Source organism: Triturus cristatus, chromosome 2_1, assembly GCF_964204655.1.
Source record: "Triturus cristatus chromosome 2_1, aTriCri1.1, whole genome shotgun sequence".
NCBI classification, from domain to species: domain Eukaryota; kingdom Metazoa; phylum Chordata; class Amphibia; order Caudata; family Salamandridae; genus Triturus; species Triturus cristatus.
This window is the reverse complement of record NC_140581.1, coordinates 909011714-909083802: the sequence shown is the minus strand read 5'-3', so window position 1 is coordinate 909083802 and position 72089 is coordinate 909011714.

Here is a 72089-nt window from a genome sequence, read left to right as displayed (position 1 = left end):
TACTGGTGGTGGTATTGGTATTGATGGTGGTGGTACTGGTTTTGGTGGTGGTGGTTTTGGTATTGATGGTATTGGTGGTGGTGGTATTGGTGGTGGTACTTGTATTGGTGGTGGTGGTATTGGTGGTATTAGAGGTGTTGGTGGTATTGGTGGTGGTGGTATTGGTGGTGGTGGTATTGGTGGAATTGGTGGTGGTGGTGTTATTGGTGGTGGTGGTATTGGTGGTGGTAGTGGTGGTGGGTTTGGTGTTGGTGGTATTGGTGTTGGTGGTGGTATTGGTGGTGGTGATGGTGTTGGTGGTATTGTTGGTGGTGGTATTAGTGTTGCTGGTATTGGTGGTGGTTATGGTAATGGTGGTGGCATTGGTGGTATTGGTGCTGGTGGTATTGGTGGTGGTAGTATTGTTATTGGTGGTGGGGTATGGGTGGTGGTATTGGTATTGATGGTGGTGGTACTGGTATTGGTGGTGGTGGTATTGGTATTGGTGGTATTGGTGGTGGTGGTACTGTATTGGTGGTGTTGGTATTGGTGGTGGTATTAGTGGTGTTGGTGGTGGTGGTGGTATTGGTGGAGGTGGTGGTGGAATTGGTGGTGGTGGTGGTATTGGTGGTGGTGGTATTGGTGGTGGTAGTGGTGGTGGTATTGGTCGTGGTATTGGTGATAGTGGTGGTGATGGTGGTCGTGAAATTGGTGGTCGTGGTATTGGTGGTGGTGTCATGTACTTTAAGTTAGTCCCAGCACATACATACCGATTGCATACATTTTGTCCCATCCACACGACATAATGGTCTTACACAGGTGACCTGTTACCTAGTAGCTTACTTCTGTCTCTTCAACAAACAGGCTTTGGGTACCATATCTTAATCCCTGTACCTGACGTACATAAACATGTCCCCAAGCACGGTAGATTTATTCTGTACAAGGGTCAACACTTTTTTCATCCATGGCCAACAGCCAGCAGTGCGTGATCATATTTCTTTAGAAAAGAATTAGCAGGGGGATTAGCAAATGTTTAAAAAATATATCAATTCTGGAAAGACCCTGGAGTGACCACTTTAGTATAAAAACAAACTCACTCACCCTCAGTAGGAAGAGGAGAAAGGAGAATTCATTCCGAGCTGGATCGAGACTCTGCAGACTGAACCTTCGACAGGCAGAGACCTGAAATCCCTTGCAGGGTGCCATTCTCGATGCAGGTGATCCAGCGGCATACCAACAACAGATACTCTACTACCATATGCTCACCTGGGCCAATAAACACACACAATTGAGTAAACCGCTGGAGTCAAAGTTTGTGGGGGTGATCACAAAATCAAGATTAGTTATTTACCATTCCTAACTAACCTTTCACAGATCAAAACGTTCTTTCCTCTGGTCGATGGACCATTAGTTGAACTAATTGATGGTGATAATGAACATAATTCTAAACTTCTCTATAACTTGAAGTAAATCACCACAGACTCGGGTAAGTTTTAAGTCTTTATCTAAATCATTTGCATGTTAACCACTTCCAAAATACAGTACAGTCACCGTCACTCATAGGAGAGAAGATTCAATTAATCATATCATAAACACGTACTTCAAACTTGCAATGACTTATGCTCAGAAAGGAGAGGACAGAGAGAAAAGAACATCTGCAAATACATGAAATTATAGTTACCAAGGATGATGTGAAGACTAACCCCCTGGCCAAAGGAATAGTTCAGGAGACAAAGGCTTCAGGACAGGATTCAGGACAGGACAGATGACCTCTCTAGCACCGACGCTTGCGTCGCACCCTTCTCTGTCACTCTCTTCCTCCTCGAGATTCTTCTGCGATCTTCAGTCTAACCCTAATTAAATTAGGATAGATGGTTCTGCCTTCCATTCTTCATCAGCATCTCTCGCTACTCCGACAGCATCCCGAGCTCTGCAGCATTTGGCAAACCTTCATCTCTCTAACTACCTCAGTTATACCTTTTGCTCTTCATGTACCACCCACTAAAGTTTCAATATCGCAAAAATATTAAATCTAATTGGACAGGCAAGGGGGAAAGATCATCACACCATGCTTACTTATCACTCTTTTCAGTTAGGCCATTGTTAACAAACCCCTCCCCTTAATTTGTATTCATATTTTATTTTCGCACCCGCATTCGCATTTCATTTGCGGCAATTGTTTACAATTGAACATGTAGTCTCATTCATTTTGATTCTTTCACTGCTGGTTTTCATGCTCAGGAACATTTGGACCTAGTCCTCTTCCTGAACCACACATCATTCTTCCGGGTTGACTTCCAGTTTCCATGCGCAAAACCTTCATGACTCACCTCACTTCGTAAATACACAAGAGGCCCAAATGCACACTAGTGATAAAGTCAGAAAGACAGATGTTACTTTAAAAAATAAATGGCTTCACTGTACCACCCATCTCTACTCTACCCCCCTTTACTTATTAATACTTGCCCTACATTAGCATTAGTGAAATAGCTCAATTTCATATTTCGGTAAGCAGGTGCCATGCATGCGAATTGTTAAGACTCAATTTTAGTGCCTTTTGCTCATGCACAAGAATTTCTCTCCAAGCATTAGTACATCATATTACATAGATGCAGTTGATGCATGCGCAGTAAAGATTTCCCTGTTAAAGAGATTTCATTAGTTTGTCCGAATGGTTATCGTTAGTAAACACATATGCAAGCTTCTCTAACCCTCGTTTTTATGGGGTGTGCATTAGTTTTACACAACACGTAATTAATAGCATGTTAGGGAGTTAAAGGAGAGGATTGCTCCTGAGCCAGTCTCTTTTCTACGAGTCCTTGCTCCATCAATCCCTTCTCTGATGCCATTTTTGAGCCATCACAAAAATTACCCATCCCAAACCAGATGCCAACTTTCAGTATCTCTCAATTTCATTTTCTTCCTTTTCTCTCCTAGTCTCATCTTTGTCTTCTAAATCGTTCATCTTCTTATAAATTCTACCCTTCATTTCCTCCATTTGGATTTCTTCATACTTTCTTTTCTTTCCTTTTCCATTTCATTCATATTTCCTTCCCTTTCCTTTGTTTCTACAATACTTACACCAAATCATTATTATTAAAACTATTATTATTATTCCACCTACTGGAAGGATTATTTGAACTAAAACACTTTTCCCTAAATCGGAAAACCAAGTCCCTATTGTAGAAATACTCTGTGTTAGTCTCTCCCATACACTGTCAACCTTCGGTGGTTTCAATTTTTCATGAAGTTTTGTAATATTCTTGATATATATCCCTTAATTTCCTTACTTTTGTCAGGAATGTAAGTGCAACAATGTTGTACTTTCAGCATTTTACAGACTCCACCCTCTTTTTCCAGTAAAATATCAAGCGCAAGTCGGTTTTGTAAAACCATAGACATAATCGCGAACATATCTGTATTAATCATCAAGAAACCCCCAGCAGTATCAGTCGAGAGACGATCAACTACTGTTGACAATTGACAAATTCTATGTGAATTTAGAATGACTCCCACTGAAGGTATCAATGCACCAAATATATCACCTACTATTTCTGAAAAACTAGCTCTTTTTCTTCTTGTTAGTTCATTAGTGTTTTCATTGCTTCCAGTGATTCATTTTTTGTGTTAAATTTTTGGAAATACAATCCCAAAGTAGCAACTTCTGTACTACCATGTAGATAACTTATAGTAAGCATTATTCCCACACACGTAGTAAACCCCAGAAAATACTGGATCAGTTCCCTCTTTTAGTCCCCAACCTCCAAAAATCAGGAAGTTATGTTCACATTCACTGGAACCAATAAATACGTTATTATAATCTGTCTTTAATCTATGGAGGCAGGTTTTCCCTCTCTTCACTAAGTCTAGGGACATCGCAGCATGAGCTTTGCCAGCTGTATAAATTCCTTCTTTCTCAACCCAGGGTGGTACACTAATTTTATGTTCAGCAGCTTTCTTTTGGAAATCTTGTCTCCTTTCTTCAACTAAATTCAAAAACACTTTCTCTTCTTCATGTAATGTACATGTTAGGTTATCTTTGTGTGCCTTTACTATATCTATTGACTACATTGTTAGGAAAAATTCACCCATAAACTGTGCATCTGGACTACTAAGCCCTGGATTCATATTCTTTCAAATAGGAACTTCTGAAAATACTACATCTAAGTTTGAATAATAATACTGAAGTCTTCCTGTTCTATGGAACAAACTTGTTAGTACACTACATTAAATACCATATGTTTAAGGTAAATGGTGATATGTAACTCCTTCCGACACTGAAGCTGGTAATTTCATACAGACGTAACTATTACTAATCTCCATTGTATCTACATTTTGAAAAAACAACTTTGTGAAGACATTTAAAGACGTGTGATGTAAATCTATTCATCTATTGCTTCGAATTCTACTCTATCTCCTTTCATGGTAGCTGTTTTCTCATTAGTATCTGTATCATTCATTGTGTCTGATATCATGAAATAAGGAACTGCTACTGTTATAAATAGCCATACTGAAACCACTAATAAAATGTTACATATGCAAGTGTTCTACAGGATCTTCGTTTAAAACTTTGCTTTGGTCTCTCAGTAACTTTGTTTTTAACGATTTTAATCTAAGAAGATTTCTCTTCTTTTCTTTGTTCGCTTATAAATACAAACTCTTGTTTTTCAAGGAGGCCTCACTTTCCCTTCATCAATCCGTGCAGTATTTACTTCTTTTGTCTCATCACTCAAATCCAAATTTTCAAATTCTTCCAAAATTACATAGGTCCACTCAGGACCCTTGAATTTGTTGTTCAGAATTCTCAGTCTTGGACTTCTTCGAGTGTTTTTAAAAATTGACTGTTAAGACTAAGTTTGACTTGTGACCTCATTCACTTGTTCTGGTCTTTCATTTATCTTCCTCAGAGAGTATCTCAGTCTTTTCACTCCACCTGGCCAGTTATCACCTTTTCTGACCCTTTTGACTTGTACTGCACTTTCACCCTCACCGTCTTTTTCTAAAGTTCTTTTATTTTCAGGGTGTCTAGGCACAATCCATTCCTCTTCTTCTTCTGAGTCACTCTCTACCTGTTCCTGTTCAGGTCTTATTATTGTGGCTTCATCTGCCTGAACGTGTTCTTCTTCCTCTGTCTGTTCCTGTTTGGGAATTATTTCATATTGATCTTCTTTTGCCCAAACTTGTTCTTCTTCTCCTGACTGGTCCTGTTCAGGTCTTACTACAATTGGTTCTTCTGCTGCCTGAACGTGATCTTCTATTCCTTTCTGACTCTGCTCATGTCTTTTTGTGAGTCTGCTTGCCTGAGTATGTTCTTCTTTCCCTGTCTAGTCCTGCTCAGGGTCTTGAGTAACTCTGTTCACTTCTTCCTGAGCGTGTTCTTCTCCACCTATCTGATCCTCACTACTTTCCTGTCCTTCTAATCAAGTTCTTCTTCTGGTTTGAATAACAACTTCAGGTATGTCAACCACTGGTATCCAATCCTCCTGACTTGTGCTCAGTTGTTCCTCGTCTATCACTTCACAATCTATCACCCTAGATTCTTTGACTTCACAACCTTCAGCTGTTTCAACTGGTTTACTCAGTTGTCGTCCTTCGGTAGGGTTTGGAACCTTCTTGGTATGACTTGCATGAATCCGATTGGGTAAACCTGCACACTTCACTGCTGTTGTAGTGACCAGTATGACTTGACATGGTTCATCCCACCTGGGTGCTAAGCACGACTTTCTGGCGTGTTTCTTCACTACCACCCAGTCTCCTGGATTCAAATCATGCGCCTGTGCTGGCTGCCTGGCAACTGCGTCTTCTCCAACCTGGTGAGAGACAGAACGCACTAGGTAAGCCAACTCTTTGCTATAATCCAATACCAGATCATCAGTTATATTCGTCAGTTTATGACCAGGAATGAATGCATGTCTCATTGCCCTTCCCATGAGTATCTCATGGGGGCTCAATCCTGTTTTTCTGTCAGGAATACTTTGAAGTCCCATCAATACATGAGGCAATGCATCTGTCCATTTTAGTGCTGTGGATGCACACACTTTACTTAACCTTGATTTGATTGTGCCATTTAATTGTTCAACCACTCCAAAAGCCTCTGGGCGGAATGCACAGTGCAGTTTTTGTTCAATTTTGAATGCTTCACAGATTAATCGAATTATTTCATTATTAAAATGAGGTCCTCTATCTGATTCCAAAGTGACTGGGAAACCAAAACAAGGAATCAACTCCCTCAACAGTAACTTAGCAACTGTAAGACTGTTGTTTCTCCTATTGTGAATACAAGCACACTAAGACAAGGACATACTTCATTCTGTTGCTTGGAGGCAATTCTATGAAATAAAGTTGTAATCTCATGAATGGTCCTTCTGCCTTTCCAATTTTTACCCAACTGACCACTGTCTTTCTGCCTGGATTTTGCTGCTGACAAATTAAGCATCTTTGGCAAAGATTCTCTGCGACTACCCTAAACTTTGGATTGTACCAATTCTGTCTGAATAGTCTGATCATGGCGTCCCTGCCAACATGTGTGTCCCCATGATACATTCTTGCCATTTGAGAAAGTAGGCAGTCTGGCATGACTGGTCTGCCATCAGTGTACACCCAAACATCATCCTCTGTCCTGCTTTCACAACCTGATTTTATCCAGTTATCCTTTTCGCTTACCTCAACCTCATCGTATAACTGTCTCACCTCATCCCATGTTTCTAAAGCTGAGAAGAACATAAGTTGGCAGCTGATTTCACTTGTTTCAATTTTTCTGTTCAAAGCTATATTATTTCTTGCACAATCTTGAGCAATATGGTTAGCATATCTGTTACCTGTCGCCACATAGTCATTTCCTGACTAGTGAGCAGCACTCTTGACCACTGCTATTTCTTTTGGCAATTGTATTGCTTCCAACAATTCTTTCACATTTTTGCCATTTCTGATGGGGGATCCTGAAGAAGTCAGAAATCCCCTCTGCATTCATATCTGGCCAAAGTCATGCACAACCCCGAAACCATATTGACAGTCGTCAATAGGTTTATTCTCCAATGTTTCCCAATTTTGCATGCCTTTCTTAAGGCCACCAATTCGGCTACTTGTGCAGACTTGACTCCCGGTAAACAGGATGCTTCAATAACCCCAGATACTTTGCAGACAGCGTACACTGCACTGAGTCCTCCTCCCTCTATTCTCAGGCATGAGCCATCTACAAATAGTTCATGATCTGATTTGTTCAGGTGCTCTTCCTTTATATCTGGTTGGGGCTTGGTACACATATCAGTCACATCCAAGCAGTCATGATCTTCTCCATCTTTCACTTCTTCACAACGTGAATCTGGTAATAATGTGGCAGGATTTACCACTGTACATCTAATCACTGTCACATTTTCTGCTCCAAGAATCACTCTGTCATACTTAGCTGTGTTCGAGTTCTTGTTAAAAGAATCTCAACTGAATGTGGGATATAACCTTGACTGGATGTCCCATCACAATTGACTCAATTTGCTCCAAACTCATACAAGTAACAGCTACTACTTTTAAACAGCCAGGTAAAGCTGAAGCCACAGGATCCAAAGTAGCAGAAAAATATGCCACTGGACGTCGGATCAGTCCGATGTCTTTGAGTCAGAACTGAGAGCGCACAACTCTCTTTCTCGCAACAGAACACTGCAAATTCTTTCGTATAATCAGGCATGCCTAAAGCAGGGGCCTCACACAGACAATTTTGCAATTTCACAAATGCTTCCACACATTCATCGTTCGAAACAATTAGATCCTTCACTCTTTTTCATGTCATCTGAATCAATGGCTTTGCCAGCAGGGAAAACCCAACAATCCACTGCCGACAGTACCCAACCACTCCGAGAAACATTCTTATTTCCCTTTGCGTCTGCAGTTACTGCATTTTCTTGATTATTTTAATTCTCTCGGGGGTCACTTTTCTCACTCCTCTTTCTATCTTGTGGTCTAAATATCTAACTACTTGTTAACAAAATTGCAATTTTTCTGGAAACGCATTGTGTCCTCCGTCAGCCAAATGATTCAGTAATACAATTGAATCAGTAACACAATCTTTTCATGATTTTGATGCTGCTAGTAGGTCATCAATGTATTGTACCATGATGAATTTTCTGGGCATGATTAATTTCTCCAGACACTTTTTCAGAATTTGATTAGAAATCAAGGGACTTTCTGTATACCCTTGAGGCACTCGGCACCATGCCAAGATACGGTCTTTGAACTTAAATGCAAAGAGATACTGACTGTTTGGATACAAAGGAATAGAGAAAAAGGCTTGGCATAAATCAATTACTATAAACCATCCTGCATTCCAGGGTATCTGATAAAGAATCACTGCTGGATTTGACACTACGGGACAACAAGGCACTATAATTTTATTGATCTTTCTCAAATCCTGCATTATCCTGTATTTTCCGCTAGGCTTTTTAAGTTCCATTATAGGCGAATTACAAGGACTACTCATTATTTCCTTTAAAATGCCTTGTGTAATCATTCAGTCAAATTCTGAAGCAACTCCTGCTTTCACCTCCAGACTCATTTTATATTGTCTGGTGTTGGGATAAACTGCACCTTCTTTTACTGCCCCCTCACTGAATCTACATTTGACATTAGCCCTATTTCTTTTCCTGTAAAATCTCACACTTCTGGGTTCACTGTTGTTTTCAATTCTTCTGGTAAATCATTTACTGTCATTAAAGAATACATTTCATCCACCTCCGTGCCTTGTTTAGCAAGAATTATTTTATATACAATATCTTCATCAGGGGTTTGAAAAGCAACACCACCCGGTGTGCAGTTGATTGTAAAATTCATTTTGCACAACAGATCCCTTCCTAATAGATTTACTGGACTAGAATCACGAACTACGAATCTATGCATGTCTTTAAAATTTCCAATATGCACTTCCATTGGTTCTGTGATTGGGGTTCTAATTTGTTGATTTGAAACTCCGAAAACTTGGATGGAATCTCCCGAGAGGGGTAGGTTTGGGATGTCTGCTGTTCTCACAGTATAATGGGTAGCACCAGTATCCAATAGAAAATGTATATAATTACCTTCCACTTTCCCATCAACAAATGGACCTGACTGATCTACCGGCAAGGATGCGCCAAGTAATCACTCCTCTTCCTCCCCCCTCAGGCACCGTCATTGCAAACCATTACATTAATTATCCTTATTCTGTAAAAGATATTGTGAAACCACAGAATTTTTCTTTGCATCCTCTCAATTCATTTGACTATTCAACTTAATTTCCTTTTGTTCTGCCAATTTCACTTGTGCCCACATCATTTTCTCCTTTAGCTTTCTATGCCTCGCCTTAATGTCGCACAATATTTTGCATATTTCAAAATATCATCTATCGGTTTGCTGAATCATCTGACTAATCTCCGGTTTCAGACGATACACAAACCAATACACAAAATGTCCCATATCCTTATCTCCAATGTTCTCTAAGCCACTATAGTGGTTAAACACCCGTAGCAACCGCTCATAATATGCATGTACAGACTCATTCGACTCTTGAGATGTTCTATCCATTTTCACCTAATCAGTTTCTTTAGGACGGATTTTCCCTTTCAGAAAAGGAATTACTTGGTGATATTTCTTCATCACATCATCTGAGGGTGCTCCTGTTTTCGAATCTCTTGAATACTCCTCACTTGGCCAATCAACTGTAATCTTACACTCCGTCCATAAATCAGTAGGTACCACTATGTCAAACAAACCATCCAGATCCTTGAACAGAACCTTCGAAACCTTCACAAATCTATCAACCTGTTTATACCATTCAACTGGTTTCTCTCTCAACCTAGGAAAATTGTTTGTGAATGACAAAATATCCTGTTGGCTCCATGGAACATGAACATATTCACCACCAGGTACCTCTCTCATGGGACACAGTCTTTCCGCCTTTTCTGATTCTTTTAACAAAAATGTAGATGATGCTTCCTTTGCCTGAGCTTCCTCCTTCTTTCTTGTCCACCTAGTTCTCCACTTGTCACTGTCTCCCCATTTTTGCAAAATATTCATTAACTCCTTAACCTGTAGTTTCTTACCAGACACATTCATATTCTCCAAATCCTTATCCGTAAACTCTACTGGATATGGTTTCTGTGATATTTTTGATCTCCCTATATGCACTCCAATCTCCGCAGCAAGCTCTGTCAATTTCTCATGAAACAATCTCGCATTTCTTGTTATGCTCCTACATAAACAACAACTCTTCTTCATTGTAAGGGTTCAATCTTTCTATTCCCACATTCCCTGCTATCATCTCTTCTAATTTTACTTTCAACTTGTAAATATCTAAAATCTTTGGGGGTGAGCTTTGTTTTTCTATTCCCTGTGCCCCTCTTTCCAAATCTTCTGGAGTTACTGTTATTGAGCATCTGGTTCCTGAGGGTACCACAGGCTTTCTTTCTTTTGAACTACTGGGTGTAACTCTTTTTGGGGTCTCACTTATAGATTCTCTTATCGGAAGGTCCATTAATGAAATAACTGAATCGCACTCACTTGCTTGATCATCAGATATTATTACCTCCTTTCTAGGATTATTCAAAGGAGTGGTTACAGCTTGGGGTTTGGGGCAACTCATTTTATCTCCATTTAATGGAATAACAGGACATATAGTTACAGATACTGTCAATGCTTCAGGGTTTAAACTCAATTGGCCTATTTTCTGTATTAATTCCTCTCTATTGTTACCTAACGCTTCTCTTTCTCTGTCTTGAAGCACCCTATTAACTGATGTATCATGTAAAATTTGTGGAATTAAGGGCGTACCCTTTACCAGTGCACTTGGGGGGACTCTACTGGGTCCTTCTTGATATGGTGGAGGGTTTTTAGTTAAAATATCCTCAAACAACTCATCATCTGATTCATCATATCCTGTCACATTCATATGTTTCGTTTTTTCTTTACACTTGCTCCCTGACTGTTCCTCAGCCCTCAACAAGGGGTATAAACATTCTGATGCCATTGCTCTTCTCCATTGCTTCATCTGACCTTCACGTGACTCATGCAAATATGGGGAAAAAATCCTTTATATCTCCCACCTCGATTTTTCTCTCGTTCATATGACTCAGTCTACCATTCTTCTAAAGCCTCATACTGAGTTAACCTAGGTCTTGGGTCCAAATCATTCATCCTCATCCTCAAATTCTGAAGAATTCTCCCATTAAACGTACCATTTTCAGGGAAAGCTAAAACACCATCACCTTTCATATATTCTATCCAATTTTCCAACCATACACAAGTATGATATCCACTTTCCATCATCATTATTGAATCAGGCGTCTTTGGTGGCGTAATAGGAATTCCCTCTCTAATCAACACAGGCTTATCTTTCTTAAAGAAATTCTTAATTTTCTTTATTAACGACATTTTTCTCCTTTCTCCATACATTCTAGATACACGATGTAAGAAACAATAATCCGCAAACCCTCAAGCTTTTCTGTTCGGGCGACTCACACCAACAGGCAAATCAGAATCAGTCATACAAATTTTCGTCAACCAATCCTAAAGCAGCTGCTATTCAATTGCCCAATCAGACTCAGGCTCACGCTTGTCTGACCAATGCCAGCGCGGCCTTTTCGTTGTCGTCAGTTCTACTCCTTACTACTGACCCTTCCTGTACAATCTGCTTCTGTCTCACGCCCGATGTTTCAAACAATCCAGCGCGGCTCTCTGTGATGTCAGTGCAACTCCGGTAACTGACCCTACCTTCACAAGGTAATATGAAAAACTTACTTCTTAATACTTTTCATTAAATTCTTTGTTAATGACAACATAAAAACATTCGCTACTCTGCCTGTTCTGCTAAACAAAGGATAGATTTCTCGGAATTGCTCTTCTTCCACTGCGAGTAAAAACCTCTGTTTATCCTTCATTCAAGCTCAAGAGAACCTGTTACTCCTTCAGTGTTACCCTTACTAGGTGATATAAGACCAAAGTTTCACCAGTGAACCTTTTTGCTACCATTCACTCTTGACTTATATATGAAATATTCCCTAATTTAACACTGCCAGCCCTGCGTAGCTTCTCAATGCTATTCCAGCAGACGAGTAGCCTCACTGCAGTGTGGCTTCTGTCACCACCCACAATTCATTCCTCTGGAATTTTCCAGAAAACATAAAACAATACGCTAACTCTTTTTGTTAAACATAAATCTTTAATCAATAATCAATACTCATCACCAAACTAGTCAATAATAACCATAGCTCTGCTACCAGAAAACTGATCCAGCGGCGTACCAACAACAGATACTCTACTACCATATACTCACCTGGGCCCATAAACACACACAATTGAGTAAACCGCTGGAGTCAAAGTTTGTGGGGATGATCACAAAATAAAGATTAGTTATTCACCATTCCTAACTAACCTTTCACTGATCAAAAAATTCTTTCCTCTGGTTGATGGACCATTAGTTGAACTAATTGATGGCGATAATGAACATAATTCTAAACTTCTCTATAACTTGAAGTAAATAACCACAGACTCAGGTAAGTTTTAAGTCTTTATCTAAATCATTTGCATGTGAACCACTTCCAAAAAACAGTACAGTCTCTGTCACTCATAGGAGGGAAGATTCAATTAATCAAATCATCAACACATACTTCAAACTTGCAATGACTTGTGCTCAGAAAGGAGAGGACAGAGAGAAAAGAACATCTGCAAATACATGAAATTATAGCTACCAAGGATGATGTGAAGACCAACCCCCTGGCCAAAGGGCTGGTAAGGGTCCCACAGGATAGTTCAGGAGACAAAGGCTACAGGACAGGATTCAAGACATGATAGATGACCTCTCTAGCACCAACGCTTGCATCGGACCCCTTCTCTGACACTCTCTTCCTCCTCGAGATTCTTCCACGATCTTCTGTCTAACCATAATTAAATTAGGATAGGTTTTTCTGCATTCGATTCTTCATCAGCATCTCTCGCTACTCCAACAGTATCCCGAGCTCTGCAGCATTCGGCCAATCTTCATCTCTCTGACTAACTAAAACTACCTCAGTTATAACTTTTGCTCTCATGTACCACCCACTAAAGTTTCAATATCGAAAAATATGAAATCTAATTGGACAGGCAAGGGGGAAGATCATCACACCATGCTTACATATCACTCTTTTCAGTTAGGCCATTGTTAACAAACCCATCCCCTTAATTTTTATTCATATTTTATTTTTCCACCCGCTATCACATTTGATTTGGGACAATTGTTTACAATTGAACATGCAGTCTCATTCATTTTGCTTCTTTCACTGCTGGTTCTCATGCTCAGGCACATTTCGACCTTGTCCTCTTCCTGAACCACATGTCGTTCTTCTGGATTGACTTCCAGTTGCCATGCGCAAAACCCACATGACTCAGATCACTTTGGACATACACAAGAGGCTCAAATGCACACTAGTGATAAAGTCAGAAAGACAGATGTTACTTTAAAAAATAAATGGTTTCACTGTATAGCACCCATCTGTACTCTAACCCCCTTTACTTATTAATACTTTCTCCGCATTAGCGTTAGTGAAATAGCTTGATTTTGTTTTCAGATAAGCAGGTGCCATGCACAGGAGTCTTTAAGGCTCCATTTTAGTGCCTTTTGCTCATGCGCAAGAATATCCCTCCAAGCATTAGTACGTCATATTACGTAGATGCAGTTGACGCATGCGCAGTAAAGATTTCCCTGTTAAAGCGATTGTATTAGTTCGTCCGAATGGTTATCGTTCGTAAACACATATCCAAGCTTCTCTAACCCTTGCTTTTATGGGGTGCGCATTCGTTTTACACATCACGTAATTAATAACATGTTAGGGAATTAAAGGAGAGAATTTCTCCTGAGCAAGTCTCTTTTCTACGTGTCCTTGTTCCATCACAGGGACGAGGTCCTTCATTTCGAACCATCAGGTGAGGGGTTAACACATCCCCTGGGAATTCTTGGCTCCATTAGGTTCCGTTAGGTTCCATTAGGACATATCCGAACACTTACACATACATGCTTCACCTACACCTCTAGGCTAAGCATGGTTAGGTGGCTACGCATCGTAGGAGTACGCCACTGCTATTGTTTTATATAATTTGCTTTTATTCATCTTATTAGCACTATGGTAGAAATGTATCTGCTATTTACGATCTTGGTACTAGCGATCACATTTGTCTGCTCCTGTCTTTTGATTATCGCAACTAACTTGTTTCATACTAGACTGACGCTTGACCAATTAATAATTATTGAAATCATTCCTATCGTCATTCTCTGTATTCTGAGAAAATCAAGCATGAGTGACTGAGCAAAAGATACTGTATTGTTTCCATGATACCTGAGGAATCAGGGTTGTCATGTTCAGTGGTTTTCTACATACACCACTGTAGAATACAGGGGGGTGGTAGTGGCACCGTAGAGCTAGCTGGTCTAATGGCTGACTCATCCTGTGGGGGTGTCCAGAGTCTGTCTGCACACCAAGCCCTCAGTTTAGGTCATCCAAAACCTGCAGGCCCTGGGGGGTCCTAGGAACTTCATGACAGTGGTGGTAATGGTGGTGGTGGTGGTATTAGTGGTGGTATTGTTGGTGGTATTGGTGGTGGTGGTATTGGTATTGGTGGTATTGCTGGTGGTGGTATTGGTAGTGGTATTGGAATTGGCTGTGGTATTGGTGGTGGTATTGGTGGTGGTATTGGTGGTGGTGGTATTGGTGGTGTTGGTATTGGTGATATTGGTGGTGGTGTTGGTAGTGGTAGTATTGGTGGTGGTATTGCCAGTGGTGGTATTGGTGGAGTTGGTGGTATTGATGGTGGTGGTGGTATTGGTGGTGGTGGTATTTGTGGTGGTATTGGTGGTGGTAGTGGTATTGGTGTTGGTGTTGGTATTGGTGGTGGTGGTATTGGTGGTAGTGGTATTGGTGGTGGTAGTATTGGTGGCAGTATTGGTAGTGGTGGTATTGGTGGTGGTATTGGTGGAGGTGGTGGTATTGATGGTGGTGGTAGTATTGGTGGTGTGGTGGTGGTATTGGTGGTGGTGGTATTGGTTGTGGTGGTAGTAGTGGTATTGGAGGTGGAAGTGTTGGTGGTGGTGGTACTGGTGGTGGTTTTGATGGTGGTATTGGCCGGGGTTATTGTTGGTGGTATTGGTGGTGGTGGTGGTGGTGGTATTGGTTGTGATATTGGTGGTGGTGGTATTGGTGTTGTTGTTAATAAAAACAACCAATCAGGTGGCTTGAGTGCAGATGACATGCAACACAGATGTACTGCTGTCAGCTTCAGCCCATTAGCACAGGATTCTGTGCTACCTAGAATTCACATGACTTAATTCACTAATCATTTCTAAATCCATTTTACTTGGAGTGTTGAATCAGACACAAGATAATGCCGGGTTAAAGTGAATGAAAGCCGGCGCCTGTGTTATGGGAACAGCCGTGCTGCTTAAAAAAACACAAGTGGTTTCAGCTGAAGCTGCGCATGTCCGGACTGCAGTAAGAGAAACTCAATAAAGTAAATAGTGCTTACAGACTAAATAGCAGGTCCTCTGTAACAACCGAAGTAAATGGGCCAGTCACCATGGGAGGGTACAAATGAACAGAAGGCCGTACTAAGGAGGGACTAACAAGCCTATTAACGAAGCCGATTGCAGCATTTACGAAAGTTAATGACACAAGCCAATGAAAAATATGGGAGGAGAGTGGGCGCAGCTTCTCCCTCATACTCTACTACAGCAGTCTCGCAGAGTGAGCAGTGCATGAGCGCTGCCGCTAGGCTCGACCTCAAAAGGATGCTATCCTGGGCATCTACTGTCAAAGCTACTCTGAATTTGTGTGCATGCCAGTATCATAATTAGTTGAAATGAATTAGGCTATGACATTGGTGCAGCAACAAATCATATGCTTTGGGGAGAGCAGCCAAAATATGGATACTCTCAGTGCAGCCTCTGCAATCATCATGGTGAAAGAGGAGGATCCAGAGAAGAGGAGCAGCTATGATCCTGGGGTTGTGCTGGAGACCCCATGCCAGATTTACAAAGACATTTGCAAATCTGACACACAGATCTATGTGTGAGAGCAGATTTACAAATTGTTGGGTTTCACAAACAGTCTCAGGAATCTGCATGGCGTGCTATGCCAGGATCCAGTCAGAAACATATTCCTGCTGTGCCAAGGTCTCCACAGAAGATAACTTCATACAGTTTAAATACAATCTCCTGTGCAAATGCTTTTTAGATAATTCTTTTAATCTGTGTGCAAAAATATTTGTCCTCATTGAGAAACCCTTTCCACTACACTCTCTGTAAATTTGAGGTGATCTAATCCAATCCTTTCCCACAGTTTGTGACTGTTAATAAACATACTTGTTTGCGAACGTTCACAAAATTCAAAGGTAATTTATGCCTTGGAACATTGTAATATGCCCATTTCTCCACCCATTTCCCACTCTAGGTAGAGTTACAGGTGCAGAGAACTCTGCACTCATGGCGGAGATCCCTGCATCCATGTTTGGCTTGTGTGCTCTGAATCTGTTTGTGAATTCTTGGCAAGCATAAAACAGGCGAATCACTTGAAATGTATTTTTATGACTACATTTACCTTCATGAATAGGACTCAAGATTGATACAAATATTATTGATGATATACTTTAGTAACCCAATGCTCTCTCACGAAATACAGCACAGAAGCATGTTCTAGTTGCCCAATTTCTGACAATTCTTAGCCCTTCTTGCCTGCAAATTGCAGGTGATGGAGGACAATAGCAGGTCATATTAACCAATGTGAAGGATCATATTCCTGGAGTGCAGTCAATTGTTCTGGTACTAAGAGACCATCACTAAGCAGAGATAATTCTTCTACATGTTCACCTTTCTACAATGTTTAGTTTCTCTTGATAGTCAAGTTTACTCGCCTCCTTAGTGCTCTCCCAGGGCCACTCCTGACCCCGGGGAGGCGGATCTAAGGACCTCGCTCGGCCACCCTACGTTGAGAGACACTCACCCTGAAACCCCAGGTGGTTCTGATTGGGTAAGGACAGTTCCCCATGCCCTCTGAGGACTAACTGCAGGTAGCAGTGATGAAAAGAAATACTGCACGAGCAGCAGTCCCCAAGGGGAAGGGGGGTTTGGGAAGAGAGAGAGCAACAATGCTGGACACTGTTCTTGGGTCTGCGCTACCGGATTGCATCACTGGTTTCTAGGCGTTCTGAACTGGGGTTGGAAATTACTTGCAAGGTTTCACCAGAAAATTCCTATGAAGAACAAGGAAATCACTTGTAAGATGTCAACAGAACAAGTAACATAGAGTATTGTCAATGGATTCCGACACGTTACAAGACAATACTGCCGCAGCGCCACTGGGCCTATTTACTTTGATCTTAAGTTTACCTGGCACTACACCTCAGATTCATTTACTTTGGTCGACTGAGGGATCTTGAACCATGCTGAGAGGGGTTGAATATAGGGGATCCAATCCAGCTATCCAATGAGGACCAGGAATTGGAAAACTGACTTATAAGCTGGTAATAAGATTCATGTATATGATCATCAATATTACACTATACATGTGCAGAATTATTACCGCTAAACCAAATCTCCCGGAGAAATTTAGGCGAGCTAGAATCATACACACAAGTAATTAAATTAAAGCTATACAAAATAGTAGCATTAGGACCTGTTGACTAGAGACGTCTCTATTTGAGTTCCCACCCCTCATTTAGACTATGGAAATGCACAATCAATTTCTGGAGGCCAGCCATAGAAAGACATAAACAGGATCGTTAAATGATTAGAATTTATCAATATTTTTAGGAAGTAAATTCATGGATACCAGGCATTAAATGTTAAGGGCACAAAATAATCAAATCGATCACGTTGGGCCGTCAATTACTAAAGTTCTAGAAGAAGAGTTCATGAAAGGACATGAATCTTGTCAGCTCAAAGATTCTCTCCTATGGGGGAAAGAAGTCCAGGAACATCGCATACAGCGTATGCACTAGCCAGGAGAGTCCGCCAGTACGATAGTTGTCTCTCAGTCAGATAGGAAGCAATCCTCACGTGAAAGGTGGAAAAATAATTTTCAGGAACCTAGGCGTTTCAGGTTACCTAAATGGTCAGATCACCCGGTAGAGGTGAACCTATAAACAAAGATCCTTTAACAACGCACATGAACAAGTTCAAAAGGACAGCTTCCCAGGCAGATGTTCATGGTGTAACAATAATTGTATCAAATGGTCCTTGTAAGCGCATGGGAACTCCTGGAATAAGATACAGTTGCAATACACTTGAAATACTGAAGTATTCTCCCATGGAGACAGAGTCGATCAAGAGGAAAGGAAAAATATGCACGATTAAACAGACAGGCCTATTTGAATCTAGGCTAATAAAAGCAAGAATATAAGCATTCAAATATACATTTCCGTTCTGAATTATTTCACTTAGACATGAATTGCGGTGTATATATGCTTGAGGTAAGTTAGTGTTATTGTAAATGACGTGTAACTATAACATGCTACTGCATTTCAAAAGTACCAACACATAACTTTATCTCAAAACCTCAAAAACTGTTTTCGTTTTAGGCACATTACATTAGTATATATATAAAGATCATACTGTGAAAGTTCAGTGAAATCAGAAGTAGCATTTACGTGCAACACCATTTCTTTCTCTCGGTTGGTGCAATTGTTAACATGAGCAAGAATAGTAGTAACGCAACTCTTCAAATAATCGTTCATAAAGTCAACTAATTAACATTTAGTTCTGTTAATTCTTCACATATATATCATTATCCAAAGACACTATTTAATAAGACTTCCACACGAGTCATCACTTTCACATTTCTATTTCACGTTAGAAGAATACCATGGAATCTTAGCAAGCACAACCCTATGTTATTGAAATGAGTAATTTTACATCTAATCTACTCTTTTCTGCATGCTTTTACGATGCAGTAACTAAGTTTCTTCATGATCTATAGCTCAAAACTCTTCAACGTAAATTAGCATCAATTGTGCACGTTTGTCATTTCTTTCTAAAGATGTCAACATTTGTTTCTATGTGTCAATTACGGATTCAGCAGTTTATCTGCTTCAGTGCCGGACTGGACATAGTGGGCACCTGGCGTTTCCCCGGTGGACTGCCAGGGTGGGGGCCGGTTTTGGGCCTCTAGGGGCCATTTTCGTTACCGGGGGCTGGCAATATTGGCCCCTTGTAACAAAATCAGGTAAGCTGGCTGTAGCAAACAGTTCGGCCGCAGCCCCCTGCCCCCAGGTGCCGGCCGAGCAGTTTGCCAGGGTGGGTTTCGGTTTCCAGTCCGGCCCTGATCTGCTTCATCACAAGGTTTCACCAGAAAATACCTATGAAGAACAAGGAAATCACTTGTAAGATTTCACCAGAACAAGTAACATGGAGAACTGTCAATGGATTCACTGAACGAGAATAACATATGCTATACTATGTACATATCAAAACAACAGCCTATTGATCTAAAATCCTTCTCAAAATATTACTCCATATTCTGCATCCAGTGCCATTGGTGCTTGGAACAAGGATGCCTGTTATACATTAAAGTTTCTGAACTGACCAAAACAGTGCAGTAACTCTCTCTTAAAGTTCATGTGGCACCTAGACATTCAAGTCTCAAGTTAGAGTTCATTATTGTTAGAACTGGGGGTCTCTAGTTGACAATGGCTTGCACCTTTTAAAAAAATAGGGACCCTTGCTTCTAGTCAGGGAAAGGGGATCACACTCCTGGATATCCCCTGCTCACCCCCTTGGTAGCCTGGCACGAGCAGACAGGCTTATTTCAGAGGCAGTGTGTAAGTCATTTGTGAACATATACAGTAATACAGTGAAAACACTACAGATGGACACCACACAGGTTTTATAAAAATAAGTATTCTTTATATAGACTTAACACTACACCACAAACAACAAAAATCCACAATACTGTAATCGGAAATAATACTTCAAGATGGTAGAGGTAGTTCAAAAATAGTTTATTCACTCAAAAGCAATCTTTAGCAACAGATAACCCCAACTGGAGTTATCACGACGTCAAGGTCAAAGAAATCCCAAAGTAAGGCGCCGACCGCGAAGTGTGCGGCATCGGGCCCGGAGTCAAAACAGACCCACACAAAACAGTACCTTAGAAAAGCGAAAACAAAGACAGCTCACAGCGTCGGGGAGATGCGGTGTCGTTTGCGCTGTGCGGCGTCGGTTCCCTGTTTCGGGGGGTGATGCGTCGGGTCCTCGATGCTTGCACAAAGCAGGGGAGGTGTTGGTTCCTTACCGGAGCGGAGGTGGCGTCACCATGGCGCCTAAACTACGGTTCCGTACGATGTTAGGATGTCGATGGACTCTTGACCACCCACATTGAGGATTGGCTTCGCAATGATGTCGGCTTCGGAGTCGATGTGGCACAGCAGCAGGCGTCGGACCTTCGTCGTAAGTCGGAGCAGCGCTCACGGCATATGGCAGGTTACGATGTCGCTTGCTGGTGTCTATGTGGCACGGCAGCCAGCGTTGGGTCTACGTTGTAAGTCGGAGCAGCGCTCACGGCTTTGATGCAGAGTATGGCATCGCTCTCCGGCGTCGGTGTTGCAATATCCTTCTGTAGCAGCTAGAACAGCAAGTTGCAGAAGCAGGCAAACAGAAGGGGTTAAGTCTTTTGTATCCCTGAGACTTCAGACAGGAGGCAAGCTCAAGTTCAAGTCCTTCGAGATATATTCTGCAAGATGATGAAAGTTCCTTCTGCAGCTTCCTTGGTTCTTCTCCTTGGCAAAGGTTTGTCTGGTTTTCCCAGAAGTGATCTAAAGTCTTGGGGTCTGGGCCCCCATATTTATACTACTATTCTCTTTGTTCTCTGAAGGCAGAGGGCCCTGTACCTAGTTCAAACCAGTTCTGTGTGCCTTCTGTCAGTGCACACCTTGTAACTTTGTCAGTGTGGGCCAGGCTCATCAGACGCACACCAGGAGTTGGAGCCAGCATTGTGGAAGGCAGGCACAGCCCTATTCAGGCCCAGGTGCTACTCCTCCCACCACTCTACATGCAGATAGGTCTATTCAACCCTGTGCTGACTCACACTGTCTCCTGGAGCCCCCCAGCCCCTGTAACTCACAAAACCAGACATACAATACACAAGCTAGCAGAGGCAGGCTGGATGGTTAGGCAAGAAAATACCTACTTTTTAAAAGTGGTATTTTCAAACACAGAATGTTAAAACCAACGTCACTAAAATATGTATTTTATCATTCTGAGTTCAGGCATACTAAACTCAAATGCCTACCATGTTCCCAGGGTCAATTAGGATTATATGATGTTATAATCAAAATGCCCATTCTGGCATATGGGGACAGGTAGCCTTGCAATAGTGAAAAATGAAATAGGCTGTAATTCACTATCAGGTCATGCCACACACATCAGGGCATGGCCTACCTTTTACATACAATGCACCCTGCCCTAGGGCCTACCTTAGCGGTGTCTGATATGCAGAAAAGAGAAGATTTAGGGACTGGTAAGTGGGTGCACTTACCAAGTCGACATGGCCGTACTAGACTACACACAGGCTCTGCAATGGCAGGCCTGGGACACCCTTTACAAGCTGCTTCTGTGGGTGGCACAATCAGTGCTGCAAGCCCACTAGCAGCATTTGATCTACAGGCCACAACCAGAGGTTGCTACCTGGTGCTCTTTAGTACTTTCTTACTGTTCATCTTTTGTGTTACCCTTCATGATGTCGCCGAGAGCTGGACTACTGATGACGCAGGCAATGCCGAGGTTGGACTGCCCATGTTGCAGGAGGCAACGGAACTGAATGCTGAAGACTCCAAGAGCTGTCACTCGGAGACGATGAGCCGATACTGGATTTCCAGGTAGATGCAGATCTAACACTAAGGCTAAGAGAAGAGGCATAGCAAGTGCGATTTTAAATACCTTTTAGGTGCACAGGTGCACTGTTACACGTGCAGTGCGGACATATTTTCCTTAATTGGGAACCACCTTTTCACATGGGGAAAAGGGGCAGTTTGAAAGTGCGCACGTGCTGGAAGCTGGGTGCAAGCGGCAGTTTGCATGTGCACAAATGCTGGAAATTGAGTACCTCAATGTTCCTGACGCAGCGGCAGTTGACAAGTGTCTTCTGTGTACTGTTCTGCATTCTTTACAGTTCAGTGACAGTAGACTAATAAACAGTGCACACTAAGGTTTATACGTTCTTTAGAGGCCACCAAACCGAACAATATGTACCGTTTGAGTTAGACATTCTGCACAGGTAATCACACACAATGGGAAATAACAGTTACTGCCAACAGGAAAGAGGCTGGCTGCCAGGTAGGTTACCAAGCGCGCATGACTGTGCAGACAGGCTTGCAAGTGATGGAACCCATGACAGTCATTCCTCCCAAAGGCTACCCAACAGACCGGGGCTTGGTGGGATTAAGCACATAAAAATGATGTGTCAGACGAGGGGCATGGACAAATGAAGCAGGCTCCCATGAATGCACGGGAGAATCGTACCTCTTACAATCTATAAGGTAGTACAATTTACCACTGACATGTTTTGCATCTCGCATACGCTGCACCTCGTATTCTTAATGGTTATCCACTAGAATTGGGGGAGGTGGAGAATCCTTGGGAGTGTTTGGGAGGCAGGTTTTCAGTCTGGAAACATGGAACACAGGGTGCAGAGTGCAATCTGTGGTAATTGCAGTCAAACAGTGACAGGATTCAGGAATTTTGCAATGGGAAAAGGACAAATGAAGTGTGGTTGTAACTCCCGTGGGCCTGCCAGCTTTATGTTACATGTGGAAAGCCATACAAGATCTCCGACCTTGCACCTAGTTTCAGGGGTTCGATATTTATCGGCTTGTGCTTTCATATTCTTTGACACCTTGACTAGACATGTTGTGGTGCATTCCTTTATGTCTTGTAGTGCCTTTAGACGATCTGAGATTGAGGGCATTAGCGTTGTAGTGCCTAGTATAGTGATTGGGAGGGTCCATGGATGAAAGCCTGTGAGGTAGTAAAAAGGAGAACACCCTAAAGCTGCCTGTATATTGTTATTATATGTGAACTCTGCTAATGGAAGGGCCTGATCCTATTGACTAGTGAAAGTGGCCATGACATATCTTAGAGTCTACTCTAGGGTTTGATTGACCCACTCAGTCTTACTGTCTGTTTGCGTATGGTAAGGAGACGAGAGGGCTACCTCAGTTCCGAAGGTTGTAAACAATGCCTTCCAAAACTTGAAGTAAACTGCAGTCTGTGATCAGAAATTATCTTCGTTCGTTAGCCATGTAATTTCACAATGTGATGAAGAAAAATATCACTGAAACTACTGCCATAGGTACTCCTCTCAAGGGTATGAAATGGGCCATTTTGGAGAGGGAATCTACTGCCACCAGAATTGTGGTGTATTTATCGGATTCAGGTAGATCCATGATAAAGTTAAGGCTAATTGTGTGCCATGGTGCAGGAGGTATGGGTTGAAGAAGACCCTGAGGTGCTGTGCATTATTATGGCACATACCGGGCAGGAGTTATTATCATTTTGTATGTCGTTGCACATAGTATTCAACCAAAAGGTCCATGAACATATCTCAGCTGTTTTCTGGAATCTAGGATGACCTGCTAATGCAGAATCATGAATCTAAGTAAATATTTTGTGCCTCAAGACTTCAGTTGGGATGTATATTTTGTCTTTGTCTAAGTAATACCTATTTTTTATGCTGTGCTTGGGTTCCTGTATCATGTCCTCGTGCTTGAGTGGTTTAAATGCTTCTTTCACAGAGAGCAAGAAGGTGTCTACCTCCGTGACAGCCACAAGTTTATCTGCTGGTAAACTAGATTTAGGAGAAGCGTTTTTCTCACTAATTTCTTAATAGCCTAGTCTACAGAGATGTCACATTTAAATTGTTTTGTCCCTGGCCGATAAGGGATAGGGGAATCAAAATCACTGAAGAAATTCAACCAGCGCATTTGCAGTAGAGTTAGAGCCTTAACAGAGCCAAATAACTTGAGGTTTTTATGATCTGTGGAGATCATAACACTGTGTTTGGTCCTAAGTAAATGGTGTCACCATTCGATGAAGACTGATTTGATTGCCAAAAGTTCACAGTCTGATGCTGTATAGTTTTCCTATGCAGGCAGAAGTTTCTGAGAATAAAAGGCCAATGGATGCAGATGACATGTCTTTGAGTCTTTATGTGACAGCACTCCTCCTACTACAGTTTGCTAAGTATCTGCTTGACAAAGAAAGGATTGTCTGTGTCTGGATGCTGCAGTATGGGTACTGTTGTTAATTTCCTTTTTAAAGTGAGGCATGCTTGCTTGGTAGCTTCTGACCATACAAAGGATTGGTTCTTTTTTAATAAGCAGGTGAAGAGCACTACTATTTCTGAGAATTGTGGAATAAACCGCCTGTAAAAACTGGGTAATCCAAGGTCTCCCTAGACCTCGTTAACTGTGGTAGGCGCTGGCCAGGATAGAACGGCTTCCAACTTTTTTAGATCCACTGTTATTCCTTCTGGAGCTAAAGAGCAGCCAAGGAACTCCACAGTCCTTACATGAAAGGAGCATTTTTCCAGTTTGGCAAATAAGGCATGTTCCTGTAACCACTGTAAAATGTCCTGTGCATGCTGAACATGCTCTTTTTGGCTTTTAAAAAAATACAAATATCATCGATATAGACGTTGACGCCAACATCTAGAAACCCATGGAGAACTTCATTTATGATGTATTGAAAGGCCGCTGGGGTGTTATAGAGCCCCAAGGGCATCACAGTATATTCAAAGAATCTAAATTTGGTTCAAAGGCTGTTTTCCATTCATCCACTTCCTTAAAACATATAAGGTGATAGGCACCACAAAGATCCAACTTGGTGTAAATAGTGGATCCACGAACTTGATCCAAAATGACCGAAATCAAGGGTAAGGGAGAACGTTTTTTGATTGTGACCTTGTTAACCAACCTATATTCTTTGGGATGAAGAAAAGGGGTGAGGAAGCAGGTGATGTGAAATGCCTAATGAAGCCTAGGTCTAAGAGCGCATCAAGGTATTTCCATAAATACTGTGTTTCTGGCTCTATAAAAGCATATACTCTACTGTAGGGAAGAACTGCCTCTGAAATGAGATCAATACAACAATCACAGATTCAGTGTGGGGGTAGCTGAGTGGCTTTTACTGGGTCAAACACATCTTGGTAGTCATGATAGACTTCCAGTAACATTTCAAAGTGAGAGTGTTGAGTAACTTCACCATGAATTGGTGTCACAGGGTAAGGAGCCTCTTGATAACAAGTAGGCATGCACTCTAGGGAGCCTAAGTAATGGTTTATAAGACCCAATTGATTTTGGGTTTGTGACATTCTAGCCATGGGATGGCTAGAATAACCCCAAACAGGGGTGTGTCAATTAGATCAAAGGAAACCTGTTCAGGGCCTTCACTATTTACATATCATACCAACAGCCTAGTGATCTAAATCCTTTTCAACATACTACTCCATATGCTGGATCCAACATCATTGGTGCTTGGAACAAGGATGCCTATTATACATTCAAGTTTCTGAATGGCCCAGAACAGTGCAGTAGCTGTCTCTCAAAGTTTGTATGACAGCTAGACATTCAAGTCTCTCATTAGATTGTGTTATCATCACAGTGCAATGTGTCTTATGAGAGTCTGTTTTCTCTCACAATGCAAGTTCCATTGGTAAATTACGCGTCTCAGTGCAATGTCTATTATTACAGTCTGTTCTATTACAGTACCAGGCTGCAAGGGTTCATTCCGTACACTGCTATAGCAGTACTTCTCACAATGTACAGAAAAACTCATTTTACCTTTTGTATGAAAGCCTAGACCGGAGGGTACAGCCTGGTGCTATTTAGTGCTTTCTTACTGTTCATCTTTTTTTTTGCGTTTCAGGAAGTCGATGAGAGCTGGACCGCTGATGCCACAGGAATGCCCATATCGACGGAAGTGCCGGAACTGAATGCCAAAGACAGCAGGAGCCGTCAGCTGGAGACGCTGAGCAGATGCTGGAGTTTCAGGTAGGTGAGGATCTAACAACAAGGCTAAGCGAAGAGGCAATAGAGGGCATGATGTTAAATCCCTTGGAACTGCACAGGTGAGCTGTTGCACATGTGGTGCTATAATGATTTCTCTAACTGGGAACCGCCCTCACACATGGAGAAATGCAGCAAATGGGTGTAAGCAGCATTTTGCATGTGTGTGTGTGCACTGGGAATTGAGTACCTCAATGTTACTGACCCAGTGGTGTTTGACACATGTCTCTTGTGACTTGTTCTACAGTCTTTGCAGTTCAATGACAGTACACTAATAAACAGCGCATACTTTGGTTTATACATTCTTTAGAGGCCACCAACACTAACAATCAGTGGAGGCTGGTGCATAGGGGCGAGATGGGCGTCGCCCTCCCACCCTGGGGGACAAAAAAAATGCCTGATGAAAAACACTGAGCAGCTAGCAATAAATTGTGCTGGCTGCTAGTGCTCAGTGAACAAACACGTGAAAATGTGGGGTTTTCTTTAGGGGGGGTGGGGGGATGGCCCTTGCTCTGCACATGCTTTTGGCTGGGCGAAGATTTCTTCGACCTGGAGCCAGAAAGCAGGGTAGTGACGACACACTGGTGGGTGCAGCCTGTGTCTCATTTGCAGAATAGCTTTTCGATTTTGGGCGTTATTCCCTTGGCCCAGGGAGGAGTTGGAGACACTCCATTCATTCCAATGGCTGGGGGCGGGGCTGTCTGGCAAGCTTAGAGTCTGTGGGGGTGTGGCAGTGGCCTTTGCCTCTTCCCCCAGACCCAGCAACAGTTGTTGTTGCTTTCAAGTGATTGGTTTGCTGGGGTCTGGGGGAGAAGTCCAAAGACAAAATCCAGTTTATTCGAGTTTTTGGCATTGCTTCGTCGTGCTTTCATACCAATTCCACGCTGTGAACTGCAGACCCGAGGAGCTGGACTGAGAGACTGAACAGGGCCTGGAGTCCCGGACCGAACAACATCAAGGTGAAGGAAGGTCATCGGAACATCGGTAAGTAAAGTAAATGGAATCCGATAATTTATTACTTCACTTTGACGCCTGGGGGCTCGGCCGGCAGGCAGGGTGACTTAGATTATGTGGTGGTGCCTGTATTGGAATAAATAAGGTGCATTTATTCGCTTTCCAATTCCCTGTATCACAGCACATCAAGGGGATTTGCTGCGCTGCGTTGTGATACTTTTTTTTAAATATGTGTATAACTTTTTTTTATCTTTCGCTTTTTTTGTTAAACACACGCGCCCTCTCTGTAAATCTCACACCGAGAGCCACACAAGTTTGTGTCCCAGGCCCTCGGGCTCACTCCCGGCTGAGAGTCCTGTCCTGTCCCAGGGCAGGGCTCTCGTTCCCACAGCAACGAGAGACACTGCCCCGAGACACCTGCTTCCCGCCTCGGATCCCGGGCAGAGGGAGGGAGGGAGGGAGGGAGCGAGCTCCGGAGAGGGCGCACACGAGAGAGTGCAGAGCACCCTCCCAGAAGAGACAGAGCCTCCCGGGGGAGAGAGAGCAGAAACCCCGAGAAGAAAGGAGTACACAGACCGAGCCCCTGAGAGGAGAGAGACAGAGACCTTGAGGGGAGAGAGAGCAGAGACAGAGCCCTCGAGTGGGGAGAGAGCAGAGACAGAGCCCTGAGAGAAGAGAGGGCAGTGACCCAGAGAGGAGAGAGAGCAGAGAGACAGACAGACCCCTGAGAGAAGAGAGACTGACCCCTGAGAGGAAAGAGACTGTCCCTTGAGGAGAGAAAGAGAGCAGAGACAGAGCGGTGCGACCGGTGCCACCGCATCGGGTGCTGGCTTCCTGGGGGCGCCGTGTTTGAAAGTTTATTAAGTTTTTGAAGCACCTGCTGCAGCGTTTCTTTCCCTCGGCAATTACCAGGCCTCACATAAATGTCAAGAAAACTCGTGTGATTAATTATCTTCCTGGAGAGAGATCAGTGTTTTGTAAAGTTGAGGTTTTCACTCATGTGAAGTTAGTGCAGAGGGTTAAAGTGCCTGCTGCAAAGAGCGTGTGCCAAGTAGATTACAGAGTGCACACAATGTTAACAGATCAGCAGGTTACTGCTTTCAAAAGAGACATCCTTTTGTTACTTGCAATTTATAACTTAAAGTCCTAATATAGAATAGTGAGCTATTAACTTTCATCCTAGAACTGCATACACACTGCAAAGTATACATTATTAGAACATTGATTAATGTTGCAAAAAGGGTTATTTTGGCTAGAAATCGATTCTTATTACTAGAGAAAACTCCCAACTATGCTGTTTCTTTTTCAACTCTGCGTTTGTGCTTCTCCACACCAAGCACTCTTGAACTATACTGCCTACCAGTATGGGTGACATGTGACTCCTACACTTTCAGTCCTTTGGCTTAAGTAACATTTCCTATACACTGATTTACACACGTATGATTGATTTTCTCTGCGTAGTGTGTGTGTGATGCAAAGTGCTCGGACACCCTACCCTGGTATGAGTGGCGCTATATAACTAATTCAATGCATCTGAGAGGGTGTGGTTATGGTGACTTGGTCACTGTTAAAGGGTGCTAGTGAGAGAATCCGTGGTGGAGGTGGTCATTGGTGGGGGGGGGCGCCAACAAACATTATCGCACAGGGCGCCACCGGCACTAAAGCCGGCCCTGTCTCTTACAGAAAACCGAGATTTCAAGACGAGGTTTTCACACTCTTTCCTCTCCTTCCTTTTATTTGCTCCCCTGTGAAATGGATCCAAAAAAGAATATTTTTTTTTGCTGTAAATGTCGTATTTTAATTCCAAAGTGCAGCATCTGGAATAAAAGGTTAAAAATAGGAAAAATAACGAAATAAAGTAAGACAGAGTGGTAGCAAACTGACCAGATTGATTTTATTCACACCCAAACACATCAGCGCCACTTTTACAGAGTTTGCCAGTGAAGCGCTATTTTTGTTTTCTTGACTTTGTTTTCCCTGGGCTTGCAACTAGTGCACCAGTCCTGGAGGTACTGCAAAGTGTGGATTGGAAAACAAAATGTGTACTGCGGCTCTGCGTTCAGGGATGTGGTCTTTTTACCATACTGCTTACGTTTTCTAAGGATATAAGCAATGGACATTGAAATGGGTCCATTCAGGGCCCTGTAGTCATGTCCTTAACTTTTCAGGTAAAACCACTCGCTGATTTCTGAATAGTGAGTGAGAGATCGTTATGGTAACCATGTTGTTTCTGCTTACATTTCACATGCTTTACTTAATCTAGCATTCCCTTTGAGTTTTTGCTTTTACTTTTTTTTTTTTAGGCAGCATATTACTCAAGTGCATAATTTGAATTGAGCCACATCCAAGTGTTTATAGCGGGCACAATTAGGTTGTAGCTGAAGGCAGTGCGAGTTTCTCTCAGTGGGACAGTATGGTGTTCAGTGGGGGAGAGGATGGGGCACTATGGCCAGTGCTGTCGAATTTGGAACTGGGGAACTGGGTTCAGCCTTCATGACCAGTCCACTCTACTGAGGGAGCATATTCCCATGCTAGACCTTAGAAGGCCCCACTAGACCTTAGAAGGCTTGATGTCTTAGTAGAAGCAGGTGTTCCCTAGTGGTGTCAATTGTGGGTTGACCTTGAAGGCCTGTCCACCACAATCCATACTGAAGTTCATCTCCAGTCTTGCGGACAGGCCTATGAAGCAGCACACCCTAGAGCAACAGTGATCCAGTCACTGAGATTCTGTCACTGAAGTCACATGAACCTTGAGCAGGTTAGGGCGGTGCAAACTGTGTGACCGCACTGGGTACCTATTTCGGGTGGGTGCGTAGTGTTTGTAAGTATATTATGCTTTAAAAAAAACTTGCTGCCACCTTCCTGGCCTTCAGCAATTTTCAGAAACAATAAAAATGTCATGATAACTTCGGTGATTAATGTTCTTCCTAGAGAGAGATCCGAGTTTTGTCTAGTGGAAGGGTTGACTCCTGGAAAGGTAGCACAGAGGGTTAATATGCCTGCTGCAAAGAACATGTACCATGCAGATCACAAAGTGCACTGCTTTAATGGGGGGACCATGATGAATGGTCATTTAATGTCAGCTGTAGATGATAGATCCCTGAACAGTGTCATGTATGTGCATGTTTGCATTGTGCTGAGGGGATTATCAGGTAATTGTTCACACAGTTCTCTGATGGATGTCACATGCGGTTTTTCTGAGTCCCCAGATAGATCATGCAGTCTGTGTATTCTCTTGTGTACTTGTATAGTGAAGTAAACTCCTAGGCAATCTCCAAATCATAAATGAACGTCTATCGTATTTAGGTTATAGGAAAACGAGAAAAAAGCTAAAACATGCATTCAATACAGGTATTCTGAGTTTTATTTCTTCATGTTATTCATATGGTAAATAAGAAATATTTTACATACAATGTAGGTTAAAAGTAATGGATCAACAATAAAAAAAAGCATATACAATACAATATAAAATAGGTGGCAGCTTGTAATGAATAATCGCAATCTCTTGTGTACTGCCAGTCACTGCCAATCACCGGTGTATTCAACTGTGTAGCCTTGGACCGTGTCATGTATGTGCATGTAACTTGCATGATCGAGATAACTATTAGCGGCGATAGTATGTGTCTCTCTGTCCTCTTTCAAGTGCTTGCCGTCCTTTTTCCCCAGCAACCCCTACCCCCCCCAGGGGCGGCAATCTGAGGGATAGCCCTGGGCGCCATAAGCTCTAGCTACGCCTCTGATGGGGTCTATGCTGTTAACGATCAGGCAAGATTTCCATATTTGTGCACACTTTATTTGTGCGTGAGGTATGTTCTTAGGCATGGGTTGCAAGCAGCATTTTTCCAAGGGCTATAAAGTCTGGTCTTTGACCTCATACTAAAACATCTGTGCAGAACTTCTGAAGACTGTTTAAAATGAAAAACAACACTTAAACAGTTAAACTGTTTATGTGTTGCTTTTCATTTTGTCACTGCTGCAATAATTTATTTTACTTACGCCTTTTGGGGCCCGGCCGGCAGGGTGACTTTGATTCCATGATGGGTAGTTGCGGGGGTGGGGTGGTGGTGGTGGTGCGGGGGTGGAGGGTGGCTTTGAGCCCTGCTGCCTTGCCCTGGTGGCGTACGTACATTGTGCAATTTGTTGGTAACTTTTGGTTTCGTTAGTTGGATAGCAGACATTTTGAGGCCCTGTGCGCCTTTGTGTGCCATTTTTAACCATTCCATTCATAAAAATACAAGGACGACTTAACAACTTCAAACGATGGCACTCTAATACCAACTCAAACCCTGCAATTGTGGCACTGTGATATGAAAAACGGGTAGCGATTGTAGGTTTGAATACAGCAAACCGTGCTAAGTTAAATAGTTAATATTAAGGAGGTGGTGGTATACGGCTCGGAAATTCCGAGTATAGCCCAATAAACGCAGATAAGCTGTCTCTTCAGTGTTCACACACTCCCAATGCCACTCCTCTGGTCTAATTCTTACAGAGTACGGAACACATCCTTTTTTATGAGAATGACTCACATCAGGCAGGCCATTCAAATCAAAACCATTTAGAACATAGTTGATACCCATATGGTAACAAATCCAACCAGATGGTCATTTGACTCCATCAATTAATCAGTGTTAGAGCCCAGTTATGAGCAATGTGCAGCAGCAGCTGACTGTCCAAAATTCATGTAAATCTCCCCAAAAAATATTGCAATTGATATGTAATAATAATTCCTAAGACAGAGGCCCGCAAGGCCCGTGACGTCTGCCCACTTCATGTCCTGTGTCTGATGCCATATCTCAGAGTAGGTGAATGTGAGGAGGCCAGAAGTCGAATGCATTACATTTATTTTGCTCAAATGTGCAGCATCGCAGAGAAGGAGAGTGGGCTTGCCCAGAGCGTTAAGTGGGCAGAGTCTGAACCCCTGCAGTTTTTTAATGGGGGCCTCGAAACAGGTCTCTAATCGGGCTCTGTTTTGTGCCCTGGCACAGGCAGCCGGCCCGTTTCGTTTTTTACCAGACTGCAGTGACAACACATCATTCACGTAGGGTTCCTTTAAGTGATCAGACGGTTATACTCTGTAGTGCAGGGAGGGAGAAATCGGTAATCTGAAGCAGCACCAAAAACTTACAGAGGTACAACGCGGAGAAATCTCTTTATTTCGCCTCTTTTTTTCTTTTTTCTATGCACAGTGCCTTCTGCAGCACTCAGGGAAAGAGGAAAACGCCTCTTGTAATTGCCCGCTGTGCAGGCACCAGTGCACCATGGTGCAACAGTGCCTGCATTGGCGCACAGCAGCTTATTGTGTGCCGGTGCATGGGGAAAGGACACAAATGCGCCGTATCTGCTGATAGTTACGGTACATTTGTGCCCTTTTCTTTTGCTGTAGGGCAGGGCAGCAGGAAGGCCTACTGTTCTGCCCTACAGCAAAACCTCATAAATGAGGCCCTAAATGCAAACTACTATCTTCACTGATTTCAATTTTTTTGCGCCGTATCTGCTGATAGTTACGGTACATTTGTGCCCTTTTCTTTTGCTGTAGGGCAGGGCAGCAGGAAGGCCTACTGTTCTGCCCTACAGCAAAACCTCATAAATGAGGCCCTAAATGCAAACTACTATCTTCACTGATTTCAATTTTTTTTCTTGTAATGCTCTACATTTATATGTTTTATTATTTATGTTTCAATTTAAAAGTTAAATTTATTGTGTTAACTCCTTTTTCTCTATTGTAAATTTTGAAACAATTTATAAACCATATCTGTCTTTTTCAGCATATCTTTGCTTTCCACCCAAAATCTTGTCGTCAGGTTTGTATGCTTTGCATCTCAATTTCTGTTATGTGGACTTTCTGTCAGTGTACGTTTATAGTATATAAATGCTATATTTCGCAAAATAAACACAGTTTGCTGGAATATCATTTCTGTTTGTCTGGCTAATCTTACAAAAATCAAGGATGAACTGCAATCCTTGGATGGATCTCTTTCGCCATCTAATTTTCAAAGTATTTGCAATGTACGGTCTTACCAATGGTGTGAGCCTTGATGACTTCAATAACCAATACAGTAAAGAGGAAGAGATGTGTTACAGGTAGAAAGCACTTAGAGGGCCTCTTCCCATTGGCTGTGTGTGCTTGGCTTGGGGGTCGTTTTGCAAGCAGACCAGTTAGAGGATTGGGCACATTTTTGTAATATTTTCTTCACACTTGTGCTTTAAAATGCTATATTTGGATCCCGTTTTTGCAAAAATTTACAGTAAATATGTGGTGTAAAACCCACCATTTGAATACATTTTTTGCAAAATTTTCTTGCGGGGGGAATCCCCCCCGCACCCTCCTTTTTCAGTTCGGGCTCGCTCGCTTCGCTCGCTCGCGCACGCATTGTACATGGGTACAGATTTTCCGCCCCACCAGTTTAGAAATCCACCAGCCGCCGCTGATAACAATATGTACCATTTAGGTCAGACATTCTGCACAGATCATCCCACACAACGGGGAATAACAGTTACTACCAACAGGAAAGAGGCTGGCTGCAGTATTGTCACTGCCAACAGGATAAGTTACCAATAGCGTGTGATAGCGCAAACCGGCGTGTAGATGATAGAAACCATGACACCCTATCGGTAGCAGTGACGGACAGTGTAAATGAAGGACATGAATGTATTTAATGCAAACTTATGAACCACACTTACTGGGAATCCTCATTCCTAGAAATGATTGCAATCCCTAATCACTATCATAAACAGAGTTCAGTGGGTTACCAACATCTGTTGTCAAAGTAAGCAACCAATTCAATGATATTACATATTTCATATTGTTGATATGGTAAGGTTCCCAGCAGGCATTGCAGTAACCAATAAACCTATAAAATATTAAATATAGAAATCAAATTCAATTCAAAGTGACAGATCCTCATAATTCATTAACTGTAAAAACGATGTGACACCATCTTAAAGTTTAACCCCAATGAATCACACATAGGGAACCAACTCCTATACAATGCCAAATAGTTGATCTGTATTCTGCTGTTACAGGGTGATGCTTAGCCAACATGCACTGCCAATTCCTCATCCTTGTTAGACCCAGATGGAAATTTAGTATACAGGTCTAATATGTACCTTGACTCAAGTTGTCTCAGTCATGTGGTTCTATTTCCAACTCAAATACTCCTAACAATTCTACCCATGGCAAAGAACCTTAGTTTACACACAATGACGCATTGATGATCCAAAATATGCTTCTTAATTGGATGGTCGTGCTCCCAACATACATCAGAGAGCACGGGCACTACAGGACATAAATACTGAAATCCGATGCACAATAAAGAAATTGGTCAGTCTTCCTTTCAACCCCAACTAGAGGTTGTGTACACTGATGTATTTGATATATACTTATAGGCCTTACATCAGTGGTGGCTCCTCTGCTAAGGCAGCGGAACGTCGCCCACCTGCTCCAACGGAAAAATATAATGATAATAATGTATCGTTGCTATTTTAATTATATTTTTCCTATGGAAATCAGTGGCTCCTGTGGCAGGGATGGGCAGTGAAGGGGCAGGAGTGGTTCGCACTGCCTAAGTGCGCAGGACTATTTGGCCTGCCCTCTTGGGCCAGCAAAGCACTCCTGCGCACCTTGCATGCTCCCCACCAGGCTGCATTACACAGCCTGGTGAGGAACATGCAAAGCCTCCCTGTACCTGTCTGAGCGCCCGACCACAGTGCTTAGACCAATCAAAACACTGCATTACAGCATTGTGATTGGTTTAGGAGAGCCTGCTGCCCAGGTGCTTCCTGCTGGTGTGGCTGGCCGGGACTGGGACCGGAAGATGAAGAGGACGGAGGAGACCCGTCCGTCCGTCCCTTTCAGGTAAGTTCCTTTTTCCTTTTTCTCCATTCTATTCCCCCACCACCCCGTTGGGTAGCAGCCGCTACTGCCTTACACTGTTCGCACTGAAAGGAAACCCTCAATTTACACAGCCATGTCTCTTGTTTCCGTGTACTAGTAACTATAACTGATAACTATGTGTTAATTTTTCCCCCAATGTTTTTCCTTTTCTTTACGTGATAGAAGGTCTTAATGACAGTTCAGGGCCTAATACTTAATAATTTTTCAAATTGGACCAATGTTTGCACATCCAGTTTCTTATCCTGTGTTTTTAAGTTTATAGTTACCCTTATGTTATGAAACTAAAACTTGTGGCCTAAAATTGCATAATGACACTAGTTATAGTTTCTGCACATACATATAACTATAAGTATAACTATAACTGCTGATTTTCTATGGATTTGTGTGGGTAAAACGTGAACCTAACAATAACGCCCCTGTAACCTTTGTTTTTTCTGTGAATATATATATATATCCTACTGGTGGTCGCCAGTACGTAGTTATAGGTAGGACCTAAGTAAGCATATATTTTTTCAAATGAGTGGGAACCAATTTAAAATAGTGTGATGCTGGGTCGGAAAGGTATAACTGGTATTTACTGTTTTCAGTGAATCTATCTATCTATCTATCTATCTATCTATCTATCTATCTATCTATCTATCTATCTATCTATCTATCTATCTATCTATCTATCTATCTATCTATCTATCTATCTATCTATCTATCTATCTATCTATAGCTATCTCTCTATCTAGCAATTATCTACTGGCGGTCGCCAGTAGATAGTTATAGTTAGGACCCTCTTACCATAGGAAATCCGCAACATTCTATTTTGAATAACTTTGGCGCCGGTCGACGAATCCTCGCGAAATTTTCAAAATAGGTGGGGCGTTGAGCTCCGCTCCTACCCTGAAAGTCTCGGGGGGATTCGTCAAGCGGGGGCTGAGATAAAAGGGGGGTCCCAAAACACGTTTTTCCCATGCATTTTTCCATAGGACCTTTAGACAGAGCTACAGCCCGAACGGCTGAACAGAATTTAAAGAAATTTGGCAGAGAGGTAGTCCTCAGGTCAAGGAAGTGCCTTTTGTAGGTTTGGTGTAAATCTGTTCAGTAGATTCTGAGAAAATAGCCTTTAAATCAATATATATATCTGAGCCAGCTTACGGTGCGCTTACGGTGCGCTTACCGTACGCGTACGGTGACGTGCGCGAGCGCGATTCTGATTGGCTCTTAGATCTTAGTAAACATTCGAATCGGTCGAAACCAGGAAGCGGCGGGTCAAAGAAGGACAGAAAAGTACGAAAAAAACATTTATTAATTTTAAAAAAAATCGCGGGGTACGCGTACAGTAAGCTCAACGTACGCGTACGGTAAAAAAAAAAAAAAAAAAGAAATGAAATGCAGATTTAAGTGTTTAGATATTAGGGGGCTCTAAAAAGAGCCGTTGTGTTTATGAAGTGATTTTTTATTGGTACCTACAAGTAAGTACCGATGCAGAGTCTAAGGTTCAAGAGGAAGACTCTGTTCCCTTCATCTTTGAAGTGCACACCATCTCCTCTATAAATGTCTTGCATGTCGTAACGCAAGTTGTTGTGGTAAATGGAACCCATACCATAGTCTCGGAGGAAAGCAGAAACAGATTTGTTGACGTGCTTTCTTGCTTTGTCAATCTGTGGACAGAAATGATTGGACCAGTTCCATTTTTGCCTTTGGCATCTGTTAGAAAACACAAAGGCAGTTTTAGGGAAAAGTGAAAACAGTTGTGCAAAGGTCTCCTTCATAAGCATTTCCAGAGCTACCCCAGTCAAAGTGCCTAGGTCATTGCCACCACAGTGCACTATTATGAGGTCAGGGTGTTGGATTTGCATGAAGGATTTCACCAATGGCATCAATTGGTGCCACTTTAACCCTCTCTGACCAATCCATTTAATGTCTACATTTGGCAAAGCAAGGTCTCTCACCATACCTGTTTTCTCTGCATACTTTTCACTCCAGAAGACATAGCTGTGCCCTACAATCCACACTGTGAACATCTTCAAAGGAGAACTGGATGCACTCAGGAGGTGTAATTCAGTAGAATGGTAAAAAGAAATTAAAGACAGTTTGGAAATGGAGGCATACATATATTTTTTTTTTTTAAACTGATTGGCTGTTTCATACCATTGTAGAATAAAAACTAGGCTGTATGTGTAAATTTATAGAAGCATGTTTTGTATTGGTACAGAAACATGTGTTACCAAAGAACAGTACTATGGATTTGCTGTTAGGTTTGAAAAGTCAAGCACTCCTGCTCTTTGGAAATGAAACATTGTTTGGTGAACTTCTGACCTAACTCTGCACAGCAGTGTTTCAAGAGCTGTTGCTATGGTAGCAGGCAGAAGTCAAGTTGGGGGAAGGGTACTAGGCAGAAGTCAAGTTGGGGGAAGGGTACTTTTGGAAAAGGGTTGGTTTTCAACCAATAGAAATGTGTGATTACATTTGAAAAAAAGGGGGAAGCACTGAGATTTGAAACTTACATGTATATGTGTGGAAAAAGAGAGGAAAAGTTTGCCATTATCTGGTTCTGCTGAGAGGAGAGAGGTGTACAGAACAGAGATCCTGGCTCTGATAATCTGCTGTTTGAGTGCCACATTTCTTTCACAACTAACTAATTTTAAAGGTGAGTTTAGAGTTTGAGAGGGGATGTATATGGTAAATTAAGAAATTAATAATAGAAATGGAATTCGTTTTGTTGAAGTTGTGTTTATCATTTTCTGTTTTGGGAGAAATTTAAATGTGAGGAACATGTAAAATAATATGGACTATGTTTTCACGATAAATTAAGGTGTACTGGTATAAATAAGGAATACTTTAAGGGTTTGAGGTTGCACTCAGTAATGCAAATACATTCAGCATCAGTAAGGCTGGTTGCCCTTGCTGGAGTGTAGTCAGTCACCCAGGCTACACATGTTGTTGGTCTCAGAAAGCTGTTTGGTATTGCTCTGGTGATTTTACATTTGCATTAGATGGAAAGGGGGAGGTATTTTTTTCTGCAGAAGCAGACTCTTAGCACACAGCCAGCTGCATATCCTGTGGAATCATGCATAGTATTCACAACCGAGTGGGGTTTGAGGTTTCAGTCAGTAATGCAAATACATTCAGCATCACTAAGGCTGGTTGCCCTTGCTGGAGTGTAGTCAGTCACCCAGGTTACACATGTTGCTGGTCTGAAAATGTTGTTTGGACATGTTGTTTTTTAAGAATCTGAAAAGTGGATTCATAATGTGTCAGACTGTAAAAGTACTTATCACTTGCCAAAAAAAAGAGTAGTAAGTGTGCTTTGAAATTGGCAAAGAAATTTCGTTTTTTGACTAATATGAAAACATGACTCTGTGTGCAAATAGGAATTACAGGCAGAGATTTATTGCGTATTGCTCTGGTGATTTTACATTTGCATTAGATGGAAAGGGGGAGGTATTTTTTCTGCAGAAGCAGACTCTTAGCACACAGCCAGCTGCATATCCTGTGGAATCATGCATAGTATTCACAACCGAGTGGGGTTTGAGGTTTCAGTCAGTAATGCAAATACATTCAGCATCACTAAGGCTGGTTGCCCTTGCTGGAGTGTAGTCAGTCACCCAGGTTACACATGTTGCTGGTCTGAAAATGTTGTTTGGACATGTTGTTTTTTAAGAATCTGAAAAGTGGATTCATAATGTGTCAGACTGTAAAAGTACTTATCACTTGCCAAAAAAAAGAGTAGTAAGTGTGCTTTGAAATTGGCAAAGAAATTTCGTTTTTTGACTAATATGAAAACATGACTCTGTGTGCAAATAGGAATTACAGGCAGAGATTTATTGCGTATTGCTCTGGTGATTTTACATTTGCATTAGTAGGAAAGGGGGAGCTATTTTTTTATGCAGAAGCAGACTCTTAGCACACAGCCAGCTGCTTATGCTGTGGAATCATGCACAGTATTCACAACCGAGTGGGGTTTGAGGTTGCAGTCAGTAATGCAAATACATTCAGCATCACTAAGGCTGGTTGCTCTTGCTGGGGTGTACTCAGTCACCCAGGTTACACATGTTGCTGGTCTGAAAATGTTGTTTGGACATGTGCTTTTTTAAGAATCTGAAAAGTGGATTTAAAATGTGTCAGACTGTAAAAGTATTTATCACTTGCCTAAAAAAAGAGTAGTACGTGTGGTTTCAAATTGGCAAAGAAATTACGTTTTCAGACTAATATGAAAACATGACTCTGTGTGCAAATAGGAATTATAGGCAGAGATTTATTGCGTATTGCTCTGGTGATTTTACATTTGCATTAGATGTAAAGGGGGAGCATTTTTTGTATGCAGAAGCAGACTCTTAGCACACACCCAGCTGCTTATCCTGTGGAATCATGCACAGTATTCACAACCGAGTGGGGTTTGAGGTTGCACTTAGTAATACAAATACATTCAGCATCACTAAGGCTGGTTGCCCTTGCTGGAGTGTAGTCAGTCACCCAGGTTACACATGTTGCTGGTCTGAAAAAGCAGTTTGGACATGTGCTTTTTTAAGAATCTGAAAAGTGGATTTAAAATGTGTCAGACTGTAAAAGTATTTATCACTTGCCAAAAAAAAGAGTAGTAAGTGTGGTTTCAAATTGGTAAAGAAATTACGTTTTCAGACTAATATGAAAACATGACTCTGTGTGGAAAGAGGAATTACAGGCAGAGATTTATTGCGTTATGCTCTGGTGATTTAACATTTGCATTAGATGTTAAGGGGGAGCTATTTTTTTGTGCAGAAGCAGACTCTTAGCACACAGCCAGCTGCTTATCCTGTGGAATCATGCCAGTATTCACAACCGAGTGGGGTTTGAGGTTGCAGTCAGTAATGCAAATACATTCAGCATCACTAAGGCTGGTTGCCCTTGCTGGAGTGTACTCAGTCACCCAGGTTACACATGTTGCTGGTCTCAGAAAGCTGTTTGGTATTGCTCTGGTGATTTTACATTTGCATTAGATGGAAAGGGGGTGTTATTTTTTTATGCAGAAGCAGACTCTTAGCACACAACCAGCTGCTTATCCTATGGAATCATGCACAGTATTCACAACCGAGTGGGGTTTGAGGTTGCAGTCAGTAATGCAAATACATTCAGCTTCACTAAGGCTGGTTGCCCTTTTTTGGAGTGTACTTTTTTCTTTTTTTTCAGATTGAGATAGAAAATTTTCGAAAACTTGAACCATTTTTAAAACAATAAAAATTAAATTTTAATTAATAAATTATTTTTTGAGTGGGTATGGTAAGTCAAAAATTTCATGGTCCCTTTTTTCCACTTCTCCACAATCACATTTTCAGTTTATCATTGTAGTCTCTCAAGGACCTTGTAATGTGATAATTGATTTTTAGTGTTTTAAAAAAAAAAAAAAAAATTACGCGTACCGTACGCGTACCGTAAAAAAAAAAAAAAAAAAAAGTTTTAAAAAAATATATAAAAAAAAGTTAAAAGGTAAGGTTGGCTCTTAAAAGAGCCGTTGTGTTCATGCAGGGACAGAGGAAAGAAAGAATGGGAATATTAGTCGGTACGACAAATGTGCTGATCTATTAAATTGTTCACTAGGGCAACACTGGTCTCCCTATGACAAATTAGATCATGACAAGTGGCGCACCGAATTAAAACCCTCGCAAACCGATGGTTGGTTTCCAGAGGACGAGAAAAAGGAGATGCTCCCCCCACAGATGAAGGGCTCAGCTGACCTACCGAAGATGGACTCGGCCCTGCAGATGATGGACCAGGCTGAGCTGCTGTGGATGTGCTTGGTTGACTTACTGAAGGGTTACCTTCAGTATGTCGAGCATCTGTCCTACCGTGTACATCTTGAAGGTGTCTCAACATGGTGTGATTCCCGAAGGAATACTTCTTGTTGGGATTCCCTCTTGAAAGTACACGGCCACAAAGCTTACAAGTCACTAAGGGTGCATTTACCTTTTTCTTGTCCTCTGGAAAAGAAAAATACTCCCATATGAAAGAGCTCTTTTGTTTCCTCCTTCTCTGCCTCAAGGTAGTGCTGCTAGCCTCACTCTCAGAAGAGTTCTGCTGTTCTGCCATCGTATCACAAAGACAACTCAGCTCCTTCTCCTAAGGGATCACAAGCAGAAATGAGGGGAATGGGTGTGGTGTAGGAGAGTTCTAGAACTGAAAGTAGTTTCAACCAATCAAAAGTTGTGTTTCTTGATCACATGACCCACCGTGCGCGTACGTTACGCTTACGGAGCGCTTACGGCAAAAGTACGCATGCGCGTAAAAAAGACACGCGCACGCGCGCATGCGCAAAACAGGCACGCCCCTTCACTTCCGCGTAACATGCGCGTGCAGCGTACGCGTTACGCGCTGCACGCGCGTGACGTACGTCTACGCAAATTGCGTAAATGAACGCAAACAGCGTAGAAATCTAACGTTATAAAAGCAAGACGTGCGCTTACCGTACGCGCACGTTAAAAAAATAATTTAAAAAAAAAAAGGGGAAAAAAAAACACTATGTTATACTAATAAATCTTACCTCTTTAGTTTAAAAAAAAGGAAAAAATAACAAATATATTGTAGAATTTTTAAGATTTAACCATAGTCTTTAAAAAAGGATAGAAAATTAAAATAAAAATATGTTAAAAAAATTGAAAAAAAAAAAAAAGAATTAGCATTTAAAAAACCTTGCAAATTCACTGAAAAAAACATGGGTTTCACACACGTTATAGTTAGGAATTAGCATTTAAAAAACCTTAGAAATTCAATGAAAAAACCAAAGGTTTCACACATGTTATAGTTAGCTGGACATTTCACTCGTAAAAAACCAATGAAATTCCCCCGTTATAGTTAGTTCAGCTAACTATAACTCGCGCGCCCGCAATGCACTACTGATGACGTCACATATTACATCACTCATGACATGGTCACTGACATCACTCATGACATCACTGATGACATCTCAAATGACATCACTGATGACATCACTGATGACATCATCCAGTGAATGTGTGTTTTTCTGAAAATTAAAAAAGTTTAATATATATATATCTCAAGGTCAATGGAAGAATAAATGGGTATATAAGTGTCTAAATGGATGCTTTGTTTTTGAAAAATTTATTGTGTAACTGACTGATTAAGTGTATCATAGTGAATACATGGCTTACTGAGTAATGTTTAAATATGAAAATATCTGTATCAGTCTCTCACTTTGTGTATAAGTGGCTGCATGGGTTGGTGATTAGCTTCATGGGTGTCTATATAGGTTATTAGTTGTTTTTTTGAGTATCAGTCTGAGTGTCTGTATGGTTTGGGGGGGGTATTACGTAGTGCATAGGTGCATGAATGAGTGATTCACTCTTTGTATGTGTTGAAGACAGCATGTGTGCAGGACTATATGGGTGGATGAGTGTGTGTATGGGTGTGTTAGTGAGTGAATGACTGTCTCAATAGTGTCTTTATGAGTAACTACATATCTATTAAACTAGTATATGTGACTATTGGTGTATATAAGTGAGTATATGTGAGAGTGAGAGATTGAAAGAGTTCCTGTATGAATAAGTATGTGTTTCTATAAGTGATTGTTTTAAAGACTAAGTATGTGTAAGTTTCTGTAGAAGTAAGTGTGGTGGTGTGTGTATAACTGTATATGCAAGTAAATGTATGTTTGATTCTTTATTAGCATCAGTGACAATGTGTGTGAGTAACTCTATGGATGAGTGGCATTGTGTAACAGGATGTATAGGTGTATGAGTACATATGATGAGTGAGTACATGTATGAGTGACTGTATAGGACTGTTGGTGAATGAGTGGATGTGTATGTGGATCTTAGAATTACTGAAGAGGTTGTTGTAACTGGTATTGGTATGTCCATTGTTTTGAAATTTTTAGTCTCTATTTTTGAATGTGTGTATCAAAGGTTATATTAGGGGAAGAGGAGGTCTGCCACTCTGTCACAAGGATGATGTCATCAGTGATGTCATCAGTGATGTCATTTGAGATGTCATCAGTGATGTCATGAGTGATGTCAGTGACCATGTCATGAGTGATGTAATATGTGACGTCATCAGTAGTGCATTGCGGGCGCGCGAGTTATAGTTAGCTGAACTAACTATAACGGGGGAATTTCATTGGTTTTTTACGAGTGAAATGTCCAGCTAACTATAACATGTGTGAAACCTTTGGTTTTTTCATTGAATTATATATATGTATATAAGTGTGTGTGTGTAGATAGATAGATAGATAGATAGATAGATAGATAGATAGATAGACAGACAGACAGACAGACAGACAGACAGACAGATAGATAGATAGATAGATAGATAGATAGATAGATAGATAGATAGATAGATAGATAGATAGATAGATAGATAGATAGATAGATAGATAGATAGATAGATAGATAGATAGATAGATAGATAGATAGATAGATAGATAGATAGATAGATAGATAGATAGATAGATAGATAGATAGATAGATTGATTGATTTCAGGAACGCCTCTGCACACAGCCCTGCTTTCACCACTCCATCACCAGGACCAACAGAAGGAAGGCACACAGGAATCCTTTACCGAAGCGATTTATTCAGTTTCAAATGCTCCCATATTTACTCAAGCAAATACTAGCAAAGTGCAAGGTGCATATTACCCCACAAGACAGACCGTAATATATAATATATATATTACCTACTGGCGGTAGCCAGTAGGTAGTCATAGTTAGGATCTAGTTTCCATAGGGAAAGCGTTTTTTGATTTGCCAATATCTTTGGTGCAGTTTGACGAATCTTTGGAAAATTTTCAAGACTAATGGCCCGCTCCAGTCAGCTCCTATCTTGAAAGTTTTGGGGTGATTTGTCAAGCAGGGGCCTAGAAACGCTTTTTCTCCATGTTAATTTCCATAGGTACCTTTGTCGCAGCTACAGCCCGAACTGCTTAACGGAATTACATCAAATGTGGCAGAGAGGTAGCTCTTGGTCCAAAAGTTCACTCTTTGCTTCAAACAGTGTAGAGCCGTTCAATAGTTCCTGAGAAATTTTAAAATAAAAAATATCAATATCTGGTGACCGAGGAGGATTTGCAAACCCTCATGATCACGAGTTTCATTCTGATTGGCTGCCAACCCTTCAAACCAAGAAGTGTTGGCAGCCTTCTTGTGACTCTGTGAAACCGAGTCATAAGAAAACAGTAAAAGAAAAGATAAAAAACAAGAAAAGGGGGCAGGGTAGAATATTTTCAGACGGAGTCATGCTGGTTGATCGAATCCAGTAGAAGTTTATTTTTTTAAATGAAGCGCGAGCTGCCCTGATTTGTTTTCCTTAAGCCCCTAGGCGGGCCAGGTCCCGGGGGCAATCCAAATTTATGTTATGGGGTCCTGTGGAGGCCCCCGAAACCCAAGGACCGCCACCTCCCCGGGGCTTTGCTCATAATGTGCGGGAGGCATGTGGCCCCACGCAGCCCCAAGGACCCCACCTCCCTGGGGCTTTTTTGATTAAGATGCGTGGAGGGGGCTCCTGCCCCCCCCCACACTGCCACCTCCCCAGGGCATTTCAATCCCCGGGGACCGCCACCTCCCTGGGGCTATTATTAATAATACGTGTGGGGGCTCGAGCCTTCCCACACTGCCCCAGGGACCACCACCTCCCGGAGCACTAATTATTGAAATACGGGGGTCCGTTGCGGACCCCCAGCCCCGGGGACCACCACCGCCCTGGGGCTTTAAACTTGTTGGGAAGGGGGCCCTCCTGGATCCTTAGATGGCCCTGGGGATCGACACCCCCCCAGGGCAGGCTCCAGCAATTTCCCATGTTGCCCACCCCGGGGACATTGCAGTTTGCATTGCCAGGGCAGGAGCACTGCTTCTGCCCTGTCATTGCAAACACTGCTTTGCTTCATGGAAGCGAGAGCCGGAAACCTGCTCTCGCTTCCATGAAGCAAAGCAAATTGGTTTTGGACAAGGGGAGCTGCATGTCAGCAGCCCCCCTTGTCCAAAAGCAATGCCGGCTCCCACAGGAAGCAACCGGGACAGCAGGGGCATTGGGGCTCCCCCGTAGTCCCAAATTTAAGGCCAGGCCCCGGGCGATGGGTTCCCTGGGGCAATAATTGGCCTCAGTAGGGGGGACACGCAGCCCTCTGCCCCCAAAAAATCAAGGCTGGCCAGGACCCTGGGATTGGGTCCCAGGGCCATAATTGGCCCAGGGAAGGGGGAACACGCGGCCCCCCTCCCGTATACATACATACATATTTTTTAAACGAGACCAGGCCCCGGGGAATGGGGTCCCCAGTGCCAAAAGTGGCCCAGGGAAGGGGAGCCATGTGCCCCCCTTCCGTATAAATAATAAAAATATGCCCCAGGGATGGGGTCCCCGGGGCCAAATTTGGCCTCCGGAGGGTGGCAGCGTGGCCCATTTCCATTTTTTTAATGTTTAAAGGCTCCTGCCTTGAGGGATGGGGTCCCTAGGGCCCAAAAATTACTATGTGAAGGGGGGGCCACACAGCACCCTTCTAAAAGTCCACTAGAGATAACACTGAAAAGACCATAGGTTTCAGGGAGGTTATAGTTAGTAATTTGCATTTTAAAAAAATTCGAAATTAACTGAAAAAACCATAGGTTTCAGGGATGTTATAGGTAGTTGGACATTTCACTCGTACAAAACCAGAGACATTCAGCTGTCACACAGGCCAACCCCCCCTTTCTCCACCACTCTGCAAACGCGCCTCCTGGTGCGCTCTTGGTTGGGGGATTAAGTCCCCTTGCCTCCTGAGGATCCCTGGGGGCCATCTAGCCCTCCTGTTATCTCTAGTAAGCCCCACACAGCTGGATTGCTGAGAGTGGTCTGAGGCCATGCCCCCTTTTCACACCCCTCCACTTCTGTCCTGAGGTCCTCAGGATGCAAGAGGACCTCATCGCCCCACCAGCAGTGCCCCAAGAGGCGCGTTTGCAGAGTAGTGTAAAAAGGGGTGTGGCCTCAGACCACCTCTCAGCAATCGCACTGTGTGGGGCTTACTGGAGGTACCTGGTGGGCTTTCAGGAAATGGGTCGTGCGGCCCCCCTCCCAAGGCCAAATTTGGCCCCGGGGACACCATCCCCTGGGGCATGGACAAGTTTTCTATTTTTATTTGTATTATTTATACGGAAGGGGGGCGCATGGCTCCCCTTCCCTGGGCCACTTTTGGCACTGGGGACCCCATTCCCCGGGGTCTGTCCTCGTTTAAAAAAAATATATATATGTATACAGGAGGGGGCCAATTATGGCCCCGGGACCCAATCTCAAGGTCCTGGCCAGTCTTGATTTTTTGGGGGGAGGGGGCTGCGTGTCCCCCCTCCTGAGGTCAATTATGGCCCCAGGGACCCCATCCCCCGGGGCCTGGCCTTACGTTTGGGAATGCGGGCGAGCCCCAATGCCCCTGCGGTCCCAGCCGGCTCATTTCCTCCTGTGGGAGCCGGCATTGCTTTTGGACAAGAGGAGCTGCTGACATGCAACCCGGGACATTGCTGGAGCCTGCCCTGGGGGGTGTTGATCCCCAGGGCCATCTAGGGCTCCAGGAGGGTAGCCGCACGGCCCCGTTCCCAACAAGTTTAAAGCCCCAGGGTGGTGGTGGTCCCGGGGGCCGGTGGTCTGCAACTGACCCCCGTATTTCAATAATTAGTGCCCCGGGGAGGTGGTGGTCACTGGGGCAGTGTGGGAGGGCTCGAGCCCCCCATATGTATTATTAATAATAGCCCCAGGGAGGTGGCGGTTCCCCGGGATTGAAATGCCCTGGGGAGATGGCAGTGTGGGGGGCAGGAGCCCCCTCCTCGAATTTTAATTTAAAAAAAAACAAGGAGGTGGCGGTCCTTGGGGCTACGTGGGGCCACATGCCTCCCGCACATTATGAGCAAAGCCCCAGGGAGGTGGCAGTCCCCGGGCTTCGGGGCCTCCACAGGACCCCGCAACATAAATTTGGATTGTCTCCGGGACCTGCCTAACCCGGGGGCTTAAGGAAAATGAATCGGGGCAGCCCGCGCTTCGTTTAAAAAACAAAACTTCTACTGGATTCGCGCAACCAGCATGACTCCCTCTGAAAATTTTCTAACCTGCCCCCTTTTCTTGTTTTTTAACTTTTTTTTTACTGTTTTCTTGTGACTCGGTTTCACGGAGTCATAAGATGGCTGCCAACACTTCTTGGTTTGAAGGGTTGGCAGCCAATCAGAATAAAACTCGTGATCATGAGGGTTTGCGAATCCTCCTCGGTCACCAGATATTGATATTTTTTATTTTTAAATTTTAAATTTCTCAGGAACTATTGAACGGCTTTACAGTGTTAGAAGCAAAGAGTGAACTCTGGGCCAAGAGCTACCTCTCTGCCAAATTTAGTGTAATTCCGTTAAGCAGTTCGGGTTGTAGCCGCGACAAAAGTACCTATGGAAATTAACATGGAGAAAAAGCATTTTGGGAACCCCCCTATTATCTCGGCCCCTGTTTGACAAATCACCCCAAAACTTTCAAGATAGGAGCTGACCGGAGCGGGCCATTAGTTTTGAAAATTTCGCAAAGATTCGTCAAACTGCGCCAAAGATATAGTCACATCAAAAAACGCTTTTCCTATGGAAACTAGATCCTAACTATGACTACCTACTGGCGACCACCAGTAGGTAATATATATATTATATATTACGGTCTCTCTTGTGGGGTAATATGCACCTTGCACTTTGCTGGTCATTTGCTTGAGTAAATATGGAAGCATTTGAAACTGAATAAATCGCTTCAGTAAAGGATCCCTGTGTGCCTTCCTTCTGTTGGTCCTGGTGATGGAGTGGTGAAAGCAGGGCTGTGTGCAGAGGCGTTCCTGAAATATATATTCATTATTTTAGGGTGTAAGGAGGTGCATCCGATATTAACCGGGTGATGTCATCAGTGATGTCATTTGAGATGCCATCAGTGATGTCATCAGTGATGTCACTGACAATGTCATGAGTCATGTAATATGTGACACCATCAGCAGTGCATTGCAGGGGTACAAGTTATAGTTAGCTCAACTAACTATAACGGACACATTTCTCTGGTTCTGTATGAGTGAAATGTCCAACGAACTATAATGTCCTTGAAACCTATGCTTATTTTCAGTCAATAAATATATATAATACATATATATATATATATATATATATATATATAGAGAGAGAGAGAGAGAGAGAGAGAGAGAGAGAGAGAGAGAGAGAGAGAGAGAGAGAGAGAAGAGAGAGAGAGAGAGAGAGAGAGAGAGAGAGAGAGAGAGAGAGAGGGATAGATAAAGCCCCCTTTTTTGCTTGCTTGATGGATCGGCACAAAAACTTTCCATGAAGGAACCAAAGTGGATGAACATTGCTTTTAGAAAGTTTAGTGAAGATTCTTCATCAAATTGCATTATATATTGTTGTAAAAGACACACAATTGATGGAGGGAATGCAGAGCAAATCAAAACATTCACCCCCAGTCAAGAGATCTGGGTTAAATCCATTATTATTTTGCTCATCATGCCACCCTAGTTTAGACCTAGCCATATGCAAATCAGTCTTCACCCTGTGCCTCATGAAAACAGTCCAGCCCAAACTGCCAAGACAGGTCCTCCCTGGACCGGAAACAAGCATCCTAGGACCGGTTTCGGGTTTTCACCCCTCTTCAGCCAGGATAGCTTGATTCCAGTGTCACAGTGAGTCCAGGACCCACGTCTGGGCATACCTGGCGCACTTTGGGCGAGAAAGCAAAAGACACACAATTGATGGACGGAATGCAGAGCAAATCAAAACATTCACCCCCAGTCAAGAGGTCTGGGTTAAATCCATCATTCTTTTGCTCACCATCCCACCCCAGTTTAGACCTGGCCATATGCAAATCAGTCTTGACCCTGTGCCTCATGGGAAAAGTCCAGCCCGAACTGCCAAGCCAGGTCCTCCCTGGACTGGAAACAAGCATCCTAGTACTGGTTTCGGGGTTTCACCCCTCTTCAGCCAGGATAGCTTGATTCCAATGGCACAGTGAGCCCAGGACCCACGTCTGGGCATACCTGGCGCACTTAGGGCGAGAAAGAAAAAGACACACAATTGATGGACGGAATGCAGAGCAAATGAAAACATTCACCCCCAGTCAAGAGGTCTGGGTTAAATCCATCATTCTTTTGCTCACCATGCCACCCCAGTTTAGACCTGGCCATATGCAAATCAGTCTTGACCCTGTGCCTCATTGGAACAGTCCAGCCCGAACTGCCAAGCCAGGTGCTTTCTGGACCGGAAACAAGCATCCTTGGACCGGTTTCGGTGTTTTACCCCTCTTCATCCAGGATAGCTTAATTCCAGTGGCACAGTGAGCCCAGGACGCACGTCTGGGTATACCTGGCACACTTAGGGCGAGAAAGCAAAAGACACACAATTGATGGACGGAATGCAGAGCAAATTAAAACATTCACCCCCAGTCAAGAGATCTGGGTTAAATCCATCATTCTTTTGCTCACCATGCCACCCCAGTTTAGACCTGGCCATATGCAAATCAGTCTTGACCCTGTGCCTCATGGGAACAGTCCAGCCCGAACTGCCAAGCCAGGTCCTCCCTGGACCGGAAACAAGCATCCTAGGACCGGTTTCGGTGCTTCACCCCTCTTCAGCCAGGATAGCTTGATTCCAGTGGCACAGTGAGCCCAGGACCCACGTCTGGGCATACCTAGCGCACTTAGGGCGAGAAAGCAAAAGACACACAATTAATGGACGGAATTCAGAGCAAATCAAAACATTCATCCCCAGTCAAGAGATCTGGGTTAAATCCATCATTCTTTTGCTCACCATGCCACCCCAGCTTAGACCTGGCCATATGCAAATCAGTCTTGACCCTGTGCCTCATGGGAAAAGTCCAGCCCGAACTGCCAAGCCAGGTCCTCCCTGGACCGGAAACAAGCATCCTAGGACCGGTTTCGGGGTTTCACCCCTCTTCAGCCAGGATAGCTTGATTCCAGTGGCTTTCAGGCAGTCGAGGACTCTACCCATGTTCACGCTGTAATTGGCTTAGCTGGAATGGGTTACCTTTACACCCAGGTACTGAAAATCATAAAATGACTTGCCTAAGGGAAGCGCTGGACTTTGGAATAGTATAATTTACTATTCCAACTCCAATCTGTGCAACAGTAGGGAAGGTGTTGGACTTAATATCCACCAACACCAGTCCAACAATGTGTACTCTAAAGTAATTCATTGTAACGACTTGCATGGTAAAGGAAAACATGGTAACAATGTGTTTGTTGTAGTGCCTGCATTGTAAAGGCGCTGTATTGTTCAGGCTGCATTGTAAGGGCTGTTTCCCTTCTAAGTCAAGTGTTCAAAATAGGCCTGGGTGAAATTCTAATTACACAGGAGTAATCACAGAAATTTAGTAACTTCATGTTACTTTTTTATGCAAAATTACGGAGAATTACGCCATTACACCCATTGCAGAATTATGAGTAAGTTAGTGCAAAGATCCTACCACAGGAGTAAATGAACAACAAACTTAGCAAGCGCATGTGGCTGCTGGTTTCTGCTGTTCATGTTCTGCTGCTTTTAGCTCTATTTCTTAGATGAAAATTCATTGTCGGGTCCATTTTGGATGCTATGGTGCCTTTTGCGCCAACAAAAAAGCGCTAAATGCTGGGTTTTGCTCTTCCAATTAATCGCGTGTAATTTTGCTGTACATTTGCATAATTATCCTACAGCAACTTACGTGAGTTATGCCCACCCCTATTTCAAAATAGTTTAAAGTTTATTTTCTCAACATTGTTTGAATTTCAGAACACATTTCTCTACTCACGAACGTTCTATAACAAACTCCAAAAAGCAACTGTTATGTTATATTAATGGTTTATGTGGTATATTTAGACTACAAGTACTTTCTTTAAAATGTTTGTTTCTAAGCTCATGTCATCTCTTTTATGTATATTTGCACTGATTTACTACTGCAGTAAAGTAAAGGAGCCACTTGCATGCTTTCCATGCCATTGAGAAAAACCTTATTTTGGATACCAGCTTTGTTTGGAAATAACAAGGGAATCTTTTTATTCTATCACTTTGCTGGAGGCAACAAAATATATCCTGATCACACAGAGAAGTAGGAAGATATCTCAAGCTTCTAATTATGCTCATCAGCATCACTTCGTAAATTATGATCTGCGTCTACACAAAAATTGCTGTTAGCAAGACGTAAAAGAAGTAAAATGTTTTAGGAAATAAAAATGTATATGTTCTCAATGCTTTTATTCTCCCGCCTGCTTCATCGCTCCCAACCACGTGAGAGGTGCAGGTATTTTGCTTAGTTAGGTAAAAATATATATATATATTCACTGTAGACATGATTTAAAAAACACTAATTTAGGTCTGAAACTACTCATGTAGTTTTAATCATACGAGTTTAGCATATTTTAAACTTTTGAGGGGATTCACAAACATTTCCAGTGGGCTCACGGAACTCTTTGTGCTATAGCTTTCCATATGTAACCCCCCTCCTTTAAACTAAATCTGATTGTGCACTCAAGAGGCACTTCTGTATTGTAAAGGTGCCCACAGATGCTTATTCACCTCTTTATATAATAACAATTTCTCTGGCTTAAATTTGTACCTGATGAATGAAAAGGGGTTGCTTGTTACGTTGCTAATTGTCTTCAGACTAACAGTGTACAAAGTATAATTCTATCCTTAATGTAATAACAAAGTTTCTAAAGAAGGCAATTCTACAGTTACAATTGGATGATCCCGGAATATTAATTACATGTAATTTGATCATTAATAATTTAATTAGTTGGCACATCCGCACTAATTAGATAAATACACATTATAATTACTGAACAAGGTGCAATTGCATCTGCAACCAATATGTGGCAAGTGACTTTTCACTTCTGTTTCACAAAGCACGTCTACCATAATGTTCTATGTACTCTTGGTGTGTGATTTCTGTCTTTCCCCTGATTTTCCTTTTTATTGGAGAACTGAGTTTTAAGATGCCATGCCAGCAGAGTTTGCCATTTAATACAAGACAAGAGCGTTTAGAATATGATACACTGCATCATCATTTAGCGTGTAATATACAGATGCAGTAATACAAACGCAGCAAAATAGCAAGATCTTAAGAGGTAATTATCTCAAGTGCTCAATTCGTAAAAAAAAAAAACCAAGCATTGGCATAGCCAATAGGTCTCGCATTTGAGACCTTACAAGTGTTTAGCCATGCAACAGTTGCATAACTAAATACTTATAAGGTCCCAAATGCGAGACCTATTGGCTATGCAAAGCGGCCGTGCGGCCGCGAAAGTGAAAGGAATTGCGGTAAAACGCGGCGCGCGCGCCTGCGCACATGCACTGTAGCTCTAGGCTGGCCTGTTAGCACTTTTTGGAGCCCTCTCAATAAGTCTCGCCAGACCAGCGCATGCGCTGGGTCAGGCGAGACCTAAAAGTGTCGGAGCTGTGCCTTGTGCTACCACACATGTCACATATGACAAGTGTCAGTGATCACGCTGCCTGCCAGCTGCAGTGGTCTGATGCTGTGGGAGGAGGCCTTGAGGACAGGGCGTATAAAGTGTGCTGTTTTTCAGTGTTTGTAAAATGCCATAAAAATATGAACTGGACCAGCAAACTTACGATAAACAGATACGACTGAATACAAATTGCAGGTAGTTTTTGCTAAGGGGTAGCATGTTTAAAAGAAGCAGTTTTGTAGCCTATTAAGTTGACAAATCTTCGAAAAAAAAGCTCTCGTTCCTGCTTATTCCCTCTTCCACTTCCTCCTTTTTGCATCATCTTGCTTAAGAGTGTATTGGTTTTTAGGGATTATCACGCCAATGCAGAATGTGCATATCTGCGATACAGAAACGCTTACTTTAAAAATGAATGAATTCTAAAATAGCTATGTAACTCAAAGAGGAATCAGTGAGGCGAGCATAGTCCAAGGGTGGATAGGCAACTCAAATAAATGGAATGTCGGAAAGGAGAACACGTGAGATTCTTAAGGCATAACGTTGGAGTTGTCATAATTGTTGCGGGGAACCTGGGAGGGAAATGTTGGGAAGGTAGTTGTTAGCATGTGCAGCTCTACACAGCTTGCTCTTAATAAAAGTTGCCTTTTGCACACAACAAATTGGAGTAGCGCAATGATTCCCTACCCGTACCCACAGCTCAAATAAAGCACTGATTTTCTCATACTGCAATATGCAGGTATTACAGGATCTGTCTGCTATAAAAATACTTAAACGAGAAGACTTCTGGGGAAAAGTCAAAGAATTTGTACAAAATATTCTATGTAAAGTGTGTCACTAGTAAACATGTATTGGTGATAGTCGCATTTTCATTAAAGAGTAATAAGGCAGACACATAACGTAGTAGAGTTTAATAAAACAACAATTTGATGTAAATCAACCCAGTCACTAAGCAGCTGAAAAGAATGGTTTGGTACATGGGTCCTAAAAATCCGCAATTCAGTTGGTTTCCATGTCTCCAAAATGTTCCAATTTTATCAATTTTATTAATACTCAAGTCAGAGATATTCGGTGACTAGAGGTGTGTTTACTACACTTCAAAGGGTTGTTCAAAGGATAGCAAAATTAGGACATACTTGATGATTTCATTGAGCTGGGGTGTCGGAGATGGGAGATGTCCTAATTAAAAACCTAAGATGCAATATTTGCCACCATCTTTAGTGAGTTTCATAGCTTTTTCTGAGCCAAAAATTCAATGTTTGGCTTGATTGTGTCACTCTTATGCCAATGGTAGTTGATGGTGGACAGAGAATACACTGACATGTGATGGTCCACATTACTTTGTTCCAGGTCTAATTTTTTCGCAGCTTGACACTTTTGGGATGCATATATTTCCATAAGTGGGTTTATAAAACTTTCTTTAGAACTTGATGTTTGTCAACAAAGCATTAGGTTTCTTGTTCCTGCAGGCACGAAATATTTTCTAGTGGCTTAATTCATGATTTGTATTTTACTCACATAATCTTGGATTTTCATTTTATCAATTCCTGTGCTCATATTTCCCCAAACTGTGATGCAATTTTCTTTCAGCACCAGTCTCTGACTTTCAGCATTTTGTGAGACTGTACTCCTACATTTTAATCTATTTGCCAACAGTGCCACGTGGTACCTCTGGTCATAAAGGTGAAGCAAACCTAGTAGTAAGCATGAGTGAGTGAGAATGAGTTAGTTTAAAAGTCACTGCAAGTGAGTCAGTCAAAATGAATAGAAATGAGTGTAAGGGAGTGTAAGTGAGTTTGAGTGAGGTTGAATGAGTGAGAGAATGAATGTGACTGAATGTGACTGAGAAAGCGATGTGATGCTTGGGAGTTTACCATAGGCTTTGGCATATTGGAGATAAATGTTGTCTTATAGAGATATCCAAAGCACAATACTGGCAGTGGCATACTTGCAGCACTTTTTACCATGACAGACACCTGCAACAAAATACTGGCATAGTGCAGGTAGATATGGGCACGAAGGGCATCAATGGTAAAATACTGGTGCTGGCTTACTAGAGGTAATTCTGGGAATATAGGACACTAGCAGAAAAATATTGGCATACTTGTGGGAATTCTTGGCCTGTGGACATCAGTGGCAGAATACTGGTACCAGCACAATGGAAGTAATTCTTGGCATAAAGGTGAGCAACCTGGCAAACGGGAGGGTGGTAACCATGACACAATGCTGGCCCTGTCATACTGAGGTAATTTTTGACATAAGGGTGCTTTATGGTATAGGGACTGATTGTATTTCATTTTTGGTGTAAGGGGGCACCCGTGGAATACAGGGGCACCCATGGCAAAAAGCTGGCCCTGGAACAGTGGAGGTAATTTTTGACATATGGGGCTCCCATACTATATTTTGAAAAGATGGGGCAACTCCTGGGAAATGTCAGATTTGATTGGCTTGTCACACAATTGAAAGATTTGAATGTGGAATGAATGCCTTTTCAGCACCTGTGGCAGTTTAGCAAATTTAAGTGAAAAGTGGGATTTAAAGTACAGTATTTCACCCCATTCTTTGCAAATGTTTCTCTGGGGAGAAACCCCCTAGAAGAGGCTTGGCTTACTCACTTTGCTCGCTCACTACAATTCAGCGTAAGTATTATGACCCGGATCTTACAGAGATTAATTCAGCACCATCATATAGGTGGTATCTAAAATAGACACTTGTCTGTGCTATGCTATTATACTAGTTCAGTTATTATCGAACTTAAATAAGGTCAATTTTTGCGATGTTAGGGTCATGTTACATGCCTTTCTGAAAACAATCAGGATCAAGATTCATATGATCTCACTTCCTGTTATGTCATTAAGATCAAATTTGATTTTCGTAAAATAGGGACCGAAAACACATGCCTTATTTCCTTACACAAAGGGCAAAACAATATAAAAAGGATCATAGTTTGTTTACAATGGGAGAGGGGCTGAGAGCCATGCAGACATACTTTTACTTTTATACAGAGCTACTATCTACCTAATAGGTTTTTGACCCAGTCTATTAGCGAGTATAAAAATTGCCTCGGTATGTAATGTCACTTCCGCTACCCCAGGCATTTTGGTGAATCGACACCCATGCAAAGAGCATGTGAAAATGGGCCAGCCCACTTTACTCGTTGGCTCCCTTCACTTCAAGTGGCTGCACAAACCGTGTGCACATTGTTCACATCCTCCTAAAAATAGTTTATTTATATTCATTGACACATCTGGTTGAAAGTGTGCTTTATTTTATTTCTTTTTATATTTCACTTACATTTAAGTGGTGGCTATTTATTTTACCTGCACTTCAGGCGCCCTGGTAAATGGGGATTTACTTTCCAGCTTCTTTTGAAAGTTGGTCTTACAAACTGTTTAGGTAACATTGTAACATTTGCAACTGCCTGCAATTTCAGTACTCAGGAGGTGATTACTTCTCGTATCCTTCACTAATAATAATAATAACTATTATAATTATAATAAGTATAATTATAATATTAATGATGTTAAAGTGAAAAATTGCATGGATCTCTGCAGTACATGCTTTTTTAATTATATTTTGGAGGCATATGGCAACCACATTTAAGTGGCTGCATGAGTTTTTTATTTTTGGGGCATAGGCATGCAATAAAAATGAAAAACAATCATTTAAACATCACACAATTGAAAGCCGGCCTATTCGTTTTGCCAATGCTTGTTAATTCTGTTGATTTTGTCCATTACAAGTAAGTTAAAGAAGCTGGCACTATCTCTGAGTAAAAGGCAATCAAACGATTGGGAGTCTGTGTGCGAAATCCCCAAACACAAGGCGCTGTGCAGACTTTATTCACCTAATGGACTTTAAGTTCCCCGGGACACCTTCTAAACATATATCTCATTATCGGGCAGACTCCCTCGTGGCATCTCTATCTGCGAAGGCTCATGAATATGTAGATGTGGTGTGCCTCTGAAAAACATGCTTGACAAGAGAATAGCTAAAATGAACTGATTCTAGTTAGAAGCCCATCAGCAGGCGATTTTTTATGTCTGAAGAGGCAGCCCATTGCTAGGTGACAGATCGTTAAGGCTAGCTACCCAGGCAGCGGGAATGAAGAAATAATTTGTTCCCAATAACCTTCAGGTGACCTTCCAGGCAAAAGGGAGCCTTTAAAGTGCTCTCTCTAGTGATAGATATTCCTAGCGCATGTGGGGTTCCTTTCCTCGTGATAAAAGTCGGAGACTGGTAAATAGAGCGATAAACACTGCTGACATGGACTGAGCGTGAAAAGATTTCATCACCTGCCATTAGCATAATGATGAATTATTCAGAGCGCTCTGTCAGGGCTGCGCGTTTCAGTTCATGTTCTGTTGTAAATCCAAACAGTTAGCAAAGGTTCACCTGGGAGCGCATTGATCACATTGAGTGATGGGGGATGAGGGAGATGTCTTTATGCTTCTGTAGCAGAGCACACCTTGATCTGCAAGAATTATGTGGGGACAGAATATTGATGCTACCGTGCTCATTCAGTCATTCCTCTCGTTTTTAAGTAGCACATTTTCACGCACAACTGTCTCATTGAAAGTTCAGTGTCACTGACTGCAAATCGTGGCATGCAATTGGTTCAGTCCACGGGCCTTGCACGGGCACTGGCTTTTATTTTAATTGGCCACTTGCCAGAATTCCTTCTTTCCACAATGCTACTCTTGCCCTCAGAAGCACTCAGAGGAAGAAGCAGTGTGTTCGTACCCAGCAAACAAACAGACACTGTTTTCTTATCCTAAGAAAACAGAAATTTCCTATTTTTGTACTATTTACCCACTTGTAATTATGGGAGTGGAGGGGGAGAGGATTAAACTCAGTAAGAAGCAATTTGTGGCGATTTCTCTAGCATGCCCCAAAGAAAATAATAATTGAAATTAAAAAAAGACTGAATGTTAGTGAGGAAAAAAGAGAACTGGGTAACGAGGTTTTCATCCAGAACTTTTTGCACATAAGGCTGATCCGTCAAAAGTAAGCGATTGTATCCTTCTGATGTCTGGCCATTGGGAAGTGTGGCATTTGCAGTTTGTTTAAAAACCCTCAATATCCAGAGCCGTCAGTCAAGATGTGGCTTACAATTTATTTTTCACTGCATACCAAGCATGCATCACTTGAAAATGAAAAATCTAATGAATCGAAATTAGTGGTAAATGAAAGCTATTTACTTTTTAAATGTGCCCAAGAATATAAGTATAAAGAAAATTACAATTTGCCCCATTCCAAATTCTGGGCAATACAGTATGACAGATACATCTGAGTAAATTTTTTAGAAAGTGTTTTAGTGAACTCTAGCAGGCAGGAGAAAGCCAATAATATAGAGAAAAGCTATATATATCTGCAACTGTCTTACCTTCCATTCAGTGGCAGCTGGTACAGAACAGGGGTGGTGGTGGGGTGAAAGAAAAATATAACACTTACCTGTGCACAGCCTCGTCTCTCCTCCGTCATCTCTCCTCTGCTTCTCTACCTGACTCGTGGAAGCAGGAAGCACACAGGCTCCCTATAAGACAATCACGGCACTGCTGTCATCAGCATGACAGCAGCGTTGTGATTGTTCTGAGCATCCTGGTTTATTGCTCAGACAGGGAGTGGGATCCTGTACATGTTCCCCACCCAGGCTGTGCAATACAGCCAGGTGGAGATCCTGCTAAGTGAGTATGACTGTTTAGCCGGCCCAAGACGGCCGGCCAAACCGTCATGCGCACTTGAGTGCACATATTTCTTCCTCCCCCTTCTCTGACAGCCCAGCCAAGCTCTAACCTGGCTTGCACTGAAAAATAAAATGATAATAACATTGGGTTGTTATCATTTTATTTTTCCTTTTTTGCATTGCTGAAAAGCAGTGGGGCGACGCTCCTCCGCCTTAACGGAGGAGCCGCCACTGCTTCCATTGTTCCCACACTCCTCCAGATTAAAATGGTACCTCAAAAGAGTGGATGAGGCTATCACCTGGACTAGAAATACCCAAAAACGAGTGTGGAAAAAGAAAGAAGTTTGGAATTAGGCTGATTGTTGGGATTATTTGTCCTCACTATTTGGGCCTGAGGTTGGACGGTACCCACAGATACTTATCAGTCCTAGACATTCCAACAAATAAACACCCAGAGGAATCGAACGTGTTTTGGGGCTGTATGAATTCCACCAATTTTCTTACCCATAATTTCTATCAATGGTCAAACATTGGTTCAAAACACAGATATCCTCACATTTTCGGAGGAAAAGTTCCACAATTTGTGGGAAACAGCAAAGGTCCCACCATTGCCACACTTCTACTGATAAAAACAGGACCTTTGATGTGTGGGTGGGCCAATCCCATACAAGAACAGGCCCAAATCTTGACCTTTTTAAATTCAATATTGTGTTAATGATGTTTTCATATGCTTAATAGTTTGGATTTACCTATTCCATGCAAGTGGGCCACCACAAAACACATGCATGGTACAGTTTTTATTGGCAAGAGTTTGGGAAAGGACTTGACCAATTTCTCAAAAGTTGTGGACTTTTATGTAGAAAAGTGAATAATTTGTGATTTCTTTATCCACACTTTGAAATTAGCTGTGCATTCTGGATAATAAATCAGGTTTGATTCACTCGAACCACACAACACATTGGATTTCTCAGGGTAAAAAAATTGCTGAAATCAGACTAATATCATCTAATGGGTTCTCCGGTCTAACCAATAAGTGCAAGCGAAGTATGGCGCTCACTGAAACCTCAGGGAGTGTAGGTGTTGAAATGATATCGTTGCAGCAGGTCTCTGTACAACAGAGAAGTGGCACTTGCAACCAAAAGGCTGGTGCACAAACCAGCTTTTCAATTTCAGTAGTTTTTGAAATTTCGGAACCTGCTACATCCAGTTCATCTCCTCTAAGCACCCCAAATCCATTGCGATCCCACTCATCACATACCCCACACTCAAGAAACAAAAGGGAAAACAGATACTAGTCAAACCTTTACAGAGGGTTGCTTCTGTGTGATTGAAGAGAATTGGCCTGTTTGGGGGAAAATGTCTGAAAATCTGGCAAATATGTCAACACGTACTCCTGGAAAGTCATCCTGGGCATGTTATGTCTGGAACTTAGTGATAGAGCATTAGGATATGTGCAAATGTTGAAAACATATGGCTGTGGTAGGCTTCCACATGACCCAGGGGTGACACTTGAGTAAGCAATGTCGAAGCCCACAGTAAAATGCAACTTCTCGCAGAAAATGCTCTTTGAACCAGGCCGTGATACTGAGGTGGAATTCACATCTAAGACACGAGTAAGTACAACTTCTCATAGAATAAGCTTGGCGAATTAGGCCCAACACCACCAATGTTGCTTCTATCCACCCCAAGTCGGCTCTGCATATCTAGAATATGCAGTAAAATAAAGGCAGTTAAATTCTTCCTCACAAAATGAACCCTGCTGTTTTACATGCTTCATGTGAATATCTGCACTAAGACTAGACCCCTCACCTTATAAAAAGAAACTCAACTCCCACACTTTTCTGAACTCTGCGTGTACCCCTCATTGAAGCTCCAAGGCCCCAAAAGGCAGTCTGGTGTGCACAACTATGAGAAACAAGTTCATACATTCAGTCCTAAATGTGTGTGTTTCCCTTGGGTTCAGCATCATTAGCGTGATGGTCCCAGCCCCCTATTCTGCATCACCATCTTCATCACTAATAGACATAGCAGCAGTAATAATATGTATTGTAATTATTAGCACGATCTTCTTAGTCATTACTAATAATATTGGTATTTAGCAATAGGATTGTCAATTAGATTAAAGTGAGATCTGAAATAATTTAAATATAGAAGATACTTTCAAACGTAGCTGAATGTTTCATATCCTAAGTGTTTAACTGTTTTGTTTACAATATATTACCATTTACATTTAATCTCTTTATATTGATATGAAATTATCCAGCCTTTTTGGAAAGTATCTGTGATGATAATGTTTATAAATTAAAAATTCAAGGCAAAGATATTAAAGAAAAGTATGTTCTGATTTTGTGTCACATTTTTGAGCCTCAATAACTTGCCATATAACTTTATAATGGAATTCTGAATTTGCTGGATTTCCCAGAGTTTTACACACTTATTCACAGAGAAAAACTTTGTGTAATGGGTTTTCATCACTGGTTAGGTGAGGATTACTCCTGGTGGTGAATTTGCAACTAGTGGCAAATTTATAGGTGTACTACGAATAATGTCATCCTGATATTACTACCCAGAGGTAGTTACTGCCAAGCATTTAAAAAAAGCTATTGGCATAGATATATATGTTCAAGCAGCAAAATACACCACCGACATTACCCAGTGGTAATAATGTTGTCAACTATTTGCTTGCAGTGGTGAGAACAGGGCCCTGCAAGACATAACACTGCTCTCATTAGTTGCGTGTGTTCGGACCACGTGTAAGTAATGCTTCATACTCTTACGTTTTACTCCAGTTTCAGACTAGATTAGAGCTAAATTGATTTTGGGCAGTAAAATTCAACATTTTCAGGCAGTTTTCTTGTGCCATAACTGATCCAAAGTTTATTTATTTGCATAGTTAATTAAAACCATTGCATACAGCTGAAGATAAAACGACTCCATGCAATATCATCCCACCTAAACTTCAGAAAAATAGGTAAAATATGTTCTCTTTCACTACCTGTTAAATAACTTATTTTTAAAAATAGTGTGCGGTTGACTATCTCATGTGCAAAATATCAATTCTTGATTGACTTCTTCGGACCTTTCCCCATAAAGCACAAAGGAAATAAGAACATTTAAATCTTGAAAAGCGACATCTCTCTGTACCGTATTTGTCCGCTTATTTCATTTATAAAGTGCATATGGCAGGTGCAAAAGGTGCTCTCTTGTTTCAGGGGATAAAGTGCAGAGTGCTTATCCGAGACTGCTCCTAGAATACTAGCTAGTCTTAAACTTTCTCTGGCTAAGTACCCCCAACATTTTATAGGCTCGGTTGTGAAAAAGTTGGGCCCTGACAAACTGGAGGTTGGGGGGTGGGGGCTTGGGGAGGCACTTAACCAGTGATTTCTACTTGTCTGCACTACTACATTTTGCAGATGCAAGCATTTAGGCTTTATTTGTGGTGTGCATGTGGGTTTGTGCAAAAATGCACCCCTTATTTCAAGTATTAAAGTGCATTCTGTTTGTGCAAAACTGCTCCCAAAAGGGCTTCCTAACCTTAATCTTTCTCTTGACCAGTATCCCTAAGTTGCTCATTTGTAAAGTGCTAGCGCAAAGAATGCATCCCTTATTTCAAGTAATGAGGTGCATACAGCTTGTGCAAAACTGCTCCTAGAAGGGCTTCTCAGCCTTAATGTATCTCTGTCCCTGTACCCCTAAGCTTGTTCATGGTCGGTTTTTAAAATGTTGATCCCTAGCAAGCTAGGGGACTTGAAGGGCCTCTAGGCCAGGTAGTTACAGCTTTATATCCCATCTGCCGTATTATGATCCCATAGGATAGAATGTGAACGTAATACAGGGGACGGTATATTCGTCACGTTTGTGTCAGGGCATTCCCCTCCTCCGACTTCTAAATCAGGCCCTAAGACTTTAATGTGTGTCCCGTTTTTCTCAGTTTTGATTTAACCACGGCATTCAATGGGATTTTGAGGTTCATCATCTTGGCTTTTGCTCCTCGCCGCGCCTGCCATAAAACCGATAGCGGAGTCGCGGACTCAGCTTTGAACGGCATACCAAAGATCCGAAGAATGTAAACTGAGTCGATAAAACGTGTGAGAGTAACATCTTATATGAGCAGCTCTTGGAAACGACTGCAGTGCGGTATGAAGCACTATATATATAAAAAAATAAATGTATCTCCGGGCCCACTTTTTACAACGCAAAGAATATTTAATGGCATCCCAGGAAACAGCTCCGAGAGAGATGATTAGAGTCGTTTCACAAATCTGCATTGCCAGAGCCACAAGCAAAAATCTCCTTTTCAACGCCAAACCGTTTTCCCTCCACGGGCGCCAGGCAGGGATGTATAAAAGCCCGGCACAACCGCTGTTCCAGCAGATATCCACTAATAGCCCTCTGACGGCGCTCCCCCATGCCTACAACCAAGAGCTGCTGACAGCTCGGTGAAAGCAAGGCTATGTTTACCTCAGGAAAGGATGTCTTTCTGACACCGCTCTGCTCTGATGATTCCACTAATGTGAAATTTCTGACCCAATAGGCAGTGATTGCACAGCTCTGAAACTCCTCTCATTATTCATGAAATGTGTGCTGCGCAGTGTCAGGCCTCTCCCCGCAGACTCGCTGCCAAGCAATTACTCATTTCCATCACTTAGAGTTTTTTTTCCCCCTTCCTCTGCGGTGGGTGTCTTGTATTTTCAGCACACTTCAGCAAGCAAAGCACAGTGCTGGAATGAAAATGATGCTTGTCTTGTTTGATTTTAAAGAGGAAAGCACTTTCAAGTACTGAAAAATTGATGTTGCTTTAAACTTTACAGCAAGCTCGGAGGAGGGTGATATCTGCAGAAATCAAGGGAGAGCAATCAGAAAGCGCTCGTGGCTATGTAAATATTCTGGATCGGGTGTGAGCTGCGGAAGGAAGCAAGTGTCACCTCTGTGCCGAGATTGCCAGCATAGAAACTCAAGAAGGGGGTTTAACAGAAACAATAAAAACAGTCTGGAGGGTTACTCGTGTCTTAACCCCTTCGCTGCTAGGCCTTTTCCCCTCCTGTGCTAAGCCCTTTTTGGGCTATTTGAGGTAGTGCGCGCTTAGGCCCCTGTAACTTTTTGACCACATTAGGTATCCACGCCAAATTTGCGTCCTTTTCTTCCAACATCTTGGGGATTCTAAAGGTACCCAGGGTTTGTGGATTCTCCTAGAGGGTTCCCAGAAATTAGTCAAAATACAGCAATTTTTTTTTTTTTTTGTGAAAAATGTGAAAAATGGGCTGCAAATGAAAGCTTCTGGGTTTTTCTCTGCAAATGGTATCAAAAAAGGGTTTGTGGGGCTGAAATCACAATTTCTCCAGCTTTTAGGGAATGACAGACTTTTGTTAGAAAACCAACATTTTTTACACAGTTTTGGCATTTTTCTGGGACATACCCTATTTTTGCTATTTTTTGTGCTTTCAACCTCCTTCCAGTTAACGGTAGAAAAGGGTAACAAAACAATAATGGATCCTGGAAAGCTATACATTTTTGAAAAGTAGACAAAATTCTGAATTCAGCAAGGGGTCATTTGCGTAGATCCATCAAGGTTTCTTTATAGAAATTTACAGGCAAATATATGAGAAATTAAAAATTTGTTGAAAAAAGCAGCCTCTTGAGTCAACGTTTTTACCTGTAACTTCTTCGAATTATGACATCTCTTTGAAAGCAATGTACCGTTACATCCGGTAGACCTTCCTGGTTGTGTGGACATATAGGACTTGTAGGTTCATCAAGAGCCCAACGAACCCAGAGTAGAAAAATGAGCAGCATTTTGTAATGTTTTTTTTTTTTGGTCCGGGTATATAGCAATTATTGTGGGAAAATGTATACTTGGAAAAATCGGTATGAAAGTCACCTATGTATTTCTGAAATGGGAACAAATTACAGAGTTCAGAAACAGTGCATATTTGCACATTTTCGAAATTGGGAATACTCATATTTGCATGACAATTATTGGTCATTTTTCAAAATGACTTTTTTTTTACACAATGTCTTTCATTTGGAAGGGAGAAATGCATCAAAAATCAACAGGTAATAACAGTAGCTTTACAAATTTGAACTACCCTAAGTCTCCCGAGAAAAATGGTACCTCACTTGTGTGGGTAGGCATAGTGCCCACGACAGGAAGTGGCTCAAAACCTAAGGTGAACACACCACATTTTCACACTGAAAATTTACACTTTTTTTGCAAAGAGTCTAGCTGTAGTTTTTGAACCCTAGCCCTGCCGGCACCTAGGGAAACCTAGCAAACCTATACATTTTTGAAAACTAGACACCCAGGGGAATCCAGGATGGGGTGACTTGACTGCCTCCCACCATGGTCTGTTACCCAGAATCCCTTGCAAACGTAAAAAATTGAAAAAAAAACCACATTTTCCCCACATTTCTGTGATGCAAAGTTCTGGAATCTGCGTGGATCCACAAATTTCCACCCACCCCGCGTTCCCCAAAGTCCTACGAGAAAAATGGTACCTCACTTGTGCGGGTCGGCCTAGTGCCCGCGACAGGAAACGGCGCAAAACGCAACGTGGTTTTGGAGTGAAAAATGACCCTTTTTTTGGCAAAGTGACTAGCTGTAGATTTTGTACCCTAGCCCTGCCGGCACCTAGGGAAACCTAGCAAACCTATACATTTCTGAAAACTAGACACCCAGGGGAATCCAGGATGGGGTGACTTGACTGCCTCCCACCATGGTCTGTTACCCAGAATCCCTTGCAAACGTAAAAAATTGAAAAAAAAACCACATTTTCCCCACATTTCTGTGATGCAAAGTTCTGGAATCTGCGTGGATCCACAAATTTCCACCCACCCCGCGTTCCCCAAAGTCCTACGAGAAAAATGGTACCTCACTTGTGCGGGTCGGCCTAGTGCCCGCGACAGGAAACGGCGCAAAACGCAACGTGGTTTTGGAGTGAAAAATGACCCTTTTTTTGGCAAAGTGACTAGCTGTAGATTTTGTACCCTAGCCCTGCCGGCACCTAGGGAAACCTAGCAAACCTATACATTTCTGAAAACTAGACACCCAGGGGAATCCAGGATGGGGTGACTTGACTGCCTCCCACCATGGTCTGTTACCCAGAATCCCTTGCAAACGTAAAAAATTGAAAAAAAAACCACATTTTCCCCACATTTCTGTGATGCAAAGTTCTGGAATCTGCGTGGATCCACAAATTTCCACCCACCCCGCGTTCCCCAAAGTCCTACGAGAAAAATGGTACCTCACTTGTGCGGGTCGGCCTAGTGCCCGCGACAGGAAACGGCGCAAAACGCAACGTGGTTTTGGAGTGAAAAATGACCCTTTTTTTGGCAAAGTGACTAGCTGTAGATTTTGTACCCTAGCCCTGCCGGCACCTAGGGAAACCTAGCAAACCTATACATTTCTGAAAACTAGACACCCAGGGGAATCCAGGATGGGGTGACTTGACTGCCTCCCACCATGGTCTGTTACCCAGAATCCCTTGCAAACGTAAAAAATTGACAAAAAAAACACATTTTCCCCACATTTCTGTGATGGAAAGTTCTGGAATCTGCGTGGATCCACAAATTTCCACCCACCCCGCGTTCCCCAAAGTCCTACGAGAAAAATGGTACCTCACTTGTGCGGGTCGGCCTAGTGCCCGCGACAGGAAACGGCGCAAAACGCAACATGGTTTTGGAGTGAAAAATGACCCTTTTTTTGGCAAAGTGACTAGCTGTAGATTTTGTACCCTAGCCCTGCCGGCACCTAGGGAAACCTAGCAAACCTATACATTTCTGAAAACTAGACACCCAGGGGAATCCAGGATGGGGTGACTTGACTGCCTCCCACCATGGTCTGTTACCCAGAATCCCTTGCAAACGTAAAAAATTGACAAAAAAAACACATTTTCCCCACATTTCTGTGATGGAAAGTTCTGGAATCTGTGTGGATCCACAAATTTCCACCCACCCCGCGTTCCCCAAAGTCCTACGAGAAAAATGGTACCTCACTTGTGCGGGTCGGCCTAGTGCCCGCGACAGGAAACGGCGCAAAACGCAACATGGTTTTGGAGTGAAAAATGACCCTTTTTTTGGCAAAGTGACTAGCTGTAGATTTTGTACCCTAGCCCTGCCGGCACCTAGGGAAACCTAGCAAACCTATACATTTCTGAAAACTAGACACCCAGGGGAATCCAGGATGGGGTGACTTGACTGCCTCCCACCATGGTCTGTTACCCAGAATCCCTTGCAAACGTAAAAAATTGACAAAAAAAACACATTTTCCCCACATTTCTGTGATGGAAAGTTCTGGAATCTGCGTGGATCCACAAATTTCCACCCACCCCGCGTTCCCCAAAGTCCTACGAGAAAAATGGTACCTCACTTGTGCGGGTCGGCCTAGTGCCCGCGACAGGAAACGGCGCAAAACGCAACGTGGTTTTGGAGTGAAAAATGACCCTTTTTTTGGCAAAGTGACTAGCTGTAGATTTTGTACCCTAGCCCTGCCGGCACCTAGGGAAACCTAGCAAACCTATACATTTCTGAAAACTAGACACCCAGGGGAATCCAGGATGGGGTGACTTGACTGCCTCCCACCATGGTCTGTTACCCAGAATCCCTTGCAAACGTAAAAAATTGACAAAAAAAACACATTTTCCCCACATTTCTGTGATGGAAAGTTCTGGAATCTGCGTGGATCCACAAATTTCCACCCACCCCGCGTTCCCCAAAGTCCTACGAGAAAAATGGTACCTCACTTGTGCGGGTCGGCCTAGTGCCCGCGACAGGAAACGGCGCAAAACGCAACATGGTTTTGGAGTGAAAAATGACCCTTTTTTTGGCAAAGTGACTAGCTGTAGATTTTGTACCCTAGCCCTGCCGGCACCTAGGGAAACCTAGCAAACCTATACATTTCTGAAAACTAGACACCCAGGGGAATCCAGGATGGGGTGACTTGACTGCCTCCCACCATGGTCTGTTACCCAGAATCCCTTGCAAACATAAAAAATTGACAAAAAAAACACATTTTCCCCACATTTCTGTGATGGAAAGTTCTGGAATCTGCGTGGATCCACAAATTTCCACCCACCCCGCGTTCCCCAAAGTCCTACGAGAAAAATGGTACCTCACTTGTGCGGGTCGGCCTAGTGCCCGCGACAGGAAACGGCGCAAAACGCAACATGGTTTTGGAGTGAAAAATGACCCTTTTTTTGGCAAAGTGACTAGCTGTAGATTTTGTACCCTAGCCCTGCCGGCACCTAGGGAAACCTAGCAAACCTATACATTTCTGAAAACTAGACACCCAGGGGAATCCAGGATGGGGTGACTTGACTGCCTCCCACCATGGTCTGTTACCCAGAATCCCTTGCAAACGTAAAAAATTGACAAAAAAAACACATTTTCCCCACATTTCTGTGATGGAAAGTTCTGGAATCTGCGTGGATCCACAAATTTCCACCCACCCCGCGTTCCCCAAAGTCCTACGAGAAAAATGGTACCTCACTTGTGCGGGTCGGCCTAGTGCCCGCGACAGGAAACGGCGCAAAACGCAACGTGGTTTTGGAGTGAAAAATGACCCTTTTTTTGGCAAAGTGACTAGCTGTAGATTTTGTACCCTAGCCCTGCCGGCACCTAGGGAAACCTAGCAAACCTATACATTTCTGAAAACTAGACACCCAGGGGAATCCAGGATGGGGTGACTTGACTGCCTCCCACCATGGTCTGTTACCCAGAATCCCTTGCAAACGTAAAAAATTGACAAAAAAAACACATTTTCCCCACATTTCTGTGATGGAAAGTTCTGGAATCTGCGTGGATCCACAAATTTCCACCCACCCCGCGTTCCCCAAAGTCCTACGAGAAAAATGGTACCTCACTTGTGCGGGTCGGCCTAGTGCCCGCGACAGGAAACGGCGCAAAACGCAACGTGGTTTTGGAGTGAAAAATGACCCTTTTTTTGGCAAAGTGACTAGCTGTAGATTTTGTACCCTAGCCCTGCCGGCACCTAGGGAAACCTAGCAAACCTATACATTTCTGAAAACTAGACACCCAGGGGAATCCAGGATGGGGTGACTTGACTGCCTCCCACCATGGTCTGTTACCCAGAATCCCTTGCAAACGTAAAAAATTGACAAAAAAAACACATTTTCCCCACATTTCTGTGATGGAAAGTTCTGGAATCTGCGTGGATCCACAAATTTCCACCCACCCCGCGTTCCCCAAAGTCCTACGAGAAAAATGGTACCTCACTTGTGCGGGTCGGCCTAGTGCCCGCGACAGGAAACGGCGCAAAACGCAACGTGGTTTTGGAGTGAAAAATGACCCTTTTTTTGGCAAAGTGACTAGCTGTAGATTTTGTACCCTAGCCCTGCCGGCACCTAGGGAAACCTAGCAAACCTATACATTTCTGAAAACTAGACACCCAGGGGAATCCAGGATGGGGTGACTTGACTGCCTCCCACCATGGTCTGTTACCCAGAATCCCTTGCAAACGTAAAAAATTGACAAAAAAAACACATTTTCCCCACATTTCTGTGATGGAAAGTTCTGGAATCTGCGTGGATCCACAAATTTCCACCCACCCCGCGTTCCCCAAAGTCCTACGAGAAAAATGGTACCTCACTTGTGCGGGTCGGCCTAGTGCCCGCGACAGGAAACGGCGCAAAACGCAACGTGGTTTTGGAGTGAAAAATGACCCTTTTTTTTGGCAAAGTGACTAGCTGTAGATTTTGTACCCTAGCCCTGCCGGCACCTAGGGAAACCTAGCAAACCTATACATTTCTGAAAACTAGACACCCAGGGGAATCCAGGATGGGGTGACTTGACTGCCTCCCACCATGGTCTGTTACCCAGAATCCCTTGCAAACGTAAAAAATTGACAAAAAAAACACATTTTCCCCACATTTCTGTGATGGAAAGTTCTGGAATCTGCGTGGATCCACAAATTTCCACCCACCCCGCGTTCCCCAAAGTCCTACGAGAAAAATGGTACCTCACTTGTGCGGGTCGGCCTAGTGCCCGCGACAGGAAACGGCGCAAAACGCAACGTGGTTTTGGAGTGAAAAATGACCCTTTTTTTGGCAAAGTGACTAGCTGTAGATTTTGTACCCTAGCCCTGCCGGCACCTAGGGAAACCTACCAAACCTATACATTTCTGAAAACTAGACACCCGGCGGTTTCCAGGGAGGTATGGCTTGCGTGGATCCCCCAACGTTTCCTTACCCAGAATCCCCTGCAAACCTCAATTTTTGCTCAAAAAATCACTTTTTTAACACATTTTGGGGTGGGAAAGTAGTGGCATCACCGGGCTCACACAAATTTACCACCACCCAGCGTTCCCCCAGGTCTCCCGGTAAAAATGGTGCCTCACTTGTGTGGGAGGCCCAAGTACCCGCGGCAGGCAAGGGCCCCAAAGGTAGTGAGGCCACCTCAAGATGGCCTATCGCCAAACCACCTGGTTTTGCAAGGGGGGTCACTTTGGTTTTTGGCCCGGTGCGCGGCGGCCATCTAGGGAAACCTACCAAACCCAGGCATTTTTGAAAACTAGACACCCGGCGGCTTCCAGGGATGTATGGCTTGCGTGGATCCCCCAACGTTTCCTTACCCAGAATCCCCTGCAAACCTCAATTTTTGCTCAAAAAATCACTTTTTTCACACATTTTGGGGTGGGAAAGTAGTGGCATCACCGGGCTCACACAAATTTACCACCACCCAGCGTTCCCCCAGGTCTCCCGGTAAAAATGGTGCCTCACTTGTGTGGGAGGCCCAAGTACCCGCGGCAGGCAAGGGCCCCAAACGTAGTGAGGCCACCTCAAGATGGCCTATCGCCAAACCACCTGGTTTTGCAAGGGGGGTCACTTTGGTTTTTGGCCCGGTGCGCGGCGGCCATCTAGGGAAACCTACCAAACCCAGGCATTTTTGAAAACTAGACACCCGGCGGCTTCCAGGGAGGTATGGCTTGCGTGGATCCCCCAACGTTTCCTTACCCAGAATCCCCTGCAAACCTCAATTTTTGCTCAAAAAATCACTTTTTTCACACATTTTGGGGTGGGAAAGTAGTGGCATCACCGGGCTCACACAAATTTACCACCACCCAGCGTTCCCCCAGGTCTCCCGGTAAAAATGGTGCCTCACTTGTGTGGGAGGCCCAAGTACCCGCGGCAGGCAAGGGCCCCAAACGTAGTGAGGCCACCTCAAGATGGCCTATCGCCAAACCACCTGGTTTTGCAAGGGGGGTCACTTTGGTTTTTGGCCCGGTGCGCGGCGGCCATCTAGGGAAACCTACCAAACCCAGGCATTTTTGAAAACTAGACACCCGGCGGCTTCCAGGGAGGTATGGCTTGCGTGGATCCCCCAACGTTTCCTTACCCAGAATCCCCTGCAAACCTCAATTTTTGCTCAAAAAATCACTTTTTTCACACATTTTGGGGTGGGAAAGTAGTGGCATCACCGGGCTCACACAAATTTACCACCACCCAGCGTTCCCCCAGGTCTCCCGGTAAAAATGGTGCCTCACTTGTGTGGGAGGCCCAAGTACCCGCGGCAGGCAAGGGCCCCAAACGTAGTGAGGCGACCTCAAGATGGCCTATCGCCAAACCACCTGGTTTTGCAAGGGGGGTCACTTTGGTTTTTGGCCCGGTGCGCGGCGGCCATCTAGGGAAACCTACCAAACCCAGGCATTTTTGAAAACTAGACACCCGGCGGCTTCCAGGGAGGTATGGCTTGCGTGGATCCCCCAACGTTTCCTTACCCAGAATCCCCTGCAAACCTCAATTTTTGCTCAAAAAATCACTTTTTTCACACATTTTGGGGTGGGAAAGTAGTGGCATCACCGGGCTCACACAAATTTACCACCACCCAGCGTTCCCCCAGGTCTCCCGGTAAAAATGGTGCCTCACTTGTGTGGGAGGCCCAAGTACCCGCGGCAGGCAAGGGCCCCAAACGTAGTGAGGCCACCTCAAGATGGCCTATCGCCAAACCACCTGGTTTTGCAAGGGGGGTCACTTTGGTTTTTGGCCCGGTGCGCGGCGGCCATCTAGGGAAACCTACCAAACCCAGGCATTTTTGAAAACTAGACACCCGGCGGCTTCCAGGGAGGTATGGCTTGCGTGGATCCCCCAACGTTTCCTTACCCAGAATCCCCTGCAAACCTCAATTTTTGCTCAAAAAATCACTTTTTTCACACATTTTGGGGTGGGAAAGTAGTGGCATCACCGGGCTCACACAAATTTACCACCACCCAGCGTTCCCCCAGGTCTCCCGGTAAAAATGGTGCCTCACTTGTGTGGGAGGCCCAAGTACCCGCGGCAGGCAAGGGCCCCAAACGTAGTGAGGCCACCTCAAGATGGCCTATCGCCAAACCACCTGGTTTTGCAAGGGGGGTCACTTTGGTTTTTGGCCCGGTGCGCGGCGGCCATCTAGGGAAACCTACCAAACCCAGGCATTTTTGAAAACTAGACACCCGGCGGCTTCCAGGGAGGTATGGCTTGCGTGGATCCCCCAACGTTTCCTTACCCAGAATCCCCTGCAAACCTCAATTTTTGCTCAAAAAATCACATTTTTAACACATTTGGGGGTGGGAAAGTAGTGGCATCACCGGGCTCACACAAATTTACCACCACCCAGCGTTCCCCCAGGTCTCCCGGTAAAAATGGTGCCTCACTTGTGTGGGAGGCCCAAGTACCCGCGGCAGGCAAGGGCCCCAAACGTAGTGAGGCCACCTCAAGATGGCCTATCGCCAAACCACCTGGTTTTGCAAGGGGGGTCACTTTGGTTTTTGGCCCGGTGCGCGGCGGCCATCTAGGGAAACCTACCAAACCCAGGCATTTTTGAAAACTAGACACCCGGCGGCTTCCAGGGAGGTATGGCTTGCGTGGATCCCCCAACGTTTCCTTACCCAGAATCCCCTGCAAACCTCAATTTTTGCTCAAAAAATCACTTTTTTCACACATTTTGGGGTGGGAAAGTAGTGGCATCACCGGGCTCACACAAATTTACCACCACCCAGCGTTCCCCCAGGTCTCCCGGTAAAAATGGTGCCTCACTTGTGTGGGAGGCCCAAGTACCCGCGGCAGGCAAGGGCCCCAAACGTAGTGAGGCCACCTCAAGATGGCCTATCGCCAAACCACCTGGTTTTGCAAGGGGGGTCA